General features: G+C 39.3%; 4 protein-coding genes across 6 annotated transcripts in view; all 4 read left to right on the forward strand.

Moving 5' to 3' along the window:
- Window positions 1-6,375: 6,375 nt before the first annotated feature.
- pdcd4a (programmed cell death 4a) lies at window positions 6,376-32,884 on the forward strand. The gene is made up of 12 exons (XM_067441633.1): window positions 6,376-6,587; window positions 6,763-6,836; window positions 12,193-12,489; window positions 13,026-13,123; window positions 16,015-16,128; window positions 22,510-22,731; window positions 22,871-22,968; window positions 28,399-28,513; window positions 29,798-29,905; window positions 30,032-30,142; window positions 31,359-31,498; window positions 31,632-32,884. The coding sequence occupies exons 2-12, from the start codon at window positions 6,791-6,793 to the stop codon at window positions 31,681-31,683; spliced, it is 1,401 nt and encodes a 466-aa protein (XP_067297734.1). The 5' UTR covers window positions 6,376-6,587; window positions 6,763-6,790; the 3' UTR covers window positions 31,684-32,884.
- A 1,012-nt stretch (window positions 32,885-33,896) lies between these two features.
- Window positions 33,897-48,899, forward strand: gpank1 (G patch domain and ankyrin repeats 1). Of its 3 annotated transcripts, none has more exons than XM_067441636.1 (5): window positions 33,897-33,974; window positions 34,437-34,689; window positions 36,579-36,844; window positions 40,120-40,235; window positions 46,200-48,898. In XM_067441636.1, exons 2-5 carry the CDS (start codon window positions 34,506-34,508, stop codon window positions 46,648-46,650), a joined length of 1,017 nt encoding a protein of 338 aa, XP_067297737.1. In that variant the 5' UTR covers window positions 33,897-33,974; window positions 34,437-34,505; the 3' UTR covers window positions 46,651-48,898. The 3 variants fall into 3 exon arrangements, with proteins under 3 accessions (XP_067297737.1, XP_067297736.1, XP_067297735.1); XM_067441635.1 differs by having other exon boundaries at window positions 33,932-34,044; XM_067441634.1 differs by having other exon boundaries at window positions 33,947-34,044; window positions 34,487-34,689; window positions 46,200-48,899.
- A 15,779-nt stretch (window positions 48,900-64,678) lies between these two features.
- On the forward strand, window positions 64,679-66,335 carry si:ch211-145b13.6 (ecto-ADP-ribosyltransferase 5). The gene is made up of 3 exons (XM_067442739.1): window positions 64,679-64,761; window positions 64,982-65,056; window positions 65,172-66,335. Exons 2-3 carry the CDS (start codon window positions 64,994-64,996, stop codon window positions 65,976-65,978), a joined length of 870 nt encoding a protein of 289 aa, XP_067298840.1. The 5' UTR covers window positions 64,679-64,761; window positions 64,982-64,993; the 3' UTR covers window positions 65,979-66,335.
- Window positions 66,336-69,446: 3,111 nt separating this feature from the next.
- Window positions 69,447-72,089, forward strand: part of kcnip4b (potassium voltage-gated channel interacting protein 4b) — a 20,882-nt gene continuing 18,239 nt past the window's right edge. The window contains exon 1 of the mRNA XM_067442740.1: window positions 69,447-69,714. Coding sequence (XP_067298841.1) covers window positions 69,627-69,714 — 88 coding nt within the window. The 5' untranslated portion in view covers window positions 69,447-69,626. The remainder of the gene's footprint in view (window positions 69,715-72,089) is intronic.

Genomic DNA, 72,089 nt, shown 5'->3' on the forward strand with positions numbered 1-72,089 from the left:
GGACAGGGTAAGCCCGGCAGAGAACCGATCTTGGAGAAACTCCAGCACTGAAGCCACTGCACAGATAACTTGGTTCACCTCACGGTCTCTACACCAAGTGGAAAACACACTCTACTTTAGGTTGTACAGTCTCCTGGTGGAAGGAGCCTTAGAGCTGAGTAGGGTCTCAACAACGCCCGCTGACAGACCCTCCTCTATTAGCTGTGCCCCCTCAGGGGCCAGACCCATAGGTCCCATAACTCTGGCTAGGGGTGGAATATCATGCTCCCTGCCTGAGTCAGCAGATCCCCCCTCAGAGGAATCCGCCATGGAAGGTCGTCTAGCAGGTCTATGATGTCGGAGAACCATACTCTAGACGGCCTCCAGGGTGCTACCAAGAGCAGGCGGATGCCTTCCCGGCGGACCCACTCCAGAACTCCCAGGAGCAGAGCAATCGGGGGAAATGCATACAGACACAGCCTCTGCCACGTCTGTGACTTGGCATCCAGGCCCAAAGGGGCCGGATGCCTGAGGGAGAACCACAGTGGGCAGTGGGGCGTCTCTCGAGACGCAAACAGATCCACTTCCACCTGACGCCAATCCCAGGGCCTCAGCCCCTGCCTCGACAGGATGTCTGCTCCCTGATTTTGGCCCCCAGGGATGTAAACTGCCCTGAGTGATGACAGTTTCCCTTGGGACCACAGGAGAACCTGATGCATCTGTACAGAGGGCGCGATCTCAGACCCCCCTGACGGTTTAGATGCGATACCACGGCAGTGTTGTCAGATCGTATCAGGACATGGTGGCCGTGGAGGTCCGGGAGAAAACTCCTCAGAGCTTTCAGGACCGCCAGCATTTCCAGGCAATTGATATGCCAGGATGAATGCTGGGCCGTCCACGGACCTCTCGCCCTGCGGCCTTCCATGACCGCGCCCCAGCCAGTAAGGGATGCATCTGTTGAAATGGTTTTCCGGCAACATGGTGCTCCCAATACCTGCCCTAGGGACAGAAACCAAGGTTTCTTCCATACGATTTCCCCTTCGGGGAAAACCCCTTGGTCTTCAGCCACCACTGTAGGGGTCTCATGTGGAGCAGGCCGAGCGGAATTATGCTGGACGCTGCTGCCATGAGACCCAGCAGTCTCTGGAACTGCTTGACAGTGAGGCTGTGGCCTAGCTTCATCCTGGTGACTTCCGCCAGTATATTATCGATACGTGTGGAAGACATTCGTGCTCGCATCGCCACCGAGTCCCATACTACCCCAGGAACGTCGTCCTCTGGGAGGGCGTCAACACACTTTTCTTTGCGTTGAGTCTCAGCCCCAAGCACTTCATATGGGCTAGAACAGCATCTCGATGCTAAACCGTCATATCGTACGACCTGGCCATGATCAGCCAGTCAGCGATATAATTTAGTACACGGATGCCCTGGAGTCTTAACGGAGCCAGAGCTGCATCCATGCACTTCATGAAGGTGCGAGGTGAAAGAGCTAGGCCAAAGGGAAGAACCTGATATTGATACGCTCCCCCCCCCCCCCCCCCCCCCCCGAAAGCGAACCTCAGGAACTTCCTGTGACTGGGAAGGATGGAGATGTGGAAGTATGCGTCCTTTAGATCTATCGGGACGGAATAGTGAGAATCATGGCTGGAATAGTGAGAATCTTGAACCTGAATCTCCTCAGAGACCGGTTCAGATGTCTGAGATCTAATATTGGACGCAACCCCCCATCCTTCTTGGGAACTATGAAGTATTGGCTCTAGAACCCGAACTCTCTCTCCGGCGGGGGGAAACATTCTATCGCCCCTTTTACCAGCAGAGAGTGTATTTCTTGCTCCATTACCCCCACCTGCTCGGGACCGACCACCGTCCAGACCACCCCCCCAAATTTCGGGGGAGGAACGCTGAAATGTAGTCTGTAGCACCGTTCTACATTGCACAGGAGCAATACAGAAATATTCGGAAGGCATGACCATGCACCGGGATATTCTGTTAAGGGAACCAGCCTCTGGAGGCTAGTCTGAGTTATTAACCGAACCTCCCCTCTGACCCCTGAAGCGGATACCTGGCAGGGAATAGTCGAGGTAGATTTTTGGTGTGCGAACGCATTCGCTGCTTTGCCGCAGGTCTTTTTAGAGGCGGCTGAAGTAGCGCGCGAACGCGGGGGAACGATGTGGCTCGGAGCCCTTTTCACTGCGGGAGCACAGCATCGATTCCCCGAGAGCTCCGGGGGGAAAACGACCTTGGTCGTTCCGCCCAGTGGGGGACACAGCCGCAACTAAGACCGCTTGAAAGCCTTCTTCACCTGAATAATCTCCCTCAGGTTGGCCTCAGGTTGTTCCCGCAAGAACGTCGCTTCTTTTGCCAGGCTCCCTCAGGAGGGGCACGAGAAGCAACGCTCTGCTTTTGCACCTCTCGGTGTGAGGAGCCTGGTGCTGGCTTAGACTGTCTACTTGAGGCAGCCTTGCTGGAGGAGCCCCAGCGGCGAGGGAGAAACTGGCTGAGGGCGGCCGCCTGTTTCTTCACCTCCTGAAACCTCTCGACAACGGTGCTCACAGCGCCGCCGAAGAGGCCAGAAGGCGAAACCAAGGAATCAAGGAGAAAGTGTCTCTCTCCCTGATCCCCGACAGGTTAAGCCAGAGATGCCTCTCCGCACACACCATACCGGCCATGGAGCGGCCGATAGCACGGGCCGTCTCCTTTGTGATGCAGAGAGACAAGTCTGTTGCCTTCCTCAGCTCAGTTATATCCTCCAGAGAGGGTCCCTCGCCTTCGTCGAGCTCCTTCAGCTAGTCCACTTGGTAGGCCTGCAGAACCGTGAGAGTGTGCAGGCACCCACCAGCGCGACCAGCCGCACCATATGCCCTATGCCGGGGCAATGCCGGGGCCTTTAATGAAGCAGCGGTCTCGGGTGAGTGGTGGCCTGCAAGCGCCTCTTCAAACTGCGGCAACACTACATAGCCCTTTTCAGCCACCCCCAGCACATTAGCAAAGTCTAGCAATGGGGGCGTTGTCAAACGCACTGAAAAGGGCTTTTCCCACGCTCTGCACAACTCATTGTGCAGATCGGGGAAAAAAGGCAGACCCCGGCGGGGTGGCTGAGCTTGTCGCTTGAAAAAGCGTTCATCCAGCTTATTGGGCTGCTGGAAGTCCACCTTTTCTTGTGGCCAATCTAAATTAAGTTTGGCCACAGCGCGAGTCAAGACCTCCACCAGCTCCTCCATTGCCGGCGAGTGGGGTGGCGACTGCCCCTCCGCACCTGCTTCGGTGCTCATAGCCATCGATTCCTCAGAATCAGACAGCCTGAGCACCGGATTCTCCCCCTCATGGGAAGGAGCTGCATCGTGGGCTTCCGCACGTGGTGGCAGGATCTCTGAATCGTCATAGGAAGAGGAAGATGCTAGCCTAGAAATCTAGACGCACCCTAGCGGCAGCAAATCTAATCTGCCCGCAAGTGTCGTCTAGCAACTCTCAATACCCTTCTGAGCTGTATTCGCCTAACTCTTGCCCGGCCAATCACATCGTGTATAGAGTCAGTGGGCGGGGCCATAATGACGACGGCCGAGTTGCATTTGCGTGCTTCTAGTAAACACAGAAACTGGCGAACGGCGGTCTTTCGAATCAGCTTTGACCGCGACTCTGGAAGACTTGGAGTTAAAGGGTTACTTCAGTGCTGGGAAGATGAATCTGTATTTAAACTGGGTCATTAATGTAGTAGAAATGTGAAATAATTTTTTAATATGGTGCTTTCTAGACTGAGAAAAGACAGAAAATGTATTCTTGTCTCATGGGGATGAAAGACTACAATTTCCAGAATGCTTCGCTGCCCTGTGAGGCCATTCCCAAAGCCACCGCTACTGGATTACAGAGACTGAGTTCCTACAATTAAATACTGAACGTGTCTGTTCAATATAACGATCGAGTTGCCGCGTGAGTCTCACAGCAGACTCAGATTAGGAGTCCGATTACATTTAACGTCATAAATGAGTTGATGAGCGACCACATTCGCGGCATACATTCACAACGCGTTTTCAGTTCATGCCTTTGAAATCTTAACTTTCGTAGAAATTAATTTGAGAAGTTAAAACACTTACATTGCTTAGCATCCATTTAAATAAATGCCTGTAGCTGAGCTGTGCTGTAAGTGTGATCTCCATTCCCCATGCATGAGTTGAAAACATGCGGAAATGGCTCCCTCTGCTAGGCTGTAGTCTTAAGCCTCTGGGCAAACATTCCTCTCGTGACGCAAATATCGTCAATTTGCGTCACGAGAGGAATTTTTCCAGAAATAAAATGCATAAATCTCTCGTCTCAGGGGGATATAAGAGGGGGGAGCACGAATCATTTGAATATACTCCAGGGTTTCTACTGATACAAAGCCATATGTTAATCGCTGAAGTAACCCTTTAAGCTTTTCTCTGAGAAAAGAACAAAGAATGGCATTGAAGTCATTCGGAGTTTTGCCGACCCGATACGGTTAATGTTTAATCTTTCAACGAGCTCCGCTTCACCTTCGTTGCTCTGGTTGGTGGTCGTGCTATCCTATCGCGTGCAGAGGGAGTTTGAAAGGGAGGCTAGGAAGATGCCTCAACAGTCCCTAATCCTGCTGACAGATCCAGTTGCGAGCCCCACGATCTGCGGTGCCGAGCTGCCTCAGCAACCGCGGGCCCAGAACCGCGAGGCTCGCGAGGCTGGCCGGCCTCATCGAAGACCGCCAGCCGCAAGCGCAGCACCCTCAGCAGTAGCTTCTCACAATCACCGCAGGCCGCCCCCTCCCTTTATACCTCCGGGTATGCCGTCATTTGCTACATCATGACGCAACACCGATCAGGATTGGCCTTTTTCAAATGACCTTCAGTAGCATCACGCCAAGGGCGTTCCCCGAAGTGTCATCTACGATGACGCAGTGCAAGTTCCCTCGATAAAGGGAACCCCAAGTTTCTGATATTTATGCAACACTATCACCTGTGTTGGAAGGGTTACTTTGGAAATCTAGCCTAATAGGTTAAAGATTACAAATTACCCTATTTAAAAAGTAATAAATAGTGTAATTTTAATTACTGTATAATGTAACTGATTACATTTAATTACTTTTTTAATTTACAGCACTAGAACGCATTTTTTCACTTGCCATGGTGGCAACTCGCAGACAGGCTGTAGCCTAGTGTGGATTGATGTGGTTGATGTGGTTCACTGCAAATTCAAACAAGAGAACCATTCAATGGCATCAGAATAAAATTGCTTTACTAAACGGCTTTAAATTGCAGGAGGCATATACTATTTAATGCATAACCTAAATTAATTAATTTAAAATAAAAATTATTATAAATACTTTATAATAATGGGATGCATAGATTGATATGGTATAATATAATAAAGAATAAACCAAACAAACATGAGATTCAAGCTGATTTTAATGATGAGTTAAAAATAAATGGACTGGTAAATGGACTGCATTTATATAGCGCTTTTATCCAAAGCGCTTTACATTTTTGCCTCACAAAATATAACTGATAGGACTAAAGAAAAAAAAATACTATCAAGCATGTTTTAAAAACAGTTTAATTGCACAATTAAAGGGCAATACTTACACCAGTATCATGTGAATTATCTGTATACTGGAATCAGATGGGAACTTTGTAGTGGAAACGTTGTCGTGACAGCGACGTCTGGTGGCGTATTGAGGAATATAAAGGCTTTAATTGTATTTAGTAGGTGGAAGTCTACTAGCTTACTACTCTACAGAAACATTACAATATTGTAATGCTGCTTTAAATCTTTAGTTTTCCCTTTAAATTAACTATTGTATTCAGCAGCATTTACTTGAAAAACACAGCACTACTTGCAAAATAATAATCACATCATATAGTTTTACAGTTTAAAGTAACCATAGACAAGTTTGATCACATCAGACAGCTGTATGGACACGTAGCCTACATAGAAAAACTATAAATAGTTAGAAGGACACCGTCGGATGTCCAGAAAGCGTGAGATATATACAATTCTGCAAACTATAAGGCTAAATTGTACAAATTAAAATACAGTATGGCTTAACAAGGAATTTCCAAAAATTGATTTGTGTTTACCAAAGAAACAAACTCGTCAAACTCCACCTAGTTTACCTTTGCTATGAGATTGGACAATACAATTTAATTCACCACGCCCCGTTCAGGCTGTCAAATTACGAATCCAACACTACACTACGGCGAATGCTTCTCTCGTAAATATTAATTTAGTGATGCTGACGTTGCTTCGTTTGCTTTTTGGAACGTTTGGCCAGTCACGTAACGTTTTTAATATTCATGAGTCACAAGCCCCGTTCATTCGTCTACTTTAGAATGTCCTACTGGACCAGAGCAGAACGTAGTTAATATGCATGAGTCTCGCGCTACTCACGTCACGTGCTCTGCTCTGAGCTGTCTGAAGTTGAAAACACTGCCCATGTTATTGCTTCCTCTCTGCAACCTGCGTGCTGCAAATATATATATTTGTGTAGACATTTTTGACTGAGAATTTTTTTTGCCGAATCTTCTCATTTTCTTCAAGGACTGTTTACACTACCTGCTACCTTACTGTTAGATTTTAAGTGATAAGCGAGCCTTCAATTTAAGGTGAGGTTAAGCTCAATGCATTTAACGGTAACCTACGTTACTACTGAAACGTAAATTAAAACAGTCAGATAATTACATATGATCAAACAAAAGGTTTTTTCTGTTGTTTGTGTAAATAGCGTGAATTTGCACGTTTGACATTGACGTGGTTACTACTTGTTTCCGTGATTTGCAGGCTTAGGAGGACGGTAAACAAGCCTATAATGGCGACTGAGATTGAAGCTTGGACCACTGCCCCCCAAAACGATGGTACGAATATTAAACCTCTGATTGCCCTAACAACTAATCATTTATGTATTGGGCCTGTATTTGGCTCTTTAATGCATATGGTAGTTGGTCTTTTGCACGGTGCCGTTTTTGCAGACGACATATGGGCTTTGGTAGTGGTCATGTTCCACCATGTGCTCGGGTAGAAAGGCTTAACGTTATATACCAAATGTGTGGTATATGTTACACTTCTAGAAAAATAATCGTATTATTTTATCAGTATCAATATTTCAGTGGTGGTTAATGTGAGTGCATATCAGCAAGATAACTATTTCATGTAAAACTTTTTTGCGGAAGCATTTTATACTTTTTTCTTCTTTTTAAAATGGTTTATCTGATAAAACATAAAGTGGTGAAATAAAAACAACATTTTCCTCATATTGGACACAAATTTACTATCGTTCATAATGTGAACTCTACAGCTTGATAACAGTTGACAGCAAAACGAGCTAGCATAGATGGTAATGTTTATTGATGCAAATTTGGCTTATGAACAAATCAATATAGAATGACAAATTGTGTCATTAAATATATTTCTTTTATAATCACTTTTTTATATATTTAATCTTGTATACGATAAAACCATTAAGCTTCTTTGTTGAGGAAAATTTGCTACAATATTAAACTACGCCCCCTTGCTGAGATACCCGGATGTTTTTTTTCTTGCCACGTGAGGTTGAATATGAATATTTTGTAGATGTGTATATTTTTATGATTTTCTTTTATAAACACAGCGGCCTGATAAGTTCTATAAGAGTTATTATAAGTAGTATATGGTTGTTTTTGGATTGCACACAGAACTTGGCTTGCATTAGTTTCTGTTGTCTGATTACTATCACATGAAGCGTATAACCGACCAGTGTTTATGTAATATATATTTGTATTGTCATATTGACAAATATTGAGCAAAAACAAAATGTAAATGAAATGAAAATGTTAAAAGTTTTGGAAATCTTTCACCAGTACACACACACACACACACACACACACACACACACACACACACACACACACACACACACACACACACTTTTTACTATCTTTGTGGGGAATCTCCATATGCATAATGATTTTTATTCTGTACAAACTGTATGTCATATCCCTTTAATATCAACTTTAATACATTAGCTCATCCATGAAGATGATTTCTTTCAGTCCTGTCGGATTGCTTTCTGTTGGCTGTGGAGGTTAAGATGACAACTCCCATGATTCCACTCTCATTCATGGCATTATCAAGCTCCACCTTTGTTATTGTTTTGAATAAGTGACCTCTAGTGGTCAACTTGTATACTGTGCTTTGATGATGTATTGAAATAAGTCAATTGCACACATTACAAGAGCTAATTTCTACTGGATTGAATGTGTATTAAAAGGGGTACTTCAGCGCTGGGAAGATGAATCCGTATTTAAACTGGGTCATTAAAAGTGCTCTAGAATGATTTGTAACAATATGTTAAATTGTTTTAATTAAAAAAGAGCCTGTGTTCATGCGGTTGCCAGATTTCAGTAATTAAATCCCCCAAACAGAGCTTTACTGTGAATAAAACCCGTATTCTATCCGGTGTTTTACCTAAACTCGTCCAATCTGGCAACTATATACATTAGCTCTTGTGATGAGAGTCTGCCGTGTTTTCAGTTCATGCCTTTGGAAGCTTAACTTTCATAGAAATTAATTTGAGAAGTTAAAACACTTACATTGCTCAGCAATAGCTCCGTTTACATGAATGCCTGCAGCTGCGAGCTGAGGTGTGAGTGCGATCTCCCACCCCCATGCGCGGGTTGAAAACAAGCGGAAATAGCTCCCTCTGTTGGCTGTAGTCTTTAGCCTCTGGCCAAAAATTGCTCCGATGACGCAAATGGACAATATTTGCATCATTGGAGTAATTTTTCCAGAAATAAAATGCTTAAATCTCTCGTCTCAGGGTGATATGAGGGGGAGCACGATCATTTCTTGCATTTTTGCGACAGTAAAATGTGTGAAATGTTACTTCTTAAACGTTAATGCGAATATCACGTTCTGGATGAAAACCAGCTAATTATGGCTTAGACAATAAATGCACATAATTACTAATTAACAATAGGTTTTAATTTAATCCATAAATGGCTGATACATCAGGGCATCTCTATTTGGAAGACACATGTATTATTACAACCCGATCTCACGACAATTCATGCATATTTTACGAGGTGGCTAATACGTATACTTTTGTTGTTGCTAAATCTTCCCCTATTACGAATACCTGCCAATTTTTGGTTCCCTATAGAAAGGCAAATTTGCACTTCTGACTGTACAGTATGTGTTTAAGTTGAGTCTAATGTGTGTACACCACCAGAAGATTTCAGAGGTAAACAAGCCATTGTTGTCATAGATAAGACGTTTTCATTTTATCATGGCCAATGTTCCTTATTGACAGTTAAACTGCTGGTTAAACACACCCACCACACCTCCTGTTCCCTTGCTTGCTTAATACTTAATATAAAAAGGAATCAACATGGGGTTGTTATTGAGAGACTTTTTTTTTTTAGTTTTTTTTAATAGTTTTTTTAAAATAGTTTTTTTGTTGTTTTGTGTTGTTTTTTGTTTTTTTTATAACTGAATAAGTTTTACAGGACAAGCAACATTTTAAAGTTACACTTCTGATTTGGCCCTTCTTTGCCTATTTTGGCCTATGTGTTGCTGTTCCTGGCACTATGCAGGTTTAAATACTGTAGTAACTACAGTGTGGTTACTTTCTTAGTGACGGTAGCTAGTATTTAGAACGGGAGTATTTATTACCATGAGGGCCACTCCTACTTTCTCATGTGAATGTGCACCCCCACCCATGTAGACTGTACACTGCCATATGTAGTCAGGTTTGGCAGGAGCACTAGAGAGCCATCAGAAATAAGCAATGTCAGCTTTTCTGCCTCCTTGTGCTGCTGCTGCCCTTTTTAGCTTTTCATTTGCTTATCTTTTTATGTAGTCCAGTGAAAGCAGAAATATCTTGTTGGGGTTTACTCTCTAATGTTGTTTCAAAAACGTATGCATTTTCATTTTGATCTCTTTAAAACTGAGCAGCATGTGGTTTGTCAAGAAGTCTGTTTTTGGATGAACCTCAGCTCAAAAGTGGACTAAATTTTGATTATGATGTGCAATATTTTTTTACATTTATGAGAAGTACTGCATCCCATTTGCAGTATGCACTACACATATTGGGATATGAAGAAGTCAATCATGTCACCAGACAAAACAATCTGGTTTAAAATTACATTTTTATTTTTTATCTGATCTGTATGTAAGAAATATATTTCAAAATCATAAAATGGCCCTGATATGTCAGTAGACATTAATAAATCATGCTAATTTCAAATAGTCAGCAAAAAAATATTCTAAAATTCAAATGCATTTGTTTATCTTATTGTGAACAATGATTCCATGCATGATTCATTAAAGGAAGTGTATATAAGATTGTGTACTGGTACTGCAATCACTTTCAAATCAAATGACTGTAGAGCGGTGTTCCCCTCCCCCTGACTCGATGTTGCCAGATAGGCTGCAGGATCCAGCAGGAACGTTTGTAGCTGCAGCTGTGGTAACTAGAGCAGAGCTGGCAACCCGGATGCCGAAACACTACTGACACTACTGACTTTGTGAATAGTAGATAGGTGTAGTACAGAAACTTCAGGCCAAAACACAACACATCAATGTCAACATCAGTTGAGGGCTGCAACAACAACTTTTAAATGACACTATCCTGGTGGACTACTGTTGTCAGTGATATAAGTATTTGAAATGAACATGATTTCTTAATGTCTAGTGACAAATCAGGGCGATTTTTATGATTAATTGATATACATTTCTTACGTACAGTTCCTTTAAAAATTTTTAAGTAATTTTAAATCAGATTGTTTTGTCTGGTGACATGCTTGACTTCTCCAATCATTGAGTCTACTTAAACCCTGCTGCTTTCTTACAATTGACTGCAAGCTGGCATTCTGATCTGCCTTTATCTAATAAACAGCCAATGGTTAGAACCATATCCCTGTCCTACATTTTTTTCTTTTTTACTTGTATGTATGTCGCAATGTAGAAGAAAATATCTGTCACTACTTCCGTTTTATCATGAAATTAGTTTATTATTCTTTTAGTGTACCCATTCCTAAAGTAACAGTTCACCCCAAAATTAAAATGGTCAGAATCGCCCTGTTTATTTAAATTGGGCATCAAAGTAAACAGAAATAACTTGTGTACCATATACCAAGCTACACTACATCCAGTTCACTACACTCACAAATTCTTAATGTAAACATAATGTAAATAAAATATTTGTTTTGCAGTGTAGACAGCTTCATTATTTTACAGTGATTTACAGTTTCAGTGATTAGAAAGGGAGTGCTATTTGTGTGCTATCTGTAATAATCTGTTCAAAATAATTTAAGTTCATGCTGCTAAATTCACAATACAGAGTTAACCGTATTTAAAATGATGGCAAAATTCTAAATTGTCATAATTGACACAATTACCAAACAATGGACAGGACAAAAAAGTTAAAATAGTGAAATTGAAATTATGACCCGTCGTTGTATGAAGAATAATTGTAGATTCTTCAGATTCCTCATTGGTGCTCCATGATACAAAATTACATTAATACAAGTTTGAAAGATTTAAATAAAGGGCGAGTAAAAATACTCTTTTTTTGTTTTTGTTTTTTGAGAACTATTCCTTGAATTTCAGTTATCTTGCCCTTCCACATTGGTGACACACGAAGCAGTGCACTTTTTGAAAATATTTGGTAGTTTTTCTTTTTCTTTTCCCATATCATTTTAATCAGACATTAAGATTGGGCAAGAAGGCCTTGCAGGTCCAGGGCCTAAAATTCAGCAAATGAAATGCCTTGAATTAAGATATTGCTTGCTTTTAGGGCTGAGAACTAGAACATTGTTTTTCAAGGTTTATCAGATGTGAATATGAGACCTGACCAGGTGTATGAGAAAGGCAAACATTTCAGCATGATGAAATGAAAGCAGGTTGATGCAATATATAAAATGTCAATATTCTTACGTTTTGTGAATGTTTAGTACTCTTATCCCTGTTTTCACAGGTATAAAAAAAAGTCTAGTTTGAGACTAAAATGCATGCCTGAGCTGTTTTAACTGAAAGAAACTTGTGTGCCTAAATGATGTATACAACATAACAACATAAATCTGTTTTGGCCTTGTATTTTTTAGGAGCCTTAATTGTCTATATAGCAGTTTATACAAAATAAAAAACAGCAATATTAATTTCATAGTACACAACACCAAGTTTAAAATTTAAGCTTTCTTAATGGTTGTCCATTTCTGTCTGTGTCTGGTACAGGTGTGTTCTCACTGGAGAAAGAGCAGAACGAGGTGGATGGGTCTTATGGCACAGATGATCTGAACGAGTTGGAGGTGAATGGGAACTGGACTCCTCAGGAAAAGGCCTTGCATGAGGCCAGACTGAAAGCTAAGGCTAAGCGGCGCCTGCGTAAATCATCCTCCCGGGATTCCACTCGGGAATCACTTTCTGAATCGGTTTCAGGAGAGCTTACCGATCCACACAGTCCCAAGGGTAAAAACGCTGTAAATGACCGAAAGTCACGGGCTGGAAAAGGCAGAGGACTGCCCAAAAAAGGTGATATTGTGAAATAATTAATTTTTTTTTACTCTCTAATTATTTGTTTTACCAAGATATCAATTAATTCAAGGAAGATGGATACTATATTTAGATGTTAATATAAACCACAAATCCATTTTGCCTCAAGTGCCACAATTTTACAATGAAATAATTTTGATAGTAAATTTGGTTATATATGTGATGCGTGGTATAATCAAAATCTTTCATCCCTTACAGTATTCATCATCATGATATAGTTATTATTGCTAATTGTAGCAATTTTTATTATAAAAATAAAAATCCCCCCCCCCCCATTTTTATTATATATCAGGGTTGTAATTCCTGTTTTTTAAATTGATCTAAATTAATAATTAATAAAAAACAAAAAACAAATTTATGGATCCACACCACAAAATAATGTGGTAACAGATAACAGTCACCTCTTATGTTCTAGTGTCTATTGAATAAATGTTTTATATTTCAAAGTCCTTCCTCCTTGTCTTTTGCATTTGGCTTTCTTATAGCGGTTTTATACTGATTTCTCCTTTGAATAGGTGGAGCGGGTGGTAAAGGTGTGTGGGGAGCAGCGGGTATGGTATATGAGGTGGAGGAACCTGATGTTAAGGACCCCAACTACGATGAATCTGCACAGGTATTTATACACCTACTGTTTAGGTTTGCAGCCCATACATAAAGAATACTTGTACACTTAACGCAATATTTCTATTTTTTATGGATAATGAATTCACAGTGCCAGTCAACATATTTAGAATTTGGGGTAATAATTTAAAGAGAGTTTATCCAAAAATAAAATAAAAATAATTTACTCACCCTCATGTTGTTGCATATGATTTTCTTTTATCTGTGAAACACAAACTTCAAGCTCCAAAAAAGACAAAAAGTTTTATTTTCACTAGTTTCATCCAAGTCCTCTGAAGCAATGCAGCCACTTTGTATGATACAAATTTAAAGCTTCAAAGCACAAGTCTGCTGATTTTTAACCAGCTTTGTATTGTTACTATTCTGGCATTTAAATAAAAAGTGTGCTCTTTCTCTGTTAACTGCACCCAGATATCCCAGTTTATCTTTCAGCAAAAGTTCACCAGATGCAAGTAGCATGTCTGAATTTATAATACTCATAAAACAGTAGGCGAAAAAGTATGACCTACTACTTCTGACAAAGTTCAATCAAACCGGAAAAATCACTCATTTTGGCGCCCCTATGGACTGGTGGCGCCCCTAGCATTTGCCTATTCCGCCTATGCCACGGACCGGCCCTGATCTGAAGTGCATACAATTGTGGTCAAAATTGTTGGTACCCCTGGTAAATATGATCAAATATGGCTGTAAAAAATAAATCTGCATTGTTTATCCTTTTGATCTTTTATTAAAAAATATACAAAAATCTAACCTTTCATAAAAGTAATTTAATTGAAAATGAGGGTTGAATCACAATATGAAATTAATGCTTTTCTCCAAAACACGTTGGCCACAATTGTTGGTACCCTTTTATTAAATTCTTTTTACAACCTCCTTTTCCCAAGATAACAGCTCTGAGTCTTCTTCTATAATGCCTGATGAGTTTGGAGAACACCTGACAAGAGATCAGAGACCATTCCTCCATACAGATCCTCTCCAGACCCTTCAGATTCCCAGATCAATGCTGGCGCTTCTTCTCTTCAGTTCAGCCATACATCTTCTTCTATAGGGTTCAGGTCAGGAAACTGGGACGGTCATGGCAGAAGCTTCATTTTGTGCTCAGTGACACATTTGTGTGCTGATTTTGATGTTTGTTTTGGATCGTTGTCCTTATGGGAGATCCAACTACGGCCCATTATAAGATTTCTAGCAGAATCCAGCAGGTTTTGATTTTTTATCTTTTGGTATTTGCTAAAATCCATGATACAATGTGTCTGAACAAGATGTCCAGGACCTCCAGCAAAAAAATAGGCCCACAACATTAAAGATCCAGTGGTATTTTTAGCCGTGGGCATGGGGAACTTTTTATCCCTGTTTGCACCAAACCCATCTGGTAGATTTGCTGCCAAAAAGCTATTTTATAGTTTAATCTGACCACAGAACCAAGTCCCTTTTGACTTTCCAGTCATGTCTGACAACTGAATAGGCTGGAGTTTGTTTCTGGATGAGCGAGGAGATTTCAGGATTTTTAGGATTTTTCTGAAATCCCTCCAAAACAACATGTGGTGATGTAGGGGTTGTTTGATTTTTTTTTTTTTAGGCTTTCTGACCCCAAGACTCAACTAATCTCTGCGATTCTCCATCTGTTATCCTTGGAGAGTCTTTGTGCACTCAAACGTTCCTCCTTGCCGTGCATTTGGACAATGTACACACACGTCCTCTTTCAGGCAGATTTGTAACATCTTTAGTTAAATGGAGTTTCTTAATTATTGCCCTGATGGTGGAAATGGGGATTTTCAATGCTTTAGCTATTTTCATACAGCCGCTTTCTATTTTGTGAAGCTCAACAATCTTTTGCTGCACATCAGAACTATATTCTGTGGTTTCACTCATTGTGATAAATGATAAAGGGAATTTGGCTTTTATGCCTCCTTATATTTATACTCCTGTGAAACGAGACATAATAGCTGGACAATTTCATGTTCCTTGTCACCTTGGTGTGCTAAAAATGTAAATATTAATGTAAATATACTTTTACTCATTTAAATATTTTACTCATTTAAAATTCTAGGGGTACCAACAATTGTGGCCAATGTGTTTTAGGGAAAAGCATTTAAATGTGATTTACCCCCCATTGTCAATTATTTTACTTAAATGAAAGTTTTTTTTGTTGTTGTTGTTTTTTTAAATAAAAGATCAAAAGGATAAACAATGCAGATTATTTTTTACAGCCATATTTGATCATATTTACCAGGGGTACCAACAATTTTGACCACGACTGTATTTGTAAATGGCAGTGAACTGATGCTGTGGGTCACAGTGACAACATAGCAGATGTAGTATGTCCAAATTCCATTTATACTTAATAGAACATGCTGAAACATGTACGTTTCAAAGCAAATGTAGTATCTGCCATACAGAATGCGATGTCAGACACAGCCCATGTATACGTAGCCTAAATCAAATATGGTGACGTCGTTAACATCATTCCTGCATCTTGACATGAACACCAATGGGGTTTGATGTTTGGAATGGCATAAGGGTGAGGAAATGATGACAGAACTAAAATTTGTTGAACCAATCCTTTAAGAATCATCCTCTGGAAAACCCAAAGGCCTTTTTCAAAGAGTCAGTGATTCTCTTGTTCAGTTAAGTGGGATGTGAGCTAAAACGTTTTCTGATAACCCTGCTGGTATTCATGTGGTTTGAATACTGCTGTGATGTTAATATGTGCACTGTATAATCAAAGTGTTTTACAAACACAAATGGGCTATAGCAATGACCGTTTACTAGAGAGATCTACTAGGGCAAAAAAAGATGAAAACGTCATTATTATTTTGTATTTGTTATCCCTTTATGTTAAAGGTTTTTTTTCCAAGTCTCAGACTCTTGTTTGTTTATTAGGGAGTCACAGTGTATGCCACAGTAGTACCGGAGCTGGACGAGGGAGAACTTGAGAAGACTATCAACCCCATTGTGCAGGAGTACTTTGAGCATGGAGACACCAAAGAGGTGGAGGTGAGCTATAGCTTATCACAAAGCCAAGATGGCAAAAAAATTGTGCTGTTATTCTATTAAAAAAATTATGATTAATCACACATATTTCTGTAATTGATTAATTGCACCTAACATTTTGAAGTCTTTAAAGGTGCCCTAGAATGAGTTAAAACAATATTTTAAATTGTTCTCTGATATCTACATAGAGGGTACGGGACCTATTTAAGTGTTAAAATCATCAAGATACGGTTTTACAGGTCCATTTACAACCCCAGAAATGGTCCCCAGGATGTATTGCTTTGTTTTGCCTTATTTGGCAGGGTTATGAATATTAATGTGGAGTTTGGCTCTGATTGGCTGTTTCACTGCTCGGCTCCTTTCAGAGACAGAAACACATCTACCGTATACTGTTAATCGTGGAGAGATTATACATCCAACCTTATGTTTGATCCTGTTTCTGACGAAGATAAATATTTTGAGGAACGACTAAATGTTTTGAGATTGGAAATGGATGCTTTTGAGTGGCAAATTCAATCTTTATTTTCAGTAAGACCTGCAAAACGTAACGTCAGTACTATAATTTCAGCCTACATGTAAACTAGCATATAACATTAACTTTACACGTTAACTCATATCGTCAGCAGTCACAACTTTGTTTTTAGCATTTTAAAAACATTTGAATCACTGTGATGCATCACCGTTTGATTTTACAATAATAGCTTCTTCACTTTGAATCACAAACTTTAAACAGCTACCTGGGTACCGTTAGTGCACAAATAAGTTGTTTGTACTCCAGTACAGTAGCCTACAGTTTTTTTTTATTTTTTTATTTTTATTCTTTTTTTATTGATTTTTTTCCAGGTCCATTCAATACAGTCAGTGATGATACCTGTCATGCTTCTCGTTAATCCATCAGCATATGTAAATTAACAATCTTTAACACAGGACAAGCATCACAGGTTCGATAAACAGTTTCAAAGTAAGCAGGGACCCATTAGGCCTTCAATCTACATTACATTCACATAACCATTTTTTAGACATAGTAAAATCCGACCTAGAACTAAAACAAACATAATGGGGTAAACCTCAATGCCTCATAAAGCCCTCTACTGAGGGGAGAAGAAGAAAGAGGAGGAAGAAAAATAAATAAATAAATCCACTTTAAACAAATGATGGGCGTAATGGGGTGATATACGTTATCCATCTTTCCCATCTTTTCAAAAAAGTTTCCTGTTGCAGTCTCAAAGCAAAAGTAATCCTTTCCATCTTAAAAATATCATAGATAATGTCAATCCATTCCTCAAAGGTAGGTTTTCCTGGTTTTAACCACCTTCTAGTAATAGCTTTTCAGTTTGTTTGTTTTTTTAAAACAAATTGACGATGCCTTGTCAAATCACTACCGTTTCAACTTAAGTGTTGGAGAGGACGTTAGCTAGAAGGATCGAGTGAGCAATCTGTAAACAACTTAAATAACATAGTTATCTCCTGAGTTGTGTGTTGTTGATGAAAATATCCTATAGGCTAAATTATAATTCTATCCGACAAAAGGGATTGTCATATGTATCTACGGTTGTATTTTGTAGATTTGTATGACAACACTGGCAGAAAATAATATTAACTTTGTCACTACTTTTTAAAACTGAGTTTTCTATTGTTACTCTACTAGCATCTTGCATTAGATCTAAACAACACAGGATATTATCGTTAATGCTGTCTTGATAAGAAACTTCCAGCTTAATCAGAAATTGTTTAGACAGTCAATAAGTAAAAATCATGAAAAGGTAAATAAGTAAACGGATAAAATCACATAAATAAGTAAATAGATTAAATCACTACTTACTGATCACGTGGATATAATGAATTGCCGCTTCTCCAGTATCAGACGCTTAGTGAAGCCTGCTTGATATTGTCCAGGTTTGACTAACTGTCTGTGGTGTGAAATGAGCCGAGCCAAACAACTTAATTACTAATTAAGTAATTAAATAATACTAACTAATTAAATTGTTATCCGGTTATAGATAAACTTGCCCTTTTGACAGTTTTTTTTCAGTGGGAAGGGTATGAAAAGTCCCCACTTCCCCTGCACATCCTGGAACATGACATTTATATCCATGATCTGCCATTTTCACTTTCCTCACGTGATGCATGTGCTGCCGTATACAAATGTTGGGGGTGTACATATTAATGATCCCCAGCGATTGCATCACAGATGGCGTTATGTCGAGAATCGCCTGTTTTTCTGTGGTGTTTTTCACAAACAAGATTTACATTTGAAGCAGGAAATAATGCTGTTTGAGACTCACTGTATGTGATGTCCATGTACTGAACTCTTGTTATTCAACTATGCCATGCAATTAAATTTTTCATTCTAGGGCACCTTTAATATATTTTTTATATTGTAATAATTCCACATTTAATTTACTTTAATGACAGTATATTTTAACTCGTTGATGTATACAATCACAGTGGTGTGATCAGATTCACTCGTTTTCTCGATGCATCGATTACAAATCCTGACGATGCATATACATCGATCTTGAAACATGTATTTTTGAATCGTTGATTTGTCAATAATCGATTTAAAGTCAGATAGCGATTCAGTGCTTTAAAAAAAACCCATTAGATTATAGTTGATAATCTAGATAATAGATAATAATAGATAATTTCTTTCTTCTGCTGAACATAAAGGAAAATATTTGGAAGTAGTGGGGTAAAAAAAAAAGTCCATGGCTGCCAAGATCTGCTTGGTTACAAACATTCTTCCAAATATCTTCCTTTATGTTCAGCAGAAGAAAGAAATTCATACAGGTTTGGAACAACTTGAGGGTGAATAAATGATGACAGAATTCTGTAGGCTCATCTAGAATTTTAGAATCTAGAAGCTTGCGCGGGAAAGGGTTGAATATTTGTTGAAATATTTCAAATAAAAGCTTTCAATTTCAGGATTAATTAGGCTATATATCATGGCTCAACTCTATTATTTCTATTGACCAAGTCAAACTGGTTCAGACTTTTACTTCCCCTGGCAAAGTGCACAAAAGACTTTTTTGTTTTTGACCCATGTAACCTTGTAAACAGTGCTTTGCGATTTTTAGGTAGGCATAACAGGTCAAAATAAATTTAAAAAAAGTTATCTAACACTTAATAGACTTCCATGCATAAATTATAAATCAAATATAGATTAAGTAAGGGTTATACCATGGTCTGTTTTAATACTCGATTCTGATTGGTTGGAAGGTGTGCAGTAAAACCATTTAATGCACAGGTAGTTCCAGTCAGTTTGATTACAGTTTGAAATTAATCCGCCACTATAAACACTGGTAACCATAATAACACAGTTACGCTTGCAAACAGAGTGACAGTGGCAGACTGCAGTATCAGCCACGGATATGGCTATACGTATAACTTTACATATCTATGGCAATATTAAGTGACGTGAGACATGACGTGGCACACAGAAGCCAATGGCACATATGTCACTATGCGCAGGTATGTATACGTATACCTATCTATGACTATGGGCGTATTGGCACATCCATGGCACATGCAGTTTTCATTGTCATGTCACTGACATTATCGCGACAAACACTGACACGGACATGACACCTGCATGACACCGAGTTGTGGAACATGTCGCCTTGTGTCGTGCGTTTTTTACATTCTATGATGGTCGTGACACCTACACTGACAGACTCGAGCACTTATATTATTATTTAATTTAATGCATTAAATGTAATGTATCTTTATAGGTTGACGCGGGGTTTATTTCACACTAGGTTACATAATGATGATTAGTTCAAATAAAGATTGCCTTGTCACTGCAGTGTTGCCTGTCATTCATAAATAATTTTAATAAATCCATTAAATAATCATTAAGTTATGTTCGATATGCTTAAGCGACAAGGGGATCTTCAGACTGACATGAAGAGATCGCGAACGCATCTCTCTCTCTCTCTCTCTCTCTCTCTCTCTCTCTCTCTCTCTCTCTCTCTCTGATCTTTCTCTTTCAGTTCTCTGTGTCTCTCTTTTAATAATGAATTTAAATAAATGTGGTAATTTATTCATACAAAACCATTTCGATGGACTTTATTTAAAGCGACGGTGTGCTAGAACTAACGAGACGTAAGAAAACAACCGTCATTTTAACCCATCTCTTAAAAAACATCAGTTAAAAACACCTTCTACACCTCTAAAAACACCTCTTCGCCTCTATGCCGTGCATTAAAATCCTTTAATGCATGGCTGGCCGTGGATTATCCCGCTTATACCATGGTTATTTGCCAAGTTAAACAAGTTAAAGCTGTAACTGATGTTTTTTTAACAGACGGGTTAAAATGACGGTTGTTTTCTTAAGTTACGGCTCGTTAGTTCTAGCACACAGTCGCTTTAAATAAAGTAGAGCCATCGAAATGTTTTTATATGAACAAATTATCACATTTATTTAAATTCATTATTAGAGAGAGACAGAGAACTGAAAGAGAAAGATCAGAGAGAGAGAGAGAGATGCGTTCACGATCTCTTCATGTCAGTCTGAAGATCCCCTCGTTGCTTAAGCATAGCGAACATAACTTAATGATTATTTAATGGATTTATTAAAATTATTTATGAATGACAGGCAACACTGCAGTGACAAGGCAATCTTTATTTGAACTAATCATCATTATGTAACCTAGTGTGAAATAAACCCTGCGTCTTTAACCACATAGGCTACTAAAGACACATTACATTTCATGCATTAAATTAAGTAATAGGCTAATAAAACACAAAAAAATAAAACGGTTGGAAATTTCCTTTTTGGTGATTGTTTTCGTGAAATTAGACATGGAGTTTTCGAGGTTTATTAGGCTTGGAGGTGAAATTATGTTTCGCTTGCTTGTTGAGGTTCTAGATTTCAGATGTCGCAATGTCAGTATGTCGTAGGGCTAAAGACACTGTCACGCAAAAATAAAGTTTTATAGTAACGGACGCGACTGTTAATGCCTTATTTGTAGTCGTAGTGACCCGATTTATTTCGTGTTTTTCCTAGAATGGGTGGCGTAGGCTATTACAAAACATTTAGTGGTACGTGCCAATCAAATACAGACGTGACACAAATAACATGTTTAAAAAAAATATATTACTGACTTGAATGCGTTTTATTGACATCTAAAATACAACAAAATTAGGCTATTTATTTAGGATTTTGTGTTACGTCAGTATAGGTGCTCGAGTCTGTCAGTGTAGGTGTCACGACCATCATACACTGTAAAAAAACGCATGACGCACGGCGACATGTTCCGTAACTCGGTGTCATGTCAATGTTTTCGCGATAATGTCAGTGACATGACAATGAAGACCGCATGTGCCACAGATGTGCCAATACACGCTAGTCATAGACATGTATACATACCTGCGCATAGTGACATATGTGCCATTGGCTTCTGTGTGTCACGTCATGTCTCATGTCACTTAATGTTGCCATAGATATGTAACGTTCCGTATATCTATGGTTGATGCTGCCACTGTCACTCCGTTTGCAAGCGTAACTGTTACTATGGTTACCAGTGTTTATAGATGCGGATTAATTTCGAACTGTAATCAAACTGACTGGAACTACCTGTGCATTAAACTATTTTACTGCACACCTTCCAGCCAATCAGAATCGAGTATTTAAACAGACCATGGTATAATCCTTAGTAAAGCTACAAAGTTATTTAGTCAAGAGCAGTTAGTGATTTCCTCTTTTTCTTTTGTTCTTTTATTAACATTAAGGACAGACATTACAGCAGCAAGTTGCTGTCACCTTTAAGTCCTGCCTCACCTGTACATCACCTGTAACCCCAGCATCCTAGCCAAATTTGCCCATTGGCCTCTGTCCATCATGGCCTCCCAATCATCCCCATATACTGATTGCCTTCATCACCCTGTCTCCTCTCCACCAATAAGCTGGTGTGTGTGAGTTCTGGTGCAGTATGGCTGCCGTCACATCATCCAGGTGGATGCTGTACATTAGTGGTGGTTGAGGAGTTTCCCCCGTTCTATATGTAAAGCGCATTTGAGTACCCAGAAAAGCTCTATATAAATGTAACAAATTATTATTATTTTTATTATTATTATTATTATTTTACCTGACATGGCTCTGACACAGAATGGCATCCAATTTTCATACGGCTTAATTAAAGACTTTAACTAATTTAAGACCGTGCTTATGAGGATACTCAACAAAACATTCATTTTTTTCATAATGTATGTTTTTGTCTGTTCAAAAGAAACACTTCATTAGGCCATCATACTTGGTCTATTATACAGTATTCTAATTACTCTTTAGAATAGAAACTAGTTAATTCACCTCCCACCAGCTTTCAACATTCTTTGTAAGTTTGATAAGATAAACTTACCTCTGCTTCCTTCTTTGTCTGGTAGATGCTTCTCAAAGAACTGAACTTGGGCCATCACAGATATGAGTTCTCCTCTTTAGCTGTGTCTCTGTCTCTGGAAGGCAAGGCCAGCCACAGGGAGCTCACATCACGTCTTCTCTCAGACTTGTCTGGAAAGGTGCTCTCTGAGAGGGACATGTCACGTGCATTTGACAAAATACTTAAAGAACTGCCAGACCTCATCCTGGATACACCGGAGGCCCCACAGGTAAAGGAGAAATGTTAATATGACATCATTAAAAATGCCATTTAACAAGTTCATTTGAAATGGAATATTCCGCTTTGATTTATTCATTATGTCATTCCAAACCTATATGAGCTCCTTCTGGTTCCTTTCTTTTCTTCAGATGCTTGGCCAATTTATTGCGAGAGCAATTGCTGACCATGCCTTACCTATGAGTTTCCTCGACTGTTACAAAGGCAAGGTGGATTGTGACCATGCCAGGTAAGCTTGATGTGACAAGCCTTGGTTATTTGGGTTATATGCTAAGATATTTACCAGCAGTCTTGTGTCTAGATTGAGTAAGTATTTTGATACTGTACGTAGCTGTGGAGACTGCTATTGATGACAAATGCTTTTGCTTTGTAACAATGATTCATGCTTGTAGAAGTAACATTTTATTATGTTGTGGCACAGATGTAAAGAAGCTCATCCCAATAAGAGTGAACCCACAAGCAGACTAATCAATTTCGGCTACTAGTCACTTAAGCAGTTTTGCTCATAGGGATTTATGAATGGTATGCATTTGAATTAAAAACTTAAAATAACTACTATATGGTAATTAGGGGCCAAGCACCGAAGGTGCGGAGGCACCTATTGAAACCGTTGTCGCACTTTCTTCTTCCGCCATGGAGGTCTATGGCAGCCCATAGAACCGATTGCGGGAAAGTTGTAACGATTTGACATTCTGATAGAGGGCAGTCCCAACATTAAATACACCAATTTTGGTGTCTCCAACTCAATCCCTCTAGCGCCACCACCTGTCCAAAGTTGCACTCATGTTTATGCTAATAACTTTTGAACCTTAAGGGCTAGAAACAAAATTCTTGTTTCCTCAGATTTCTGAGCTCCTGCCAATCCGAAAGCACCCTATGACGTCATTTCCGACATTATATGTTTCCCGCCATTTTGAATTTCCCCAAAATCCTACTTTTGCGAACTCGTCCTAGACTGTTCGTCCGATTTGCATGAAAATTGAACCAGATCATCTTCAGCCAGTGTCGACAAAAAGTTATGGAATTCAAGTTGATTCGTCAAATCTTTTCCGTTAAACGCGCAAACAAATTTTACGTAGCGCTTGCGAAAACAGACGTATGGCTGTATCTCCGCAACGCTTTATCGTATTCAGACCAAACTTGGTACATGTCGGCACAAGCATGTCTTGAGGCAACCTGCTGCGTTTCGGCGCAGCGCCACCTACTGGCCCGGAGATAGGAAAAATGGCTATTTTTGCTTTTTTTTGCTGAACCGTTTGCCCAAAAATCACAAAAGTGGTCTCGTCAGATTCGAGACGTCATGCCGAGTCGACTGATGTCCAATTTTACCATGTCGGCCATTTTGGCTGTCGGCCATCTTGAATTATGTGCCAAAATGCTGTATTTTATGAACGCATGAACGGATTGTTACGAAACTCGGCATGGGTCATCACCACGATGCCCTGAAGTAGCCTGAGAAGTTTCGAAACAGCGCCACCTAGTTGAGATTTTTTTTAAAAAGTGCTTATAACTTTGGGTGTGGTTGACTTATTTTCACGGGACTCATCTCCTTAGACTCCTGAATCGTTGCCGAGTCCAACGATACCACACTTGCCAGGTTTCTGCGTATGGTTTGTGCACCGTTGTAATTTAGCGCTTTAAGAAAATTAGCCGATATCTTCGAAACCACTGGTCCGATCGAGACGAAACCAGCGTCAGAAGTTCGGAAACATAGGTCGCTAGGCACAGTCGTGAGGCCAAATCTCAAAATTTTGATAGTAAGGGGTAGTAAAATCCAATCAAAGTCAGGCGTCAGGCTGAAACCCTATTGGAACTGTTCATTTCCCCATGATGCATCATTTTCCAGCTAAAACTGCTCGGGCAGACCAAACCGTAAGTCGTAGAGACTTGAAACTTTCAGGGCTGGTAGTACTCACAACCACTGCAGACGTCACCGAAGCCCGCCCCGATCGGCCTGACGGGGGCGCTACAGCGATCAAAAGTACGAAACGGCGACCAAAAGTACGAAACGGCTCATAACTCCTCAGCCGTAAGGCTTAGCCTCGAGTGTCTTATATTGCTGGAATCCTTGGCTCGAGACGGACAAAATGCATATCTCGGATTTGCTCGCCCTTCAGGCGCCAATTTCGAGATATTTTAGGTTTTTTGTAAAACCTACTTTTGCAAATTACTCCCAGCTTATTTGACTGATCGGAACCAAACCACTGCAGAAATGTTCTCTGGAGAGAGACTATCAATAATTATAAAAAAAAAAAAACATTTTGATTTATGGTTGCTAAGGGGAGCCAAAATGTTTGATGTGACAGGGACCTTATTTAATAAAATGGCTATAACTTGTGAACAGAACGAGATATTTCCACCAAATTAAGGTCACGTGTGAGTGAGATCAGTCTGAGATCACATGAAAAAAATCGCAACGATTGATCACTTGGTGGCGCTATAACAGGGGAAAAACTCATGAAACTGGCAATATACGCACCCAAACATTAGTCAGATGAAAATGGGCATTCATTGTCTTTATCCTTGGTGCCATGATAGTCTATGAGGACAATGGCGTATCACAAACAAAGCATACTTCATTGGCGCAATGCCCTGAAGGAGCCTGAGAATTTTCAAGCCAGTGTTTTTCACAGTATTCACCTCATTAGACTCCTGAATCCTTGCCGAGTCCAATAATACCAAACATTCCTGGTTTCACCTTATGGTTTGTAAAAAGGTGTACTTTAGCACCTAAAAAACCTTTGCGAATGTAGGAAACAGTTAGTCCAATTAAAACAAAACCACAATAGGAAATTCTGAATACTTACATAGGTCAATAGCTAAACAATAATGACCAAAACAAAGCCAAAATTTTGGAAGAAAAAAAAAATCCAATCAATGCAGCCCATGCTCTCAAATATATTTTGCTATAACTTTAAAAGAAAGTTAGATATTTACAACAAATTTGACATATATTTATGGACCCCTTTGAGGACACCTAAAAAAGCTATGATATTATATTTTTCCTTAGTTAATTTACCTATGAATGCTCTTTCCCATCTATGATCTAAGTTTATTTGTTTATTTGGATTCCCATTAGCCAATACCTAGGCAGTGACTACTCTTCCTGAGGTCCCAAAAAGTAAAAAATACAAAACTACATTGAAGCTGCAAGAGGAATAAAAGGGTCCTCGCAACTGTGCCACCACTACCTTGTGGTTGTAGGAACACAGAGCACGGTGGGCAATATGCATTTAAGTATATAAAAATAGGAGGACTATATCAATCATTTGTATTTACCACACTTCCTGCTACTGGGCTGTACTCTGATCAGAGGGTGGACCTGTGCCAGGACATGACCAATGCATCCCTGAAATGTCTGAAGAGAGTGTGTCAATTAAACTCTGCCCTGTAAATGCAGACTCGAAAAGACATCCTTATAAACCTGTCTCCGGCACGACAACTGTAATCCATCAAATGATCTTACGAATATCTATTTATCTAATATGACTTCTGAACTGTAATGTTGCCAGTTTAAAAGGTAAAAAATAATCATACACTGTTATACGCAAAATAATAATCATACACTGTTTGTTCGTCGGCCAGAGGAGAACTGGCACCCCGACTTAGCCTGGTTTCTCCCAAGATTTTTTTATCTCCATCCTGGCCCTGAAGGAGTTTTGGTTCCTTGCCACCGTTGCATTTGGGTTGGCTTGCTCAGTTGGGGACACCTAAATTTCAACTATATTACTGATCTGCCCGCATTGACACTACATGATAATTGAAATTAGCTGGATAACATCACCAGTTTCAACAGAGCAGTTGTACAAAATCTGTTGCATTATTTTCCTGTTAAAACTGTGAAGCTGCTTTGAAACTGGACTTGTTAAAAGTGCTATATAAATAAAGGCGACTTGACCAGCTAGTGGCACTATGAATAACTAAAATTTTGCCGAAACATCAGACTTTGTCAGGATACCACGGACATGTTCAACAAAACTCAAGATCTTTGAAATTTAACATCATTAAGTCTATTAACTATTAGACTGACCAAATATGATGTTGTTTTGGTTCAATCTTAATAAGTAGTTAATCATAATTTACTCTTGCCCACAGGTGACAATATAACTGACTAAATATTGACATGTAGACCAGCCATCAGTGCTCGGGCCCTAATTAAATCCACAACAATAAAATGAAACATACAAATCCCATTAAATGTCCCTTCCTTTTAAAATTCATTTTACTTCTAAAAATATGTAATATCTAATAGTAGTTCATTCTATATTTTCATTCCGATCGAGACGAAACCAGCGCCGGAAGTTCGGAAACATAGGTCGATAGCTATACACTAATTCCCAAATGTCAAAATATTGATAGTAAGGGGTAGTAAAATCCAATCAAAGTCAGGTGTCAGTCATTTTTTACGTGTTTTTTTCATACAACTGTTTATAACTCCAAAACAAAATGAGATATTTTCACCAAACTCGACACACATATGTATGGGCTCACTCTGAGGACATATAAAAAATGGTGGGATTGTGCCTCTTGGTGGCGCTATAATAGAACCAAACATGAAATTCCCATTGACTTCAATGCAGTATTAGGGTATAAAATGCATATGCTATACTTTACGAATGCATTAGTGTATAATTACAAAACTCAGTATGTGTCTTCCGCTCTATGTCCTGAAGGTACTCAAAAAGTTTTCGGGCAACGCCACCTTGTGGTCAAAAGTTGTAATAAAGTGTACAAAAATGCTAATAACTTTTGATTAAATTAGCCTATTGCAATGAGACTGGTTATAAATCATTCTATGGCTCATGCCGAGAACATAGATACCAATTTTTCCCATATTTGGCAAACCTCTCTCCCCTCTATCTTGTTACTGGTTAAAAACCTACTTTTTCAAACTCATCCTAGACCGTTTCTCCAATTTTCACCAAAATTAAATCGTATCGTCTCCAGACCATGTGAACAAATAATTATGGATTTCGTGTTGATAGACAAAACAGCTGTATCTCTGCAATGCTTTGACATATTGACACCAAACTTTGCATGTGTCATTGTCTCCTCAATCTGACTACACCACATCAGTTTAGTAACAGTGCCACCTATTGGTCGAAAATGATAAACCATTAAATCATTATTATTGACTGTATTTAAAATTGTACTGCTTTTTTGCCTAAAATCAACTTAATAATTCTTTAATGGCTCATTGTTGCAGTTGGTTTGACACTTCCAGCCATGCTGGCATGTCTTGTCTTCTTCTTTGCGCTTGGCCCCGACAATTGCTGCTTGCAGCTATATTTGTTGTTATTATTACTGTATAGTGATTGTTTTTGACAAAATTGTGACATTATTGTAAACAATGTATTGAAGTGATACTTCTGATTGCTATGAATATAGCCATTGCTGCTGATATGACATTAAAACATAAATAAATAAACTACTATAAGAACTAAAGTGGTATAATTGTGCTTTCAACAGTCACTGTAGCTTGTGAGCAGTGAAGATAATTACTCACACTACATGCTATGGGGTTCTAGGTTGAATAAGGTGTTCATTTTGTCTAAAGTGTAAAATCATTTAATGCATTCTTTTTTTTCTGTATTATCTGCTTTTGACCAGCTGACATACTTTTCCCATGCTTGTGTGTTCATGTATGTATTACTGTTAGAGCTGCACTGGACAGAGCATCAGTTTTGCTGTCCATGAAGAGGGAAATCATGCGGCTTGATAATGTGTGGGGAGTTGGTGGCGGCCAGAGGCCTGTCAAACATCTCACCAAAGAGGTAAAGTGAAGGCCGGATGTATTTCAAATCATAAGCCTATCCTATGATCAGCCAATCATTCAAGTTCTTTTAAACAATTCAAGCACTATAAGACACAAAAGAGAACAAAATTTTGTACCGGCATGCTGTCTGTGAAATGTGAGCACAGAAAGCCACTTCTTAGATGGCATGGCAGTACTGATTTGAATTGTCTTTTGTATTTATTGCATTTAAATAAACAAAACACGAAATGGTGTCAAAATGGCAGTATTAAAAGAGATTCAAGATGAGAATAAACACGCACAAAACATATTTAGGCAAAAAATTACTTCCAATCTGAGAACATACATTACCCTTTAAAGGTCCTGTTTTTCATGTGTTTTTGAAGCTTTGATTGTGTTTACAGTGTGCAATATAACATGATTTCATGTTTTGCGTGTAAAAACAACAGTATTTTTCACACAATTTACTTATCTGTATACCGCTGTTTTCTCTGTCCTAAAAACAGCCTGATGATTTCCTTGTTTTATTAAGTCCCTCCTTCAGAAGTACGTAATGAGTTCTCATTGTGCCAGCGGGTAGTGTTGTGATGCGACAGGAGCTTAGGCACCGCCTCTTACCATAGCGGGGAGATGCACGCGCCCGTTCTCCACACCCCCTTTTTGGCGTATTCTTGTGGGCGGAGGGTTAGTCAGCAAACTGTTCTAGTGACGTCATTACATCCCTGCACTTCCTGCTGTAGTCCAAACCGGCTGTTCGCTGTAGGCTTTAAAAGGGAACTTCTGTTAAATAAAATATCTCGCTTGGCATTGAACTTTGAGCATTATAATTTTACAGGTATTATTTATGCTCTAACAGCAACATTACACACTAACTAAAGTTTGAAAGATGGGATCACGAAGAACAGGACCTTTAACAAAGTTTACTGTTAGCCTAATAGCTGAGGAGCCACATTAGAAAGAATGGCTAATAGTTAGCATAGTAAGCTAACATGACATAAGAAAACAAATGCAGACCCAGTCAACTTCGAAATGTTGTTTCTCTGTAACGGTAGCAAATATCAAATGACAGCCAAGCAGAATTACAGAAAATTATAAATAGAGTATTGTTGGAATCAGCATAACCCATGGAATGTAATTACACAAAGAAAACAAAAAAAGTTTTGGTGAAATGCTAGGTGACACCTTGCAATTTCAAACCTTCAAACTTCTTAGGCACAAAACATATAAATGAAGAAACTCATGTTTTGTTCAACATCCTGCACCTTCTTTGTTTTTTTATACATTGTTGCTGTTTGTTTTACAGATGAACCTGTTGCTAAAGGAGTACCTGGTGTCGGGCGTGCTCTCTGAGGCTGAGCGCTGTCTGCGAGATCTAGAAGTGCCACACTTTCACCATGAACTGGTCTATGAGGTGTGGATGAACATTTCACGTTTGAAGTATAATTTAAATTAAAAAATGTTAAATAATAAAACATTATTTAATCTTCCTGTCACTTACCTGATTTCTGTCACCTGTTTTTCTGTCTGGTTGATTTAGGCTGTGGTTATGGTACTAGAGTCTACGGGTGACACAGCCATACAGATGATGGTCAAACTCCTCAAGGTGTTCTGGCAAACCGGCCTCATCACTCTGGATCAGATGAACAGGGTTTGTTCAAACGTGACATTGTTTTTTTTTTAGCTATTATGTAGTTGGGTGATTTTACACTGTTACCAATTAGCTAAAAACTGTCGAAACATTTTAACATTATTGTTCTAGTAATTTCAGAACTTAATGATTGTTTATTATTGTTATTATTTAATTATTAGCCAACAGATGGTACTGTTTATAATGGTGTATAAACATTGACATTATTGGAAACACATCTTTAATGATTCTAAATTGATTCAGAAAAGTTGAGATTAGTTTTTCCGCATGTGCAATGGCACTTGTATGTGCTAGAGACAGCTGTTTTCTGCATGCTGCCAGTTTTGCACGCATCCACACACACAAAATCATCGAACGAGTATATAAACTTGCATAAGGTTTCATGGTTCAAGCTCAATTAAAAGGGCAATCGTAGACTTTGCTGCACAGGTTACGGTTTCACCTGCTGGTATTTTAGTGTTTTCCATTCTAAATGCTTTATGAGGGCATTATTTATGCCATTTGAGATGGTTACAAATCACTTTATATTTGCTTTATATTTTTTTTTATAGTATTTTTATGTTTTAAAATATTTCATAATTAAGTTAACATACAATTGTTAAGATTTATTAGTATTTTTTTAATAATACTGTTTTTTTTAATAGTACTTGTATGTTTTTTTTTTTAAATAATTTTTTATAAAATGCACAAATAAATGTTATATTAAAATTCAGATCTTGAAAATAAATGAAACGTGACTTGAAACGTGAAAGATGACTTTTTCCAATAATCCAGTCTGTTCTTCTTTGGACCATGCTTGTATTCAAAACAGTTTGCTTGTAACATCAGCAGAAGTTTCTCAGCAAAGCTTGTTGAGTATTTACATCCAACTTGATCTGGTCATTTGAAGGTTGCAGGTTCAAATCCTGCAGAGGACAGTCTGAGAGAACCATTATTATTTTGCTTGTGAGCAAGGGACATAAACCCTCATAGCACATCCCTGTACTTTTTATTTATTCATTTGTTTCTTCTTTTTCTATATTTTTAATATCCTATCATTAAACTTTACAGTTATAATATTTTAGCTTTTAGCTGCTCAAAACAATCAATAATTTAATTCCACATAATTCAATAGTCAGGTTAAATATGGAATTGCTCCGACATGGTTAGCAACATTTTTCCTACAGTGATCCTGGATGTTTGTGAGAGAATTAATTTGTTTGTGTGTTATACACAGGGCTTCCAGCGTGTATACGATGAGCTGCCAGAGATTAACCTGGATGTGCCTCATGCACACTCCATTATGGAAACCTTTGTGGACCTTTGTTACCAGGAGTCAGTCATTACTAAGCAGCTGAGGGATTTCTGTCCAACCAGGTCAGAGACTTGTCTTCCATGTTTACTGATGTTCTGTAGAGGATACATTTTTTTTTAAACTGTCTACTATGTAATGGTCATTTTCTTCCTTTAAACACTAGCTGAATAACTGATGTATTATTGTGGCCAACAGGGGGCGTAAGCGCTTCGTGAGTGAGGGCGACGGAGGGATCGTGAAAAGTTAGAAGAATCAGGAGAGCTCTGGCAGGACCCTGATGGTGAGCAGGCTGGGATCTCCTGCACTTCCCTGGGAATCTGTCTTCATTGTCTTCATTGCTCATCTTCCGAGTACCCTGAGATATTCAGCCTCAGAAATGATATCATCATCATAGAGAAGAGTGACAACCGAGAAATTTTCTCTTCTCTATTACAGGTTTTGTTTCATTTTGTTTGAATTTATATGCGTTTGTATGCAGCATAAATGCTGCAGTGAAGAAAAAAAGTGAGGGGAAATCAGCAGCTTCAGATGGCCATGGAATACAGTTTGGGTTGAGGGATTCATTTTGCTTTCTCTTTTTCAGCTTAAGTTGTTTTTCTGTTGTTTTTGTTCACAAGTGTTCACTTGTTAGTGTTCACAGTGATCTCCCAACGTTTAGTTTTTTTTTTTGTGCAATGTAATGCATAAAATATGAAGTACTTAGAAAAAGGTATTAAAATAATTTGTGCTATTCAAATGAAGTACTTAATCAAACTGTTGGGCCAAAATACAATATTTTATGAAGCGATTGGGGTCACTTCTAATGGTTTTCATTTTTTTGCATGTTTATCTTCAAATTTGTCTTATTGCATAAAGAAACCATTTGTTTACAGATTCACAAGGATCTGGGAGATTTCTTGGTTAACTGCATAAAGACACTTTTTTGGGGGGGTTTCTCAATGCTTATTCAATGGTTTATGCCAAATGCATGTCAAAAAATTGTAATTCTAATGTTTCAGGCTAGTTTTGACATCAGAAAGGGCCTTTGAATGTTTTAGCTGCTGAAGAATGGAGGAGAGATCATCATCACCTCTCAGTCAGGCCGATGCCTGTGAGACTTCTGTCACCCATTTTCATGGCAGCCTAAAGTTTTGTTACCTTGATTGATGAAGTTCAGAGTAACCATTTTTAGTCCTCGTGTTTATTTGGACAGAGAAGCCAGCTGAGACAATTAATGAAAATATCTTTATCATTTTTGAAGTGGTAAATTTTTCAGCAATCAATACTTGTGGTCTCAATTATAGTATCATGGGAGGATTTTTTTTTTTTTACTGTTATGCAATCAGTCTTTGTATCTGCTTGTTCATGGGACACTTTGTCAAAGCAAAAACATTTTGTCAACCAGCATTTCCAGAGTTCCAGCATTACATTTTGACACTAATTATTTCAATAAAGATTCATAATGCTCATATTCATGTTTTTTTTTCAGTCAGTCTATGCAAAGTGATTTCTGTGTACAGTAGATTTTAATAAGCCTTTTGCATAAGCCTGATGCAAGCACTGCAAAATCACTATCATTCAAAAGTTTAGTGCTGGACATTTTTTTGAAAAAGTTAATAAAAAAGTATCTTATGCTCCCTGCATTTATTTTATCAGAAATACAGCATTCAAATTATAAAATATTACAATTTAAAATACCTTCTATTTTTTTTATTTTATCCACTATTCAAATTGCATGAAGAAAAATTTAAATAGTAACATAATCTATTAAATTACACAATATACACATTAGTAATATAAGATGACTAATTTATCGCATTGATTTGTAAATAATAACCTTGTAGCATATTGATAAAAAAAAATGCAAAGAGAGAAAATGTATTCCACTCTTTGTTAACAACGTTAAGTGCATTAAAAAGTCAGGCTTTCTCAAACTGGGGTTTGTAGAACTGCAAGGGGTTTTTAAATTTATGAAAAATGAATAAGTTAACGTTACATTTTAACAAAAATATTTTAAAATAAAAACAATCAAAATAAAACTAACAAAAAAATATATAGTCTGAGCATAAGCTTCTATTGCTTATGCTGTGTGGCCTTTCAATTTTCCAATTCCACAAAACTGAAAGACTTAATCAATAGCCTTTTTTTAGAAAGCAAAATTTAAGAGATTAAATTAGGAAAATTATGGAGATTTCAATTAGAAATTATTTACTACCATTTTATGAATATTAAGTGATCATGTAGGCTAATCATTATTAATAATAATAATTAATACAAATCTGTAGTCTGATAATGAGTATTTTAAAATGTAAAATAATCTAATTACAAGTAGGGCCTGTTTTATCATTTTAGAAATCTGATTAAATAGATTAATCCAGAACTTGTGTAGTGTGGTATTTTTATTATTATTATTTTTTTTTACGGTGGACCCACACCATACATACTCACACACACAGAGGCAGCAAGTGAGTTTGTTTCATACTCCAGACCAGTTGGTGGCAATAGTACACTATGATCGCCAATTAACCTCACAGTAAGAAGAGGAAAACAGTGTTTACTGTACGTGTATGCCTAGTTGAAGTGTTTTTTTTTAATCGTTTGTTTCATTTTTCTCGATGTGCTTACGCAGGTATTAATCGCAAATTCTTTTGGAATTGAAAATGTTTTGTTGTTTCTTCCCTTTAATTTATTTAAAGTAATTATACAGACGATAAAATGCTGTTTGTAACTATTGTACATCTCTATGTTTTGTGGAATGCTAAATAGCACATATCTCGATTACTCTAATAACACTATCATCCAAGGAAGTAAATCCATTTATTTAGAAAATCAGAATTCCGTGTTTATGGATCACTGGTTCGATCTAGTCTCAAGCTTTTTTACATTAATAACTTGCTCTTTAAGGCTCTTAATTACTTTTTTAAAAACTGCACCCATAAAGTAAAAGGCAGTTCTTTTGACTGACCTGAAAATGAGAAGGCTTTCAAAATGTTAAAGCTTTTATTCTTTTTCTTGATTTAGGCTCAAAGACATGAGCAGCTGCCCTGTCATCTAAGATATTTCCTCTTTAGCAGAAAGACGGTGTTAAAGATGAGCAAACCAGTATACTTTACCAGAGCTAAAGATGAAGAAACACTTTGGTTAGAAAGAAAGAGAGAGGACAAGAAAACACTTACTGGGATTGAGGCCAGAGACTTCTACCAAACCCTGCTACAAGAGAGAGATGGAGAAAGGCCAAAAGAGGGAGCAACCACAAGGAGAGTGAGAAGATCAGGTAGAGATGGAAATGGTTAAATGAGATATATATATTGTTTCTCATTTCTCCCAGTCAAAACTGCTGAAGTTGGAATCCTTTTTGCATGATTTAAAAGTATTTAAATGAAAAAATGAAAAATCTTGATAATCAGATGACTCATTGTTACATTGATACAACTGATAAAAGTTAGAATAATAGTGTAGTGATATGAAAATATTCTGTAACACTGTTTTTTAAACAAAGCTGATGCATGCATTAACACGTGATTATTATTATATTACACATCTATTATTTCTAAACATTGATAAGTGTCAGCTAACCATATATTTTCCCTAAATATGTTAGCACCTGTGGCAACCATTTTACATAGACGTTTTAAAGACAGCTGTTACAACATTCAAACTTTGAATCCTTTAGGATTTTTACATTTTACATTTAACACAGCATACACTGCATACATGTTTAAATTATGTCTCAAATAGGGATGCACCGAATATTCGGCAACCGAAATTATTCGGCCGAAAATAGCCAAAAAAAGCACTTTCGGCATTCGGCCGAATAAGTAAAAAGGCCGAATAATTTTGGCCGAACAATGACGTTTTTAATGACGTGATCAAAAAGTAACCCACGTAGAGTGAGAGCTGCGTGCTTTATGCAGCAAACATGTCAGCAGTGTGGAAGCACTGTTTAGTGCTGAAATTTAGTGCTCATGTCATCGATGAGAAGAGGAACCGACTTTCATGTGAGAAAGCAGAGAAGCTACTTTTCATAAAGAAGAACCTGACACTTTTCCTGAAGAAGTAGGCTAAGTAGGCTTATGTCTAGGACAGTTATTTATTTGTTGTGGGTTCATCCACATTTTTTGCACTATTCAATGCACATTAGTTGTTGTAGACATACAGAGTTACATTCTTTCAGCAGTCAGTTATAGGCCTAACATAGGCTATTCAAGAAGGGGGGCTTCTAAGATGGCCAAATAAAAATATATTTTTTATTTTACTAATTATTTATTTTAAGTTATGTTGTGCTTAGTTTGTATAATATCTGCTGGAATGTTAAAAAAATTCAGTGTTAAATAAATATTTTGAAATTGTATTTTTGTTATTTGATTTATTTCTCTGAAAAGCAACACAAAATAGTAAAAAGCAAATTTTTACTATTTAATTATTGTAATGGTAAAAAAAAATTGCCAAATAAATGGAAAAAATGCGAAACACCGCGTTCGGTATTCGGCCTTCGGTCTTCGGCCAAGCATTTCATTATTATTCGGTTTCGGCTTCGGCCAAGAATTTCATTTCGGTGCATCCCTAGTCTCAAAGTATGATTCCATAGATAGATTGCAAAAAATGTTTAAAGTCGCATTAATATTTGTCGTAAATGTATTTCCATAATTAGTGGCACACACCTGCTGGCTTCTACTAACCTGCCTTTTTCATAAAACTATCATTATAGACCTTATGCAGCCCCACCCCTTTTCAACGCTGTGCTCGTTGTGCTCTGTCTTCAGTTAAGTTAAGATCTTATAGATAAATGAACCGCTTGTTTTAAGATCTTCCCGGTCAATTGATATTTAAGACATCCACTTCAGATATACAATGCTCATGATATCTTTCATTAACTCTACAATTAGTAAATCCACTTCACTAGCTAATAACTCCTCCACAGCGATGCCATAGAACTATAGATATGCAAGTTATTGCAAAGCTGGACATTTAAACAACACAATTGTAAAGGTGGCTGTGTGCTTGTTTCTCTGGTGCACAAGGTCTATACAGTTCTTTTACCTTTCAAAATCATATACAGTATGATTATTATTTTTAATAAATTGAATCAAAATTATTACAAAATTTAAAATCATACATTAATCTAAAGTTTTATCATGATCACCCATTTTCTTTTGACTTGAGGACCCAATCGAAGAAGAAGAAGAGAAGCACAAAGACATGTTCAACCGGTCAGCACCTCAGAGCGCGATGGACACAAACTCCTCCGATGTGCCCAGGAGGGCAACATTCAGGCCTTGCGAGACCTCTTGCAGCGTGGCTGTGATGTCAACTTCCGTGATGATTTTTACTGGACGGGCGTGATGTGTGCAAGTAAGGCAGGAAAAACAGAGGCTGTTCGGCTGCTTCTGCAACACGGCGCTGCTTGGGTGGGAGTGGTGGACAAACAGGTGAATAACATTCAATTCTGATAGAAATTTCTTCCTCTTCCTTTTTTTGGAAAAGCAGTGTGGTGGATATAAGGACTATTAGCTTTTTTCCTATTAATAATTTGTAAATATTGTTAGCTGACTGATAGTAAAGTGGCGATAAATAGATCAGATTTTATAGCTATCTAACAACTAAAGTACTTTGAATATTTGATCTGATTGTGATTATTATGCAAATATCAGTCACACATTAACGCCCCCGGAACTAGGCTTGTGCACATTATTATTGGGTTGCTAAATTGCAGGAATTTTCAAAGATGGAAACTTTACATGGGAATTAATATATGGAATATATGGAAATTAAAGGGAATTTATGGAAATTTAAAGGGTTAGTTAACCCAAAAATGAAATTTATGTCATTAATGATCATCTTCGGAACACAGTTTAAGATATTTTATATTTAGTCCGAGAGCATATCCAAGTGTATGCACACTATTTTGTCCATGTCCAGAAAGGTAATAAAAACATCATCAAAGTAGTCCATATGTGACATGAGATAGTTAATTAGAATCTCTTGAAGCATCAGAAATACATTTTGGTCCAAAAATAACAAAAACTATGACTTTATTCAGCAATCCTCAAATAACGTTGTGAATGATCAATGATTCAGATTGCCAGTGTCACATGATTTCAGCAGTTTGGCAGTTTGGCAAGTGATCCGAATCATTGATCGATTCACTGAATCACAACCGTTTGAATCTTTATTTGAGGATTGAACACAAACAAGGAAGAGAAGACAATGCTGAATAAAGTCGTAGTTTTTGTGATTTTTGGACCAAAATGCATTTTCAATGCTTCAAGAGATTCTAATTAACTAACTGATGTCACATATGGACTGCTTTGATGATTTTTTTTATTCCCTTTCTGGACATGGACAGTATAGTGTGCATACACTTGAATATGCTCTCAGACAAATAATAAAATATCTTAAACTGTGTTCCGAAGATGAACGGAGGTCTTACGGGTGTGGAACAACATTAGGGTGAGTCATTAATGACATCAATTTCATTTTTGGGTGAACTAACCCTTTAAGGGAACAAACTGGAAATTTGCAAGATTGCAGGTAAGCCTATGACAGGGAATTTAAATGTAATCTTGCAGCATAATCTTGTTTAAAACAACTAGATTAAAGGACAAATACATTTTTGGGTGAACTTTAAATGCAAATTTTTATCCCTTTAAATGCAAATTTGTATCCCTTTAAATGCAAATTCAGTTGAATTTCTACCCTGCACATTCCTCAATCACATGCACACAGCACACTTCTTCACAGATGTTGAGTGGCAACCCAACATAGTATCAAAAATGTCATAAAATCATACATATTTAACAAGGCTTTATGTATGAATTTTCATGTATTAATCACTTTTTTTTACCAATGTGTATACAGCTAGTAACAAAACTTTAAAAAAAAATAGAACTTCCCCCACTTTCTAGGTTGTCTATGAAAGCCGACGTGATGTTGGTGAATCGCTTTCACTCACTGTTTTGGCCCAAGGCTTGTTTGCATCACCATGGCTTGTGTGCGAGCACAAGTAAAAAAAAGTTGCTGGCTGCAGTTAATTTAACGGCACCCTGTGTCGCTAAAAACAAGTGTTTCTGAATTCCATGTGTAGCCCCTTTAAAATAAAATGTATATACTATCATTCATCATGCTCAAACACTTTTCTGATGAAGGAAAAAAGTCACACTACAGTACAAGACTGAACCTTACTGGTCAGTTTAACTGTGTATAACTAGTCCGTGTCAAAATAATTAAAGAGGGAAAAAACTATCTGTTTCTAACTTATTGCTAGCATTTATCTTAGACCTAATTTAACTTCTTTAGTCGTTAAGCAACTGGTCCCAAGGAGATAAAGTGTATGAAGTCTGTTCTCCAGTTTCATCAGTTACCTACAACCATTAGATCCCCAAAACTATATGATTATACTGGGTACAGTTAAAAATGATATTTTTAAAATTTGTATTAGCTTGCATGCATGCCTGCTTATGACCAAACTAAATGTTTATGTTTGTATATGATAAAGTTTTATATAAATTATCCCAAATTTCCAATTAATCCCTTTTAATTCCTATACAATATTGCCAAAATTCCCCAGCTTAACTTGCTGTAGAAAGTTTCTGAAAATTTACAGAACGTTTTCTGCCCCTTTGTAACCCTAATTATTACTAATTAGAAAAGTAATAATTATTTTAGTAATAAAATTATGATATTATCTCTGGGAGGTGTTTAATTGGCTGTAGTTGGATGGTTCAGATGTTTAAAAAAAAAAATCGAAAATGGGCTTCATTAAGGGAAAAAACAAAGCAAATTAGTATTGTAACACAGACTTTTATAACACTACCAGTACTTTTAAGACCCGTTCACATCAACGATAATACTTGCGATGTGAACTAAATATAATTGTTGTAAATATAATAATTCTATTTCTATGACAAAAACAATGTCAATACCACAGCTATAATGATGTCAACAGTAATATAGTTACAATCACTTTCAGATTTTATTTTTTATTTTCCCAGAACTATAAAAGCATTGACAAGCTAATCAGAATCAACACCTTTAAAGTGCTTTAGAGAGCTCGAGCAAACTTTAGAGAGCTCGAGCATTTAAAGCAGCCGATGACATTACTGCAGCACGTGGTTAATAATCAGAATGTTTTCATGGGTTTGTGTGGATTTTAGTCCAGGGGTGTCTATGTCCAATCCTGTTCCTGGAGTTTAGGTCCAATTCCAATTAAACACACCTAAACCAGCTAATCATGGTCTTACTAAGCATTTTGGAAGCTTCCAGGCAGATATAGTGTGAGGCAAGCTGGAGCTAAATTTTGCCCTCCAGAACTGAGTTTGGACAACCCTGGTTTAGTCGCTTGTTATCGTGAACGAGCCTTTAGTAGTATATTTATATTTTATTTCATCTTTATTTCAGTTATAATATTTTAAATAGTTTGTTTTATTTAATTCTAGTAACCCTTCTTATGCCACTGAATGGATGTCAAAAAGATAAATTGTGAACATTTAACACAAGGGCTGTGAAGCATTTACACAATACATTGTTATTCATAAAAATTACTTTACAAGAGTTGTATGTCTTTAAACTAAACTAATTCAGTCAACCGATATGATCCCTTATGGAAAGTAGTCTTGCTACCTCAAACGCTATTGATGTAATAGTTTGCAAGTAATTTCCTGAACATTATCTCTTTTATTTCCTCCTTTTTTTCTTTCTTTCTCAGGGCAAAGATGCTCGAGACCTGGCCCTGCAGGCAGGTCACCAGGATGTAGTGAGAGAACTGGAGCAGTTCAGTGTCCCAGAGATTACAAACACACCTACTACAAACAATACAGACAGGTTAGATGTTTTACAGTAAACTTTGTAAATTCACACTTAAATATAGCAGTTAACTATGCCATGTTATGTGTAAAGGTACACTATGTAACTTTTTTTTGTTTGTTCAAAATGAACAAAATGTAAATAATGAATCAATACATCATCATTCCTTCTTCCAAAAAGTGTTTGTCTTACCCTGATTCACTATGGTAAGCCTATTTTAAGTGTTTATATTGTAGACCTAGTGGGTATTTGCATATATGCGTCACTCGCCCATGAGTGTCTCTTCATATTCGTAAAAAGAGAAAAGTTGCTTACTCTACTTTGACACGTGTATGGTGTGGGAGTGGTATAGGGTAGTTGTCACAACGAGAGAGAAAGGTTGGTGTTGGATATCAGATGTTAAAGGTGCCCTAGAATGAAAAATTGAATTAACCTTGCCATGGTGAAATAATAAGAGTTCAGTACATGGACATCACATACTGTGAATCTCAAACATCATTGCCTCCTACTTCTTATGTAAATCTTGTGAATCCAAAACTCCACTGAAAAAAAAGTGCTTCTCAACATAACGCCAACCGTGACGCAAGCATTGGGGATCATTTATATGCACTCAACATTTGCATCTGTCCAAACCTGTGCATTGTCAGGCAGAAATGGAGCGAATCATCAGATACAAGTTACTTGCATGGACACACTTCATGTTCCAGGCTGTTCTGGAGACCTGAAGACTTTACATATCCTTCCCACAGATAAAAAATGTCAACAGTCATGGTTGATTTTTGCAATCCGATACCACAACAATTTAATTCAAGATCGTTCGTTTGTTCGGCCCATTTCAAGAAAGCTTCGCTCAGCATCTTAAACTGAAGAAAGTGGCAACTATATTCCTGCAAGCAGTAAGTAGCGATTTTATTATTGACTGTTTAAACATTTTCTGATTAAATTGAAAGTTTGTTAGAGAGACAGCATTGTCTGGATGCTAGTACAGTAAGAATGGGAAACACCAAGTACCATACAAAACTAAATAGTGTGTCTAATGACAATGGGTAATATTATTTTGTATTACAAAATACAACCTTCTAGCAAACATCACCTTTTCCACCATATAAGTTAAAATGATAGTCATTTGACAAGGCTATTCATTTAGTAAAAATATAAGTTATATATTTATATTTTGAGAACTGAAGTATGGTGTTTCCTATGATGTTTTTGCCTTTGTATTTCAGATTAAGCTAACGTTACATCACAGTCACTGCGTAACGTTAGCCTACATTGTGACTAACGTTATATAAACATGCAATATCGTTGACGAAAAAAGACAAATCTAAAATGTAGGCTGAATGACACACTTTAAGCAGAACATCTCTGAAGGAGATTGATAAAATGCAGCTCACTTGTTTATTGGGGTTTTCAGTTCGTCCGTGCGCGCGAGAGAGCTTGCGTGCATATGGTTGCCAGATTGGACATGTTTAGGTAAAAAACGGAGTGTATATGGGTTTCTCTTCACAGAAAAGCTCTGTTTGGGGGATTTAATTACTGAAATCTGGCAACCGCACGAACGCGAGCTCTTTCTCACGTGCGGATGATCTGAAAACATCAATTAACAAGTAAGCTGCATTTTATCAATCTCCATTTGAGATGTTTTGCTTAAAGTTTCATTTAGTCGGTCTGTGTTGTGTCAGGATGGCTAGGACTCAAAAGCCGCTTCACTGAACTGCTGTGAGCTGTTGAAATAAGCCAATCAGAGCAGAGCTCAACATTAATATTCATGACTCTTCCAAATAAGGCAAAAACAGAGCATTACATCCTAGGGACAATTTATAGGGTTGTAAATGAACCTGTAAAACTGTAACTGGACAATTTTTTCCCTTAAATAAGCCACATAACCTCTATGTAGATATCAGAGAACAATTTAACATATTGCTTCAAATCATTCTAGGGCACCTTTAAATATCCAAAGTTCTTCAGAATTGTAGAAACTTGGTGGTGTGTCTGATTAAAACACTGGAAACAGTTTAGTTTATTGATAGCAGGATGCTTAAGTCTTGAATTCTTTTCACAACCCAAAGCACATGGAGATACCGGCAGGAAATTCACTTGAAAGATGTCAATAGAAGGACAGGATTATCATGATGGATAGAGTGAACAGGATGGTCTTAAGCCATTAACACATCCTAACACATGGATATCAGATGTTAAATATCCAAAGTTTGTCAAATTTGTAGAACTTTTTCCAGTGTTTTAATCAGACACACCAACAAGTTTCTACAATTCTGATGAACTTACTTAACGCATCCTCAGGAAAGGACTCAAAGGACATGGTTGGGTGTGATTTCAGATACCCACACCGAAACTAATGTTAAAGGACAAAGAGAGGAAATGAGGTCTAGTACAAAGGAAATAAAGGGGGGAAAAGGAAACAAATGGGTCAAATTACAACAAATAGTACACCAAATCTCGAACCACAGGGGAATTATGGGGGTATTATTGTTGCTTTATTCCAAACAAATATATTGTTATAATAAATAAATAAACGTAAAGCGATTCACAAAAAAAAAAAAGAATTTTACAAATCAATAGAATGAGATCCACAAATATATGCAGGAGTTTCACAAAAATAAATTAGATTCACAAATAAATAAAATGACATTTGTGAATAACAAAAAAATCCACACATATATTTCTATGTCAAAAACACACAACTCTGCCTTGCGTAAGTTGCATTCATTTGTGAATCGCTTCCTGTGCATTTGTTGATGGACATTTGTGCATCTCTTTTTGCACATTTGTAAATCGCGTGGATTTTAAAACATTTTTAGCATCTAGACCAGGGGTCTTCAACTAAAATTGCTTGGGGTCCAGTAAATAAACCTTCCTCATTGGCCGAGGTCCGGACAATTATATAGGCCTACCTAAAAACATGATTGATGTCTTTTTGCCAGACTAAAGAAATCAGTGTAGATTTTTTAAAAGTGTCTTTATTGAACAAAATATAGTATGTTCTCATATAGATAAAAATGTATTTTCATATTGTTAAAGCAATAAGTAATCCTTGTATCTCAGGATTACCTGAGATATGTATGAAAATGAAAATGTATCTCATTTTGAGGTTGTTCTGTTTAAAGGCCCACTGAAGTGCCTTGAAATGCGCCGCATTATTCAATGTGTTGACGTGATTTCCCCTGAAACGGCTCCAGCTGTTAGCTCCGGCTCCAGATCCTCCCCTTTTTTGAAACAGCCAATAGCGTTTCATTAATATACAGTTTGACTAGTGCGCAAGAGCGGACCTTCTCTCTCTGTTTGGTAAAGCCAGTTTCCTTTAACACTGTTTACCATCATAATCTCCTCCATATCGCTTTGAAATGCAGCATTTTGTGCAGAATTCAAATTGGACGATATGTTTGTTGTCTGAGCGGACTCGCGCATATGATCCGCGCTGCGCTCTCGTGTCTGTAGTCTAAATTTAGACCAGAGCCTTTGGGGTGTGCACTGCTGCGGAATGTAAAACTAACGTGAAAACAGACTTTATTTGCCTCAAATGAAAGCATATTTACACTGAATCGTTTCCTATCACATATATAGTGTGCTATGTGCCTTTCACCATGTAGAAATTAGTAAATGTGTGTTAACTGACCGATTTCAGCTTCAGCAGTGTAGGGAGCAGGCTTTAGATTCTAGAGCGCATTCTGATTGGATAGAAGATTTGACGAGAAAGTGAAGTCTGCGTTTTTTTTTTTTTTTTTTCCACCAAAATCGGAGATTCGTTTTAGCGGAAGTGGGAGACATTTTGAATGCTTATATCTCCTAAATGCAAATTTTGTCATAGTTTTGGAACATTCCAGCTTATTCATAACTTTAAGGCTAACACATTCATACTAAAAGCTAAAAAACTTAAATTTTGATTTCAGTGGACCTTTAAGTTGCGTTGGTACAAAATATCTAATTCAACCAGTAGCCATGTTTGACAAAAAGTGATGAATGAAAAAATGCTTTCATCTCTAAATCTGTACTGAAAATACATTAATTTCAACATTACTAGCAACTAAAGTGCTTTTTCTGCTGAACTGTGATAAACAGTAACAATCAATGAACACAAACCCTTCTGGTTAAAAAACAAAACAGAAATCTCATAACATCATTTTATGTTCATTCACATGTATAGTCTTTATCTAACTGTGTAGGCTATCTTCAGCACTGCTCTCTCTGTGCTTCAAATTGCACTGGTAAAAAAATTAGCAATGTTATCCAGAAACACAAACAGGTAAAAATAAAGTGCCACCAGTGTTGGAAAAATTAAAAAAAAGTGCAAGAAACATTTTCTCTTTATTTGAACTGTTCCTTTAAATCCAGAAAAACGTAAATAACCTTAAATAACATTTCAAAAGGCTGAGCTGAGTTGAACGTAAAGACGGAACGGTGTGCAACTTACACGTTAACATGGGAGCCGCAATAAAAACGGACACGTCACGAGCTGCACGATTTTTTAAATTATATTATATTTCCCTTAAATCGTCCATTTACATACATTCTTATTTAACCCTGTGCTACACCCATCGTGCAGTTCTTCTGTCAGAATTCGTTTTAAAACTGAGCTTGCATGTATCTGTGCGTCCGGTGTGAGATACCTGAGATGCACGCGGAGCTGAGCTTCACGTCTGGTGTGCGACCCCTTTAACTGCTGACGCAACCATGGCAACATAGGAAAAAACGGCTCTACTGAGCTGCCTGATATAAATGTGATTATTTATATATTTTTTAAAATGGTAGGGGACAGTATGCCGTACATCCATTCAATAGAGGAACAGAAAGGTACTGAACTGAACTAACCCTTTAAAGTAAAAGACAAAAAAGTGAGGTGAGAGAGTTGTAGATGGCTTGAATGAATTTAACCAATTAACTCAAATCTGGGTTTGCCACGATCATCTGATCGTCTATCCTTGGAGTTCTCCAGCTTCTTTCTGGACTCCATTTCAACTGCTCCATTTGCATTTGAACCACTTGAAATGACTCAACTCGAACTGAACTCTTTGTTTATGTTCTGAGATTAAAACTCCCATCTTAGATGGATTCTGACCAATCAGGCCCTTTCAGGATGAATGGATAATTCTTAGATTCTGACCTTGGTTCAGGGTTGACTGTTTACAACATTGATCTTATCTCTTGTCTCCCAACTTCCCTGCTCTAAGTAGAGAGTAAATCTTGACACAATTTCTTATTGTAAGAACATGATTTATTCTAAACAAGTATAAATGTAAACAAAGAAACAAAAAGGTACCAAGAAAGGTTTGCTTCCGTTCACTTATTCAATAGTTACAGAATTGCGAGGGAGTCTAAGCATATTGGTCATATATATTGTTTAAATACGTGATATAGAATTATGCAGTAGAAGGATGTTTTGATTTAAAGTCCGACAATCAATGATTCGGTGCATTTGTGTGTGAAAACAGTTGCTGTGGATTTGTCCTGTGGATTTTAACTCTGTCAATGAGAATTGATTCAAAGGTTGATGAGAAGAAGATTTGTTTAAGCTCTTTATCTGTCCTGGGGAGATCAAACAACCTCTGCCCGTTAATCTTGATCTGTCTTGATGTCTCGCGAGGCCATAAAGTGTTTGTTTGTTCGTTGGCCTAGACTGATTGGAGCCCATTTTTGTTAATGGCCACAAGCTGTTGGTCTGGAATGTTGATCTGTTTTTATGTGCGAAATTATGTTTGAACTAATCATTTGGAAGATTAATATGTGTCTGCGCCCACAATTCCTACATCATTGTAATATAGGCAAAATAAGTATTTTTAACGAAATATTATACTTGCTTTATTTATTTTTTTATATTTTCCCCCATGTTTAATTTCCCCCATATATTTGACATGATTCTCCATTATGTTAAGAAAAGGCAAAAATATTAAACGTTCTCACTAAAATGCTGACCCATCTAATATGGTTTTGATATACCTATTTATACTTGTGTGTTTGTTTCCACAGTGTTCATTCTCAGTGGTGTAATGTGTGTGCTGTCCATTACACAGACAGCACTGAAGCACACAACAGGTCCACACTGCATCAGTTCAGTGAGCTCCGACCCCCAGCCACCCCTCAATACTGCCTGCCCTCTTCCAGCACTAGCTATAAAATGATGCTCCGTTTGGGGTGGGACCCCTCCTCTGGTCTTGGACCTGTCCATTCCGGCCGCAAAAACCCAGTAAGCACAGTTCTAAAGAGAGATCAGGCGGGACTGGGATATGGTGTGCCCCCGCAGCCTAAAGTCACTCACTTCAAGGCCAAAGATCCTCAGGCAGTGCAACACATGCATAAAGAAAAAAGACTCAGAAAGGAGAGAGAAACAACGCTCAGTGCCAAACAACTGAAGAGGAAAGAAGAGAGAGACAAGAAATGGGAGAGAGACTACCGTTCTTCATTTAATTTTGACTTCTGACCTACCATGGCTTTGTGCGGAATTTCATAACACAAACGTTTCTTTTATTTCAGTGAAATTCAGCAATCTTTATACTTTTCTGTTGTAGCCGAAACCTGATCTGTTGAACAAACTGTTGCTTTGGCAGTGACACATTTTATGTAGCCTACATGGAACACTGAAAATGGAAGAGTAGAAATGTATTTACAATGTCTGACAATAAACAGGAACTGAATGACACTTTATTTAAAAAAAAAAATGTCATCAAATTACAATTACCTAATTAGAAAACATGAATAAACTTGCATTGTTTTTGGTTGTATTTAATGTAATCCATCTCAAATGTTTTATCTTTTGGATTTGGTTTTCAAAACGGACAAAAGTTCCATAAAATTAGTTATTTATGCATAATCATACACTGATTATGCTTCATAAGGGTCATCTAAATACCTTATTAGAGTAACTTCTCTGATGCCACAGCCCTTTTCAAAGGTGGTCCTAAATATTGTTCTAACTGAAATCGCCATGGTTACCAAACAAAAACGAAAGGGTCGTGAATTTGCCCACAGTGTATCGTTTAGTTTGTGAACATTTTGAAATCATTTTCCCAAAATATGTGTAAAAATAAGATTTGTCACCAAAAATCATTTGCATTTGCTGAAACACAGAGAAAGTTATGGCAAAATTAAGACTCAAAAACACCCCAACCTCTGCCCGTTAATCTTGATCTGTCTTGATGTCTCGCGAGGCCATAAAGTGTTTGTTTGTTTGTTGGCCTAGACTGATTGGAGCCCATGTCCTTAATGGCCACAAGCTGTTGGTCTGGAATGTTGATCTGTTTTTATGTGCGAAATTATGTTTGATCTAATCATTTGGAAGATTAATTTGTGTCTGCGCCCACAATTCCTACATCATTGTAATATAGGCAAAATAGTTTTTTTGCCGAAAAGCTATGCTTGTGTAGGAATATGTATATTCCAGTGAGCCGACACAACAAAGCATTCCAGAGACCCCCTCTCCGAAACCTGAACCGATCGTAAAACTAATCAAGGATGCCCCAACTGGCCCAGAGACAGCATCTCTCCCCCTTTATCTGTGTTATCTAAAAACCAGCATAAGGACAAGATGAGTAACATGACGTGTTTCCTCTTTGTTCTACAAGCATAACAGCAGGTAGAACCTCACGAAGAAGGAACTCATTTATCACCGACAGGCATAAATTCAAATCGCCCAGAATCAAACAAGACACTATAAAGACACCTCGTCGTGCCCCTCTTTCCTCGACCCGCACATTCTAAAGGCTCTTTGAACATCACACAAAGACCTCACACCAATTCAGACATGAGAAGTAAACTTAAACCATAGATTCAATAACATGAATTAATCCACCCAACGGCGACTTAATCATATACTAAGGTATTATGTATATTTTCATGTAACTTGTAAAGTTTCTCTGTATGCGAGACGTATTACATATGAATCTTTACTATCTCCTACTCCCATCATGGGAATAGCAAGCTGTTTGATGTCTATACCATGGATAAATGATTCGTCGTTTTGATGCAAGGTAAATTTGTGTAAAATGTACTGTGATCACAATAGGAAAGTTGGGTCCTTAAAAGTGTTTAATCAGACATTACAATAATGATATGCACGAACAGGAGATGTGGGCACCCGCCCACAACAATATCTCATTGGCCGGAGACGCCCACAAGGAGGGACCTTGGGGCCAATTTAAAACTCCCGGGCCAACAATATATCTTTGCTTTTTGTTTTGCTTCGTGCTTTACTGACTGCCATGGTTTTGCAGTGACTTCTGCTTTGATTGTGCGGGCCTTTCCTGCCTGCACACAGCGTCCTCGGAGCTACCCAGAGCTCTTCATCATCACCACACTCTAAAACTCCGTCTGAACCTCGCTGTAGAAACCTTCCTGGAGTCTGCGCAGTGGCACCACAGAGATGCCCAACGCGTAGCAACCAGCTAACGCCATCCAGGATCCGGCTTTTCACCCTGCAAAACCAACTATTTGTCCCTCTGACCACAACAACTGACCACCAGCCGAGCAACGCCATGCTAAGAGGAACCCATGCTCGTAAGAGCATTCAAACGAACAAACTAAGGTTGACCTGCTAGTATATTGATTCTCAGGTTGTGGCTAAGAAATCATTGGGACTTCACTCTTTTCCATTAACAAACATCCCTTTCCCAGTAACTGTATGAATGTGTGTTTTTGTTAGTTTTTGTGTGTTTAGAATAGTCAAATAAACTTTTGTTTATCCTTTTCATATATACAAGTGTCTTTGGCTATGTGTTTATAAGTTACTGCCTCAAACAGATCGATTGTTTTACCTAAGCTAAAAAAAGTGTACATAAAATTGAAATTATTGCCATTGTAACGGGTAATATCCCGATTCAAGATTGATAATGTACTCTAATTTCAACGTATCGCTGGACGAATAGTTGATAAAGTGTTAAAGGGGGGGTGAAACACTCACTTTCAGTCAATCTCATGTCAATCTTGAGTACCTATAGAGTAGTATTGCATCCTACATATCTCCGAAAAGTCTTTAGTTTTATTATATTTGTAAAGAAATATGGGCTGTACCGAGTCTTTCCGGAAAAAAACGAGCGCCTGGAGGCGTATCGTGTGGGCGGAGCTAAAGAATGACCAATGTGCAAAACGGTGACGTCCTCAAGCGTGGAGAAACCTTTGCTATCGATCTCAGCTAATAGATATGATCCAGAATCTAATTCGGAGGCTGAAATAGAAAAGGCAACAGCAGGACATCCGTCTCTGTGGTATGTACTGTATAGTGGCCTGTCAACATTTGTCGTTACTTTATGAGGACATGATTCGGTTTATGGACTATTGTATGCGACCAAACCTTAGTAGCAAGCAAAACGGTTTTGCACGTCAGACTAGTGTAACGTTAAACATAGAACAACAATGGAGTCCGTTAGCGCATTTGAATGACGAAGCACGCGATCGTGTCGTTTACTGATGTTTACTCACGCCACGATAAGCAACAGCATAGACATTTGAAGCAGTTTTACTCACCGGCTGCTTCCAAAGCAGGACCGAACCTTTATCGCTGGGACGGCTCCGTCAAAAACACACTTCTTGGAGTGTGGAGATCCACTTTGCGATGCGACTGAAGCATTTCTGCGTTCAAATCGGTTCAAATGCAGCGCTACCTTCCCGGAATGCAGTGCTGAAGCGTTGAAGTCGCTTAATGTCAAAGTGGAGGAATGAAGTGGAGCACAGCGCGGACTATAACCGACATTAGTGTTCACGGACGACTGGATCTGCAGCTGAGAGTGTTTACGGCCGTGCATTTCCTCTCTCCCTCTAGTCACGCGCGCGCACCCTAGCGGGAGAAGAGCCCGTACGGCCCATACAAGGACCTTCCGTTCTATTAACGTCAAGTCGACCCATACTTGAAAAAAACTCTCTGAAACTAGTGAGAAACCGGAAGGAGTATTTTTAACACAGAAATACTCTATCAAACGTCCAACATTAGTTTTTGAAACTTTGTCTATGTTTAGGATGGGAATCCAAGTCTTTAACAGTGTAAAAAGCTCAGTATGGATGAAACAGCATTTAACCCCCCCTTTAAATATTAATTTTGAATCCTTTTATATGTATCATGGTTCCTTTTCACTGTAATTCAATACCCCTTTGAGTTATTTGAACCGAATCAATTTCCTACACTTGCTTTATTTTTTTGTATGTTTTCCCCCATGCACAATTTCCCCCATATATTTGACATGATTTTGTATTATGCTAAGAAAAGGCAAAAATGTTAAAAGTTCTCGCTAAAATGCTGTTCCATCTAATATTTATTATATACAGTCTTGTTCAAAATAATAGCAGTACAATGTGACTAACCAGAATAATCAAGGTTTTTAGTATATTTTTTATTGCTACGTGGCAAACAAGTTACCAGTAGGTTCAGTAGATTGTCAGAAAACAAACAAGACCCAGCATTCATGATATGCACGCTCTTAAGGCTGTGCAATTGGGCAATTAGTTGAAAGGGGTGTGTTCAAAAAAATAGCAGTGTCTACCTTTGACTGTACAAACTCAAAACTATTTTGTACAAACATTTTTTTTCTTTCTGGGATTTAGCAATCCTGTGAATCACTAAACTAATATTTAGTTGTATGACCACAGTTTTTTAAAACTGCTTGACATCTGTGTGGCATGGAGTCAACCAACTTGTGGCACCTCTCAGCTGTTATTCCACTCCATGATTCTTTAACAACATTCCACAATTCATTCACATTTCTTGGTTTTGCTTCAGAAACAGCATTTTTGATATCACCCCACAAGTTCTCAATTGGATTAAGGTCTGGAGATTGGGCTGGCCACTCCATAACATTAATTTTGTTGGTTTGGAACCAAGACTTTGCCCGTTTACTAGTGTGTTTTGGGTCATTGTCTTGTTGAAACAACCGTTTCAAGGGCATGTCCTCTTCAGCATAGGGCAACATGACCTCTTCAAGTATTTTAACATATGCAAACTGATCCATGATCCCTGGTATGCGATAAATAGGCCCAACACCATAGTAGGAGAAACATGCCCATATCATGATGCTTGCATCTCCATGCTTCACTGTCTTCACTGTGTACTGTGGCTTGAATTCAGAGTTTGGGGGTCGTCTCACAAACTGCCTGTGGCCCTTGGACCCAAAAAGAACAATTTTACTCTCATCAGTCCACAAAATGTTCCTCCATTTCTCTTTAGGCCAGTTGATGTGTTCTTTGGCAAATTGTAACCTCTTCTGCACATGCCTTTTTTTTAACAGAGGGACTTTGCGGGGGATTCTTGAAAATAGATTAGCTTCACACAGACGTCTTCTAACTGTCACAGTACTTACAGGTAACTCCAGACTGTCTTTGATCATCCTGGAGGTGATCATTGGCTGAGCCTTTGCCATTCTGGTTATTCTTCTATCCATTTTGATGGTTGTCTTCCGTTTTCTTCCACGTCTCTCTGGTTTTGCTCTCCATTTTAAGGCATTGGAGATCATTTTAGCTGAACAGCCTATCATTTTTTGCACCTCTTTATAGGTTTTCCCCTCTCTAATCAACTTTTTAATCAAAGTACGCTGTTTTTCTGAACAATGTCTTGAACGACCCATTTTTCTCAGCTTTCAAATGCATGTTCAACAAGTGTTGGCTTCATCCTTAAATAGGGGCCACCTGATTCACACCTGTTTCTTCACAAAATTGATGACCTCAGTGATTGAATGCCACACTGCTATTTTTTTGAACACACCCCTTTCAACTAATTCAACTAATTGCCCAATTGCACAGCCTTAAGAGCGTGCATATCATGAATGCTGGGTCTCATTTGTTTTCTGAGAATCTACTGAACCTACTGGTAACTTGTTTGCCACGTAGCAATAAAAAATATACGAAAAACCTTGATTATTCTGGTTAGTCACATTGTACTGCTATTATTTTGAACAAGACTGTATATATATATATATATATATATATATATATATATATATATATATATATATATATATATATATATATATATATATAACCACACTCTAAAAAATGCTGGGTCGAGTTGGGTTGAAAATGGACAAATCCTGAAACTGGGTTGTTTGAATGGGTCCATTCAATGGGTTCAAACAACCCAATTTCTGAGTTTGTCCATTTTCAACCCAACTTGGATTGTTTTTAACCCAGTTTCCACAATGTTCATTCTCAGTGGTGTAATGTGTGTGCTGTGTGCATAACACAGACAGCACTGAAGCACACAACAGGTGCACACTGCATCAGTTCAGTGAGCTGTGCAGAAATTCTAAATTTAGGATCTTTCTGTAATACGCCCTCTAGGTGCCTCAAAGTCTAAGGATAACAAGTACTAGAAGAATGATATCACCTTTGCTGTCCTTGGTAACAGTAACAGGGACGTGCTGGTTTCGGACCTCTTTTCAAGCTTCAAAAACATTCCAGGCAGGAGTCCCCTAACCACCAGCTTTATGTAGTTAACTGTATTTAATAATGTACTATTTATTTCTTTTGAATATTGTTTTAAAATATTACTAACGGTGGAGGAATTCCAGTGAGAAAAAAAGTGTCTATTCATGTCATTTCTTAAACATGAAACAAACACAATTTATTTTTATATTTACATTAGCGTGTTTAACCTGAAGGATACTTTCATTAATTTAATATGCTATTCCATTATTTATTGACCTGAACCTTTCTGGAATATCATTCCTCATTGTGCATTTTCAAATATTGGAGGCCTTCAATTTCTTTTATTGTGTAACTAGAATATAGACAAAATGTCAGCAATATGATCAGCATTCTACAAACAAACACTTGTCCTGGGGCCCGTTTTATAAAGGAGGTTAAGTAAAAACTAGAGTAAGCCCTGAAATGAGGAAAACGTACTCGGTTACTTTCGTAACCTCAGTTCCCTGAGAGAGGGAACGAGTATTGCGTATGGGAAAAACTCCTTATCTTTAGAATATGAAGCAAAACTTTAGGTATCCATGTAAAGCGCAGTGCAGCTGCACGGCAATAGCCAAGCACAAGGCGCACTCTGATTGGCCGGGCCGCGGCAACTGCAGGAACCTATGGTGAGGTGGCTGAGAGGAACGAACCAATGGGGGCGCTCCAGAGAGCCCGCCGTAAAAGGGAGCTTATATTAGCATACAGGTGGCTATAAAAGACCCTGATTCGCCACAGGTGTCAGGTTTAAAAATCGACTGAAGCGTTACCTGAGAAGCACGAACACGGCGCAGAACGCAATACTCTTTCCCTCTCTCATGGAACCGAGGTTACGAAAGTAACCGAGTACGCTCCCTTATCGAGAGGTTCCTCGTATTGCGTATGGGAACACAATGTAAAACGCTGTGTGTGCTGACTGACCCATTATTCCCTTAGAATGTGTCAACCGACGTCCAGAGAGACCGACATAGGCGGGCTTCAAAAGGGAGGAAAAAAACCAAAGAGTCGGTTCATTTGAAGAGTCGAACAGACTGAGTCGGTTCATTTAAACACCTGATCAGACATAGTCGGATCTTATAGCAGAATGAATGGTGCTTGGGGACTACTTGTGTATAGGCCAAGAACAGTAAGCGATAAGATGATCCTTAGACAGAGAGAAGACCTGCTTGTAAAGCTGGGACCTCCAAGTTATAAAATCTGATGGTAAAAGTGGACGGAGAGGCCCAGCCCGCTGCCGCACTGATATCTTCCATGGAAATGCTACGTGACCAAGCCCAAGATGAGGCCATCCCTCTAGTAGAGTGGGCTTTAATACCTATCGGGCATGTTAGGTCCTTAGACCTGTATGCTAGCGAAATAGCATCCACTATCCAGTGAGAGAGACTTTGCTTGGTGACAGCACAACCTTTTGTGCGGCCACCGAAGCAAACGAAGAGCTGGTCTGACTGCCTGAAGAGGGAGGAGCGCTCTAAGTACAATGCCAATGCTCTGACCGGCAGAGTAGGTTCGTGTCCTGTTCCCCCAGAGACGCGGGTTATGGAAGTAGTGTAATAATCTGTGCTCTGAAAGGGGTTGATAGCACTTTGGGTATAAAACCATGTCTGGGTTTGAGCACAACCTTGGAGTTGTTGGGCCCGAACTGGAGACAGGACAGTGAGAGTGCATGTAAGTCACTCACTTGCTTAACCAAGGATAAAGCCAGCAGAAACGCGATTTTGAGTGATAAGAGCTTTAAGCTCGTGGTCTGAAGCGGCTTAAAGGGGGGACCCTTCATGGCTTCCAAAACCACGCCGGGGTCCCAAATAGGGACCGAGGGAGGGCGATGCGGGTTCAATCTCCTGGCTCCTTTAAGAAAACGTATAATGAGCTCACTTTTCCCTAGTGAATGTCCCGCGATCTGAGTGTGGTTAGATGCTATGGCGGCGACATAAACTTTAAGTGTGGAGGGGGAACGGCTGCGTCCATTAGTTCTTGGAGAAAAGCAAGCACTTCTGCCACTTCGCATGAGTGTGCGTCGTTGTCTCGCGCAGCACACCAGTTTGAAAACACCGACCATTTCAAAGAATAGAGCCTGATCGCGGGGGCTCTAGCTTCCGAAATAGTGTTCATAACTCTGTCAGAGAGGTTTCCGGATACCCGTTGATGGGCCAAACTTGGAGGGCCCATAGCTCGGGACTGGGATACCAGATTTTGCCCTTCGCCTGCGTGAGGAGGTCTTTCCTCAGCGGAACGGGCCATGGGGCTGTGTTTGACCACGGTGCGAAAGCGCGGGGGCCTGCGAGCAAACTGTAGCGAGTAATCCGATTTTATTGTGTTCACAACCCAACTCGATTTGCCGGGGATGGCCTGCCAGGACTGAGCCCGAAATGATAGTGGTTGGAGCTGGCGCGAGTAAAGGTTGCCTACTGGAGGGAACTTGGTAGCACGGCCATTTTGTGTTTGTGACACAGGGGGGGAAGTGCTTGTGTGTGGCGGCATGCACTGTGCAGTGGGCGCCGGAACATTTATAGCATGAGTGAAAGGGGTATGTGAGTGTAGGAGTGCATACTGAGAAGTGGGCACATTTACTACAGAGAAAAAGCTCTTTTTGCAGACTGATCTCATGAAATGGCGTATGTATGACACGCCAATTCGTATGCCATTTTGGCGTGCTATAAAGACGCATAATCGCTTTTTAGCGTGTTTATCAACGCCGTTTCTTTCTACCCCCCTACACTGCCCCTACCCCTAAACCTACCCATCACACACACACAGCCCCTAAACCTACCCATCACACACACACACAGCCCCTAAACCTACCCATCACAAGAAACATTCTGCATTTTTACATTTTCAAAAAAAACATAATTTAGTATTGTAAGACTGAAAAAACTAGTAGATGCCGAAATGTCTGAATGAAGAGCAAGGGCTCTCTGAGAAAATAAAGGAAATTAACATCTGAACTGTCCCTCACACACCAATGGAGACGCAAGTCTCACCTCAATATCAGCTAATCTACATCTTTCCCTATTGACTCCCTCTCCCCCAATTCATTCCCTCTCTCATGCTGAGATCACTGAAAATGCATCCAGAATCTCTATATTACAATGTCAATCCACACGATTGAGTATTATATGTGTTTGATATCGTTTGAAATGTCTCAGTGCGACTGGTACAAAGATCTCATCCTCACAGAAGTTAACCAAAAGATAATCAATGTTTTAAGAGTTTAAAGATATCTTGTCTTAGTTTGGTGGGTGTGGCTTTAAACCATTTGGCCTTTGGATCAATACAAGTCTTGATCAATGCAAATTCCCATTGTGAACTCGTGTTTACACTTCAAAGAGTTTGTGCATTTGTTTCTGGGTATTTAAAGGAATGTTACAAAGAGCTCAGGGCTTGACACTTTAAACCGGTCAGCCCGTAATGTTGGATGTCTCAAGATAGCCAGCATTATGTAGTTTTCAGAAGTCAGGTATATATTTCATTCTTTACTTCAGAGTATTTGATGTTATATGGATTACCTTTGAATTGACTATGTAATTGGCTTTATACATTTACCTGACTGTAAATAAATTGTTACACTTTGATTGATTCTGACTTGCTCTGGAATTATTCAGGTTGGGTATAATTTCAACAAAGGGTTAAACGGAATAATTAAATGTGTAGTTAAACTATTAAATATGAATGACCAAATAACCAATTGGCATTCTAAACCTAAATTCTAAATTATCATTAAATGGAGTCAGATAAACGAGGGATTGGAATAAAATCCCTTTTGCCCCGCTGAAAAGACGAACGCGCAGCGACCTTCACCCGCCGATCGTTGGCCTCCATTGGGACGATTTGGGCGGCCTTACAGTATGTTTATTAATCCATTTACCTTGTGGACACACACATATTCAGACACATTTTGAACGCATAACTCAAACTCTTCCCTAAACCTACCCATTTGTGTATTATAAAAAACAGGATAATAGGCAGATACGACTGCAGGCACAATTTTTTCAGAAAGTACAAATACTCCAAGTGTTCCGAGGCCAAATGATTGATTTGTGTGAAGAAAATCCCCAAAAGCGAACAGTAACGTCGAGTCCATCCGCCAAAGATTAATAATACATTTCAAATATTGCCACCGGAAGAAACGTCAGGTCAGCTTTGACAGTATTGGCTGTCGTGTGTCTCGTGACTAATTGCGTCATTACGTCAGCTTTGATTGTAAAATGCCATTGGCTCTCGTGTGTCTCGTGACCGATTGCGTCATTCTCATCATTGTCGTCTCGCGTGTATCATTTGAATCAGACAGAAATCGAGTGCGTGTGTGTTCTGTTCACAAAGGGGCGCGATCAACATTTCAACGACTAAAACAATAATATCAACTCTGTTCTTCACATGAAGATATCGTATGACTTCAGAAGGAATGAAACATGAGTTAATACTTTTATACTGTTTTTTGGTCCGTTTTTGCAATAAATACATGTGACTGTACATTTTTGCCTGTTACGTGTTTTATATTGTTGAGAGTGGGTAGGTTTAGGGTAGGAGTGGAGTTAGTTGCTCCAAAATATAAAATTAGGCTATAAATATTCTGTCAGATCAGGTTGGCGGAATCACACGGCGTAGACATACACGCAGAGATGATGGTTTGTTTGGGCGTAGACATACACGCGGAATCACACGGCATAGACATACACGCGGATAGCTCAAAATGCGTATAAATAACACGCCACTTACCTTTAGAAAGTGGCGTGTATGTTTACGCAATGTCATGATGTCATGTTGCTTTTTGAGATTTATTTGGGTCGCTGTGATAACGGCGTTTGTGTGCAGGCGAGTGCGTTTGACAACGGGCTCGTTGGCTGCAAAGTTGAGGTCGGCAGTCACCTGGGTGCAGGGAACTGGGAGACCGGGAGGGGGAGATGGGGGTCCGGCCGAGGTGGGACCTGGCCATCTTCTCTTTCTTTGTGTGGCTAAGACGGCTTCGGAGGCTCAGGGTTCAACACAAGCTTGGGTCAAGGTCCCCGGCGTTCGGGTTGTCTGCTGTGGTTCGTAGAGCGGGAACGTTGGCGCATTCTGGAAGTCGAGCGAGGCTGAGAAGATGATGGAGCCGGCTTAGCGGGCTGAGAGGGCGGAGCCCTATCTTGACGGCCTGAAGAGCTGGAGCGCTTTGGTAAAAAGTGTCTCATGGCCTGAGAGGCTTTTTGCGCTTCGGTAAAGCGTTCCGCGAATCCGACCACCGATGGACCGAAGAGACCCGCGGCAGAGATGGGGGCGTCCAGGAAGGAGACTTTGTCCACGTCCTTCATTTCGGTCAAATTCAGCCAAAGGTGCCGTTCTAAAACCATCAAGTTCGCCATGTTCTTCCCAATGGCTTGCGCGGTGGCTTTAGTAGCACGAAGGGCTAAGTCCGTCACGCTGTGAAGGTCGGGGACAGACTCGTCCAAGGAGCGGAGAAGTCTGGCCTGGAACACTTGAAGGACAGCAGTTGTGTGAAGAGCCGAGGCAGCCTGGCCAGCGGAGGCGAATGCTCGGCCGGCGAGAACTGAAGTGGTGCAGCAGGGCTTGGAGGGCTGCACCCTGGCCTGCCATCCTCTGGAGGAGGGCGGGCAGAGGTGCGCGGCGACGGCCTCTTCGAGGGGGGAAAGAGACTTGTATCCTTTTTCCTTCGCGCCGTCGACAGTCGAGAGCGTTGAGGAAAACGAAGACTTAGCACGAGCAGAATAGGGTGACTTCCATGTCTTCGTTAGTTCGTCATGAACTTTGGGAAAGAAAGGCGCGGGCTTCTGAGGAGAAGAGAAGCGGCGGCTTTCGAGGAACCACTCATCCAGTCTGCTGTGTGCTGGCTCTTCGGGCTGGGGGTCTCCCACAGCCTTCGTGAGCACGCGGATAAGGTCCGCGTCAGTGCTGGTCTTGGAGCTCGTGGCAGTCTGTGTCGAAACGGGGGGCTCCGAGACAGACTCTGACCACTCGCTGCCGGACGCGGCTGTCAAGAGGCTGTCTTCTTCCTCCTCTGGCGACGGTCCACCGAAGGATACTGAACAGGCCGCTGCTGAGGAGGGGCGCTGTCCTTTCTGGGTGAAGGTGAATGGCAAGGGCGAGGCACACGGGGAAACATCCGGCGTGCAGTCGCCCTGTCGCTCAGGTGGCCTCTGGTCGCGACGCTTCTTTCGGCGCGGTCCAGGGGCTGAGGGCGGGACTGGGTCGAAGGTGGCGAGGCAAGCCCGTTGGGTCTGCAGCGCCATCTCGTCGCATTCGGAGCAGCAGCCTCTGGAGAGCGTGAGCTGCATGTGGACCCGTCCAAGACACGTCACGCAGATGATGTGACGGTCGCCATTGGAGAGAGGTGCTCTGCACGAGCCGCAGGAAATGCGAGGCATTTGGAACAACGCCTCACGCTCTTTTAGAAAAGGGAAAGGATTAGGCGCCGGATGGCATAGCTGGAACGGCAGAGATGAAGGCGGAGAAATCCGGCGTCCTCACTGCTGCGGGTTCCGCTGGATGCTTACTTCGACGGCGGTTGCTTCTTCTTCCAGAGGTCAGCGAATGTGTCGCTGAAGGAGATAAAATCTGACACCTATGTATCAGAGAATCTGGGTCTTTTATAGCCACCTGTATGCTAATATAAGCCCCCTTTTCTGGCGGGCTCTCTGGAGCACCCCCCATTGGTTCGTTCCTCTCAGCCGCCTCACCATAGGTTCCTGCAGTTGCCGCGGCCCATCCAATCAGAGCGCGCCTCGCGCCTGGCTATTGCCTTGCACCTGCACTGCTTTTTACATGGATACCTTTATTAATAAAGTTTTGCTTCATATTCTTGAGAAAAGGAGTTTTTCCCATACGCAATACGAGGAACCTCTTGAATGGGAAGTATGTCAAACCCGATAAAGCTGGGTAAGTTAATCCAGTTTCTGAAAGAGAGGGAACTTAAACTCACTTATACTAGTCAGTTACCATGGTAGTCTTTTTCACAATATGATTCATTTTAAATATCAGTAAAATTCCACAATTATCGATACTTCAGCAAAATGTAATACTAGGTTAACTAATGTAAGAAAAAAGTCTTCAAAATAATTCCATAAAACAAGTAAATATTCAGCAATACAATAAGAACAAAGAAACTAATTTCAAACAAAACTGACAAATAAATACAACACAACGAAAATAGAAATTAAATAAACAGTGTTATAATTTTTTCGTTAGAAAGACACATTTCTAGCGTAAAACAGCATTCTTCCATCCAGGCCTTTATGTCATCAAGACAGTCAAGTAGCGTTCTGACAGTGTCATTCTTTTTAAGGGGGACATAAATCTGGCTATTATCCGTGTAACAGTGGAATGATATGCCGTGCTTCCTAATTATAGAACCAAGTGGGAGCAAATATAGAGAGAAGAGAAGAGGGCCTGAAACTGAACCTTGTTGGACCTCACAAGAGAGAGGAGCAGAGGAGGACTTAGAGTCACCACTGCTGACACAGAAAGTCCAACCTTCCAAGTAGGACTTGAACCATTAGAGCGCTATGCCCTTGATGCCCACCCACCGCTCCAAATGAGAGATCAGGATTTCATGGTGCACTGTATCAAACGCAGCAGTTAAATCAAGTGGTCATGGTTAAATAAGAAGAACATAGTAATTATTATTTCCAAGAGTTTCCAACAGTTAGACTAATAAAAAAAAAAGTCCACTCCCAAATGAAAAAGGAGACAGCCTCCTAACATGAGTACAGCCAGAAGAACGGTGTCTTACAAAGCATTGTGAGAGAAAAAGTACTGCATCCACAGTGGATGATTTTAATCCAGTCATCCTTTCTTCTATGGGCCTTTCAGTCACTTCATGCATTTTCATTGATCAGCTATCTATCTGATTGTGAAAAGAACAGGTGTAAATGCCCTCTGACACACAAGATGTATTTAAATCCGATCCCTCAAACCCCTTCAGGAGGTGGTCTGAAAAAATGTAAAATAAATCAACATGTGAGAGAGTGTTTTATAGGCTATATGACAATGTTATAGCCAGCACTATGCAACCCGCATCACCGCATAAGTGTCTAACACGCCTAACACGCAAACTGTAAAAAAACAAAAAAACAAAAAAAACAAATCATTCTCAAAACACAAATCATCTTTATTAAAAGTAATGAGACTAAATTATCTTGCCAGTTGTTGTTGTGAACTCCAGTAAATTTGCATATAGCATGGGAATTGGAGATCAAATTTATATTTGTTTGGCGGAGACACAATTATGTGGCCAAGTGTAAATGTTACCGTTTTAACAAATCAGATAGATATCCGATCAGAGAAAACACATGAAGTGACCAGGTGTAAAACTGCGCTGAAGACACACATTCGTTGCTACTGCTGCTGGCAGAGACACTAAACACTGTGTGAGCTAGTCTTGACGGTCCCAGCAGCAGAGTCTCGTGCTATTTCCACCAGTGCAGCACAACTAATTTCTTTGAATTAATGAATGTCTGAAATAGGAAAATATAGATAAGTCTAAAACAGGCCACATGCCCAGCCCTTGTGTTAGTTATGACACTGGCTTGAAATAAAATGGCCTGAAACCTGGCAGTAGGGGCCTAAAAAAGTCAGGCCTGGGTGAACTGAAATGCAGGGCTCTACCCCGGCCTCAACAGAATATCTGCCCATCTGATTTAGATGCCCAGGCATGTACCCTACACTCAGTGAGAGCAGCTTGCCCTGAGCCCACAGGAGGATCTGGTGTGCCAGTTTGTATAGTGGGTGCGACCACAGACACCATTGATGGTTATGTAGGAGACCTCCAATGTGTTGTCGGTCTGCACATGATGGCCCCTGAGATCAGGGAGGAAGTGTTTCAGAGCTGGAAAGACCACCATTATTTCCAGGCAATTTATGTGCAATGAGAGATCATGACCCCTCCACAGACCTTGTGTTAAATTATCCTCCAGGATCGCTCCCCTGGGAATGCACCTGTCGTAAGCATTCATCGACAACAAGACGCTTTAATATGGGACCTTGAAAGAAGCAAGGTTTCTTCCACATCACCACATCAAGGTACAAAAACACATTAACCTTGATCATGCAAATCAGGTTGCCACTCGGGGAAACCCCTTGGTTTTGAGCCACCTGCAAATGTCTCATGAACAACAGGCCACATTGGACACAGCTGCCATCAGACCTAACAGTCTCTGAAACTGTTTCACAGTGATGAACTGGCCTAGTTTGATCATGCCCATGGCTGAAAGGATAATTTTAATATGACCAGGAGACAGATGTGCCTGCGTCACCATTGAGTCCTACACATCCAAACAGTGGTCCTTTGTAGTGCAGAAAGTATTCTTGGTGTTCAACCTTAACCCCAATTCCTTCATATGAGATGGCACAGATTTAGAATTGGACGCAATTCCTCCATTCTTTTTCTGAACAATGAAATACAGACATAAAACCCTGGTTCTCTCTCAGGAGAAGGAACATGCGCTATATATGGCAGCGGTCAAGAATCTATGTCTTGCGAGCCACAATTGGCACAATTCTGTGTTATGATCAATAAAAAAAAAAGTTATTGAAAGAATGGAAGTGAAATGTGACAACATACGCCATAGGTGGAGGACATTGTAACATGTGAGGGGCATAGTAACATGGCCATATGACCGCTTAAAATGTTACCTGATTGTAATATGGTTCGTAGATGGGAAGGAAGGAGGCGGGAACCGGTGAACGTTCAAACACTTTTTAATTCAAAATAAATAAACAAAACGAAAGTAAAACCACGGGCAGCCCCTCACGGACGACTGCCCGCAAACACACAAAATAAAACGTGGGCAGCCCCTCACGGGCGACTGCCCACTAACACAAACACAGGTAAAACAAAACATAACATAAAATCCAGGCCTGGTCCTCTCTCGTCTTCCGCTGTCCTTGCTCCTCCTTTTATGCTCCCGTCACATGGCCGCGAGACGAGACCGGTGTGCCACGCAGCTGGCACTCGTCAACATAAATCACCGGCCCGCTCTCGCGGTCCCTCGCCCCGCTGCCTGTCACACCACATACCCCCATCGCCCCTCGCAGGCCGGGGGGCACTCCCGAGACTGCGCTCTACTCCCCCCCCCCTCCCGGGGGGGGGCGATCACGGCGGCCGCGCCACCTGGGGGTAAGGACAGAGAGGCGAGAGAAATGGAGAGAGGGGAGAGAGGGGAAAAAGAAAGAAAGAGAAAAAAAAATTCTGGTCTGGTTCCCAGACACACTGCCGTTCGGCCCTCCGCCCGCCGAGAGGCTCTTCCTTGCGGTGCTGTGCGATGGCACTGGACGCCTGGTGGGCAGCTTGATCCTCCTCCGCCCCCTGGCGGCCGGCGGTGACTCCTCCTTCTGAGGAACCCGGCAGCGAGCCCCGCGCTCCCTGCTCCTCCCCTCTCAGGCGGATGGCAGCAGGCTCCGGCTCACGGCAAGCACGGCGACTCCTCCGCTCCCTCTCGGACGGCAGCCACCCCACCTCGACCCAGGGGCACGGCAGCGAGGTCTCTGTCCCACCTTCCTCGCTTCAGCACGATCGCCTCGGGCAGCCCTCGCGGTCCTCATTCATCCGCGCTGCCCGACCTCCTCAGCACCGCGATCCCCCTCAGCAGCGAGGGCTCTTCGACAAGCATGTCCCTCCTTCCCCCTGGGTTTTGGCACCACTGTAATACGGTTCGTAGATGGGAAGGAAGGAGGCGGGAACCGGTGAACGTTCAAACACTTTTTAATTCAAAATAAATAAACAAAACAAAAGTAAAACCGCGGGCAGCCCCTCACAGACGACTGCCCGCAAACACACAAAATAAACCGTGGGCAGCCCCTCACGGACGACTGCCCACTAACACAAACACACGTAAAACAAAACATAACATAAAATCCAGGCCTGGTCCTCTCTCGTCTTCCGCTGTCCTTGCTCCTCCTTTTATGCTCCCGTCACATGGCCGCGAGACAAGACCGGTGTGCCACGCAGCTGGCACTCGTCAACATAAATCACCGGCCCGCTCTCGCGGTCCCTCGCCCTGCTGCCTGTCACACCACACTGATATACTCAAAAAAATATCCAAAACGAATTTAAATATTTTGTCAGTAAAATGCAATTATTAACTTTTTAAAATAAAATAACGTCACTTTTTTAATAATTAAAAATATACTCATTTTGACAACAAACACATTGCTAAATAGAGCTATACAGCATAGTTAAAAATAAAATAATAATGAATAATTTCTGAACATTGACTCACAGTTATTATTCCCCCTTTTCTCATGGTTTCTCAATAAAAATTAAAATGAAAGTATAGAATATAATAGCATAGTTTTAATAGGGGTTCATTTTAACACAGTGTTACAACGCACCCCTATGCAACCCGACCGTGTCTCGATCTCAACTCAACTGTTAAATAACAGATATAAAATTAAAATAATATCAGATTTGTCTTATTTTAAATTGACACAAAAAACAGAGATGAAAAATAAACTTGAGTAAGAAATGTACTTTTGCTATGGTTAAATAAATGTTCAGTAATATCTTCCAAAGATTTTTTTTTAATTTTAGTGCAATTTTTTTCTCTAAAATGTAGCAACTAGTAAATTAATGCACCAAGTTTCACTGTCCTGTCATATGTGGAAAGTTTTAAACCATGTGTGTCACAACTAACCCCGTGTTAGGTTGTGCCCCACGCTGCCCTACTACAGACTTCACAACCCCCCCCCCCCTCCACACACACACACACACACACACACACACACACACACACACACACACACACACACACAGGTTTTGACTCCAATATGTCCAAAATGAAGAAAATTATAATTATATAAAAAAAATTTAATTATATAAAAATCTCTGCACATGGCTGACAATTATTAATCTACCACATTACACCTATAACCAGCACCACTCAATCAATCCTATTTATGATATGTTTACTTTTTTTTTTTTTAAATGTCCTACTCTTCTTTTCTAATGTTCTAAGAGTGAATGTTCTACTCTTCTGTGATTCTTCTTACATTGTTATGCTGTCTGGCTTTGCTGATCACTGAAGCACATGAAATTTAAATAGCAGGAAGGAAAGGGCAGAGTACAGCTTTCCTGTATGTTTGCCAAATTGAAGACACCTAGTCAATCTGATCTGTAGCTTTCTCATGTTTAACCAACCTTAAAAATACCAGGCATCTTAAGACGGTAAGTGCTGCCTTTTTCATTTTCTCTTTTTTTTCATTTCCAACTATTTTTGGGGGGGCTATCACAAATTGTGCTGCTTATTTTTAGCTTCGTATTTTATAGGTTTGTGCTTTTTTTCTGTCTGTACTGAAAAGGATTTTATTTTATATATAGTAGTTCTCAATCATATATTTACCAACTTTATTTTTAGTTTGTTTTTCATGAAATTGTCTTTTCCCAGACTTGTGCATGTATGCAAAATTATACAATGGGAAGTTTGAGGTTTCCTGCAGTTCTCCTGGTGCTCTTGCAAACTGTAAGCTCTCCATTGAAAATATATCATAACTAATTTAAACTGTTTAACCCATCAAACTTTGTACAGAATAGAATTCTTAGATTTTTTTTCTCTCCAAAATGTATTGTGCTTTCAGGCTATGGTGCCTGTAGCTGAAGAGCTGATACCCATGAGCATGTTTCCTGATGCTAGAGATTACTCGTTCTACAATTGTCGGAAAGAGATGCTGGAAATTGTCACAAAAGCTGGAGGTTTGCTGCAGACAGAGCTTAACCACAATGAAGATTTTAAGAATATGTGGCAAAGCAACACACCATGTAAAAAGGTCATTCCGGGGGGTACACCGGAGCACATTACTGCACTGATGAGCTATGTTAATGCTAATTCTAAATTTCGTAGCAAATTTAAAAGATGGGTTCACACCAAAAGCACGGGCAGTGCATCTAACCGAGATGCTTTTCCTTTCAAATCTCTTTACTTCCTGCTGACAGATGCCATGCAACTCTTGAAAAGCAAATGTACTATAGTGTACTCTGGCACAGAGGAGAAATATAACGCCGCAATTGGGGACAAAGTACGTTTTGAAAGTTTTTTTCCAGCAAAACTGGATTATAGTTCTGCAACTGAAGATTCAACTATTGGTGACACTATTGGAACTGTTTTCAATATCACTTCATGTTCTGTGATCAACCTTGATGAAGTGTGTATTTCAGAGGAAATAGATCTGCTAATATCACCCACTGAAGTTTTCACAGTTACAAATATCAAGACTATTAAAAATAGCAATGATCATTATAAAGAAATCACCGTAGTTCACTCAGACATTCACAGCAGATCCAACTGCAGGGACCTTGAATCATATAAAGAATCATCTTCAAGTGTCCTGACTTCCAGTTCACTGAATCTGATGGCTTCTTTACTCGTAATATACTCTGCATGCTGACAAACTCATGTGAAAAAGTAAAAGCGGCATTCATTTTCTTAACGAATTTTATAAACACATTCAATGTTATTGTTGTATTAGGAAGAATTTATCACAATAATAGATTACATTGCTTTTATGCATTTCTTCTGTTCTAATCCTTACGACTACAGTTCATGTAAAAAAAAAAAAAAAAAAAATTCAAAAGCCTACATTTATAAAATAGGCCCATATCATTTTTAGTAAACCATGTGCTTTAGTGTTTTTGACATTTCTTTGAAAGTCTTTAGTCTATTAATGGGTTAGTTCACCCCAAAATGAAAATTCTGTCAATAATTACTTACCCAAATGTCGTTGGACACCTGTAAGACCTCAGTTCATCTTAGGAACACAAATGAAGAAATTTTTGTTGAAATCTGATGGCTCAGAAAGGCCTCCATTGACACCAATGTAATTTCCTCTCTCAAGACCCATAAAAGACACTAAAGACGATGTTACAAAGTCCATCTCACTACAGTGGTTCTAAAACAATTTTATGAAGCAACGAGAATTGTTTTTGTGCGCAAAAAACCCCCTAAATAACGAAGGGTGAAGGGCTGATTTCAAAACAAAGATTTAAACGGTTATGAATCAGTGTATCCATTCAGGATTCAGATCGCCAAAGTCACGTGATTTTAGCAGTTTAGTGGTTTGACACTTGATCCGAATCATGAATCGATACACTGATTCATAACCGTTCAAATCTTTGTTTTGAAATCGCCCCATAATTCGTTATTCCGTTTTTTTTTTTCCGCACAAAAACTATTCTCGCCGTTTCATAAAATGCTTGCACAGACAACAGACTCTGTAGTGAGATGGACGTTGTAACAACATTATTAGTGTCTTTTATGGGTCTTGAGAGAGGAAATAACATTGATGTCAATGAAGACCTTTCTGAGCCTTCGGATTTCAACAAAAAATATCTTCATTTGTGTTTCGAAGATGAATGGAGGTCTTACGGGGTGTCGAACGACATTAGGGTAAGTAATTAATGACGGAATTTTCATTTTTGGGTAAACTAACCCTTTAATATGTTTTCCATACCTACAAGTAGCCTATTGTTACTTAAAATTTGCTTTCAAGTATCATATGCTGTACTTCATATATATGCCACAACTGCATTGAACTTTTTTTATTTGTGCCTTGTTGAATATTGTATTCATGTGATACAATTACACTTTAATTATTAGACAAATAAAATATTAAATGTTTTTTGTGTGCTTTTTTGTTTGTTTGTTTTTTTTGTCTTGGTATGTTGTTTTCTGTGTTCTGTCAATGCCGTAAGTTTAACAATTACCAGACCTGGTAGATTTAGGGTTGGTGGAAATCCTCAGGATCATCAAGTCATCATCAGGAGACTTTTGTAAATCAATTCGGACTTTACTTCAGAAAGTGACATGTTCAAGCTCTGCTGGAGCATAGTGTCAGGCACAGCATGGAAGAACAGTACTGTAAATACAATAATCCAAAGTTATGAGTTATGATTACTTGTGACTCATTCCTTTAACTTGTGTTTTATAGTTAAAACTTTGACAATAGAAAAAAAGCTTTTGACAAAATTGTAAAATAACAAAAATATTAGGTAACGCTTTAGATTACAGCCTGAAAATTACTGCTTAAGTGAATTAACAGCATAACTTTCGGTATAATAGTGTAAATGTAGGTATAAGGCAACAAAATGTTATATTTGGGGAATAAAGGGGGAACTACCAGGAAAATTAACAAATTATACTGCGAGTATTTTTTAATTAAGGGGTAATTATCTGTGTTTTCACAGGGTAAAGCTCCGGGTATACTTCACTTTCCGCCGCTGGATGCATCACGCGTGCAGACGCAGCCCTATCATACACCACGGATGCGCGCGTATGATTGCGTTCGACACATGCGCAGTACAGCATATGGCCAACTAGTGGACTCTTCTGTACTTCTGGCTCATGCGCTGTTGCACGCAGACTGTCCGCGCGGTCTTGAAATTTGGGCTGCGCGCTGATGGGTGTGTGCGGCCGGAAGTATACCTGGGGCTTAAGTCGTGCTTGTTCCCCTCTTGTTTCATGTAGTTTTAGGGTATGAACCTACAGGTTGTAAATTAAAGTGGTGTTTGTTGTTACATATTTGTTCCCGTATACCTACACATACATACTTTATAATAATATAAATAATATTTATAATAACTATATAATATGTAAATTTGTTTTACTTACAGTAGGCCTACTTTCCCGGCTGTAATCTAAAGCAAATATTATAACAGTTGAATCAGCATAACAGTTTCCCTTCAGAATTTTATATTAATGTGGCAAGTCTCAAACCAGCTTTGATAAAGTTTTAAGACAGTCCAGAATTTCCATAAGCCCTCCATTATGCAGTCATTGTAGCTGCAGGCTTCACTATCGCTTTAACACAAATTTTGTCACAAAACCCTCCTCTACATGAGCTTCTCCACCAGAGGGAGTTGTAAAACACAGCGTGCCTTTCCCTGAGGATCCTCAAGTTCAGAACTGCCTGATTTTTGCCCCAAATGGTACAAGTCAATCATTTAAAATGAAGTTCTCACTTATCCGAGAAAATACATGATTTTCACAGAACTATACATATGCAGAAAGTAAAGGTTTTGTTGACTTTATGAGTGTTTGTTTTGTTTTATTTATATTGACATTGGCCTATTATTTTTTATACATAAATAAATAAAATAATTAAGTATTACATATACTTACTAAATAGGCTGATTTAGAGAGACCCAGGTGTATAGGCAATATAAAATTTCACAGCCTAATCACTATTGGAAGAAATAAAGCTCAGAGAAAACAATTATTTAAAAAAAGGAAAAGGAAAGAAGGTGTATGTGTATGTGGGCGACAAAATGTCCCCACAAGGATAGCAAAAAAAAAAAAAAAAAAAAAAAGGCAAAAGGAAAACAGTGAGTTTTAAATCATACTTAATTATGTTTTGTTATCATATGGGACATAATATACAGTTTAACAATATAAAATCATTATAGGCTATTTATGAAAGTCTCCCATCAAAAAGAGAACCCTTACGAAATAAAAATATATTGCAGTATATTGGAAACATGCAATACAATATATTCACATATATGGAATTTAATATTTATATTTTCTAATATATATCAATATATTGAAAGCGGCAATCATTTGTATATTTTGCAATATATTACATGAATATATAATATATTTTGTAATACCATCAATATATTATTCCATATATTTACAATATATTAAAATATATTTCAAGTATTATATTGGTAAATGTATTTTCCTTTTGTAGGGGAAATCCAACGTGTGTGTGTGTGTGTGTGTGTGTGTGTGTGTGTGTGTGTGTGTGTGTGTGTGTGTGTGTGTGTGTGTGTGTGTGTGTGTGTGTGTGTGTGTGTGAGAGAGACTGAGAGAGAGAGAGAGAGAGAGAGAGAGAGAGAGAGAGAGAGAGAGAGAGAGAGAGAGAGAGAGAGAGAGAGATTCGCTCTCAGGTGTTTTTTAACGCCGACGAGTATTTACACCTTTCAGCGTCACTGTCCATCCGTTCAGCCTGCCTGATAGGAAACGGAAACCAGCGGAATTCAACCTGATACCTCATTGAAATAAATCGGAAAACTTTGCTTCCATACCTTCTCTGAAAATGAGCAGCCGACGGCGACGATGCAAGCGTCAGTTGATCAAGTTTACCCAGCATATTACTCGCTTGATAACAGGAACTCTGAACTCAGGTAAATCAGACAGTTTAGCATTTTTCTGTTGATAATTTACCGCATTGCACCGAGAGAAGAAATATTTTGTAAAAGAACAAACATATTTTGACAGGTCTACAATGAAAATATATATTGTTTAATGTGTAAACAATTTTGACTCAGAAATGGCTAGTAAATTTCACAAACACTAGGCACATGGCAGATAACAAACTAAATTAAAAATCTAATCTTTTAGAAAATATGAAATTGTATTTTCTTGTAGAAATGTAGTAGGCCTAATGTTTTATTTAAAAATTTGAAAAGAAAATATAATAATAATAGTGCAAAATCAAAGGTGTACACACCAGTCTCACAGACTAATGTCAGTTTTGACATGGGAAAGTTTTAATTTACATGTGTTGCTTTTAATGCAGCTCTTCACTGAAGGTATAGTCAGACCTTGGCAATTGTCTAATGTTTAAGCAAAACATCTGTTGTAGATTAATTTAATAATTGCAATTTATGTTGTCCAGTCCAATTGGTTTCCATTTTTTTTAACCTATACATTCCAATGCAGATGTCTTTTTTTTAAATTTATCAAACCTGCAGTCTGAACCCTTTTTTTTTTTTTTTTGTTAAAAAGGATACAAAATCTATTTCTGAGCAAGTACATAACAGCCAGTATTCAAAACTATATCCTTACCTTAGCCCCATTCACACACCGCTAATAATGCATTATAATTTGAGTGGTACTGATGGATTTCCACAGGAAATTCAAGCTTTTGCGTCATTACGTCATGTCTGTATACATAAAGAAGGAGTCTGGCTAGGCTATACAGCAGCTGGAATAATTAAATGTAGAATTTTGATGGCGGACTCTAATCCAGAAAGGTCCAAACGACAACCATCATTGACAACTGAATATTCACCTGTAGTCAAATGCACAAGATTAGACTGTAAGGAAATTAAAATCTACAGGTAATGCTAATAGACACCAAAAACATAGTAGTCTAATGCGATGCTGATGTTGTTAACTTAAATAAAAAATGAGAACAAAGAATAACAATAATAATTTGCACGGTTTTACTTGATGTGAGTTAAGCGATCATAAGAATCAATTACTGTGGGTTGCGCGATTTATTGTGATGCTTTTTTCTCATTTGGTCAGAACAAAAGTGGAAGACATGTTACTTGTTCAGATGACACGTTACAGGGAAAATTCCTATTTTGGTCATACTTTCAGACATAGAGTCTGTGATTCCGAAGTACAGTATCCATGTATCCAGTAACCGATGCAGTAAATTAATAACTGCCACACTGCACTGTGCCGATGCCCAACCCAAGTAAAGGATGATAAATCCACAAATAACTGCAATTGCAGGTTTCAAACAGAGGTGGCGACAAAAGGCAAAATGTATTAACGGCCAACGATCACATGTGAATGCGTATCAATGTGATCACATGTGAATATGCCAAAATGCATGAGTTTTGGCATGCATTTGCTACACATTTTTTCACGTGCATATGATATGCACTTTATGGTGTGTATATGATACGTTCTCGGGTAGGATAGGGGTGTGAGTGGATGGTTTATGCGTATAATACGCCAAGAAGTGCGTATCATATGCACGCGAAAAACTGCATACCTATATGCACGCCAACTCATTTTGGCATACATTCCACAAGATTGCACACTCTTACTATTTATACGCATTTTCTTGAAATTGGGCTCGAACTGCAGCCTTAGCCATTTAACCAAGGGTCTCCATACTCGATCCTGGAGGGCCACTGTCCTGCAGAGTTTAGTGGGTTTGCTTATAGCCCCCCAGCTCAGTCGCCATGTGTTGGTGTTCATCCTGGTGAGCGAGAGGTTCGCTTCCCTTCGCCTTCGAGTCGGGGATAGGTCTCTCACTGTCATTTGTGCCTACGGGCCGAATGGCAGTGCAGAGTACCCGGCCCTCTTGGGGTCTCTGGGAGGGGTGCTAGAAAGTGCTCTGACTGGAGACTCCATAATTCTACTGGGGGACTTCAATGCCCATGTGGGCAGTGACAGAGACACCTGTAGGGGCGTGATTGGGAGGAACGGCCACCCTGATCTGAACCCGAGCGGTGTTCTGTTATTGGACTTCTTTGCTAACCATGGCTTGTCCATAACGAACACCATGTTCAAGCATAAGGGTGTCCATCAGTGCACATGGCACCAGGACACCCTAGGCCGAAGGTCGATGATCGACTTTGTGGTCGTCTCATCTGACCTCCGGCCGTATGTCTTGGACACTCGGGTGAAGAGAGAGGCGGAGCTGTCAACCGATCACTAGCTGGTGGTGAGTTGGATTTGATGGCGGGGGAGGAAGCTGAACAGACTCGGCAGACCCAAACGTACTGTGAGGGTCGGTTGGGAACATTTGCCTGAA

Source organism: Pseudorasbora parva, chromosome 4, assembly GCF_024679245.1.
Source record: "Pseudorasbora parva isolate DD20220531a chromosome 4, ASM2467924v1, whole genome shotgun sequence".
Classification (NCBI taxonomy): domain Eukaryota; kingdom Metazoa; phylum Chordata; class Actinopteri; order Cypriniformes; family Gobionidae; genus Pseudorasbora; species Pseudorasbora parva.

What these genes read in the sequence shown, in the direction of transcription:
- gpank1 (XM_067441634.1), top strand. An exon ending in AAGGAGAGTGAGAAGATCAG is followed by an intron (nt 34,690 to 36,578) that starts GTAGAGATGGAA and finishes TTTTGACTTGAG; the next exon opens with GACCCAATCGAAGAAGAAGA. An exon ending in TGGGAGTGGTGGACAAACAG is followed by an intron (nt 36,845 to 40,119) that starts GTGAATAACATT and finishes TTTCTTTCTCAG; the next exon opens with GGCAAAGATGCTCGAGACCT.
- si:ch211-145b13.6 (XM_067442739.1), top strand. Translation starts at nt 64,994, where the DNA reads ATGCAAAATTATACAATGGGAAGTTTGAGGTTTCCTGCAGTTCTCCTG. An exon ending in TCCTGGTGCTCTTGCAAACT is followed by an intron (nt 65,057 to 65,171) that starts GTAAGCTCTCCA and finishes TTGTGCTTTCAG; the next exon opens with GCTATGGTGCCTGTAGCTGA.
- pdcd4a (XM_067441633.1), top strand. Translation starts at nt 6,791, where the DNA reads ATGGCGACTGAGATTGAAGCTTGGACCACTGCCCCCCAAAACGATG. An exon ending in CAGAGGACTGCCCAAAAAAG is followed by an intron (nt 12,490 to 13,025) that starts GTGATATTGTGA and finishes TCCTTTGAATAG; the next exon opens with GTGGAGCGGGTGGTAAAGGT. An exon ending in GTGGATTGTGACCATGCCAG is followed by an intron (nt 22,969 to 28,398) that starts GTAAGCTTGATG and finishes TATTACTGTTAG; the next exon opens with AGCTGCACTGGACAGAGCAT.